The 67,438-nt window shown below is 54.8% G+C and overlaps 4 protein-coding genes across 6 annotated transcripts; 3 read left to right on the forward strand and 1 right to left on the reverse strand.

Moving 5' to 3' along the window:
* Positions 1-1,449: 1,449 nt before the first annotated feature.
* Positions 1,450-3,824, reverse strand: CLDN2 (claudin 2). 2 transcript variants are annotated; one of them, XM_054169431.1, is made up of 2 exons: positions 3,713-3,824; positions 1,450-2,667 (listed from the first exon to the last, which is right to left on the reverse strand). In XM_054169431.1, exon 2 carries the CDS (start codon positions 2,464-2,466, stop codon positions 1,771-1,773), a length of 696 nt encoding a protein of 231 aa, XP_054025406.1. In that variant the 5' UTR covers positions 2,467-2,667; positions 3,713-3,824; the 3' UTR covers positions 1,450-1,770. The 2 variants fall into 2 exon arrangements, with proteins under 2 accessions (XP_054025406.1, XP_009905613.1); XM_009907311.2 differs by having other exon boundaries at positions 1,450-2,647; positions 3,713-3,823.
* Positions 3,825-7,191: 3,367 nt separating this feature from the next.
* PRRG3 (proline rich and Gla domain 3) lies at positions 7,192-17,033 on the forward strand. 2 transcript variants are annotated; one of them, XM_054169429.1, is made up of 4 exons: positions 7,192-7,258; positions 10,304-10,345; positions 14,025-14,185; positions 14,707-17,033. In XM_054169429.1, the coding sequence occupies exons 2-4, from the start codon at positions 10,339-10,341 to the stop codon at positions 15,241-15,243; spliced, it is 705 nt and encodes a 234-aa protein (XP_054025404.1). In that variant the 5' UTR covers positions 7,192-7,258; positions 10,304-10,338; the 3' UTR covers positions 15,244-17,033. The 2 variants fall into 2 exon arrangements, with proteins under 2 accessions (XP_054025404.1, XP_054025405.1); XM_054169430.1 differs by having other exon boundaries at positions 7,219-7,258; positions 10,308-10,345.
* Positions 17,034-17,343: 310 nt separating this feature from the next.
* On the forward strand, positions 17,344-28,552 carry FATE1 (fetal and adult testis expressed 1). The gene is made up of 7 exons (XM_009907310.2): positions 17,344-17,693; positions 20,410-20,706; positions 21,880-22,046; positions 22,822-22,910; positions 23,878-24,039; positions 26,058-26,136; positions 26,690-28,552. The coding sequence occupies exons 2-7, from the start codon at positions 20,511-20,513 to the stop codon at positions 26,819-26,821; spliced, it is 825 nt and encodes a 274-aa protein (XP_009905612.2). The 5' UTR covers positions 17,344-17,693; positions 20,410-20,510; the 3' UTR covers positions 26,822-28,552.
* Positions 28,553-31,586: 3,034 nt separating this feature from the next.
* Positions 31,587-39,485, forward strand: CNGA2 (cyclic nucleotide gated channel subunit alpha 2). The gene is made up of 6 exons (XM_054169442.1): positions 31,587-31,829; positions 32,025-32,135; positions 32,637-32,807; positions 35,868-35,975; positions 36,421-36,527; positions 37,686-39,485. Exons 1-6 carry the CDS (start codon positions 31,717-31,719, stop codon positions 39,104-39,106), a joined length of 2,031 nt encoding a protein of 676 aa, XP_054025417.1. The 5' UTR covers positions 31,587-31,716; the 3' UTR covers positions 39,107-39,485.
* The last annotated feature ends 27,953 nt before the right edge of the window (positions 39,486-67,438 follow it).

Below are 67,438 nucleotides of genomic sequence, written 5' to 3' on the forward strand. Positions count from 1 at the left end.
TGGCCCTGCAGCGCAGGGTAGGAGGTGAGGGGCAAGGACACAGCACCCAGGAATTCCTCCTCTCTGGGTGTGCAGCCTCTCATACCAACGATTTTCTCGCCTCCTCTCTTCATCAGCTGCCCAGAAACAAAACGTCTCTGGCTGAAGGACTTTAAGTGAACTGATGGCACCACCAAGGGGGATGCAGCTGGCAGGCTAAGCCCCTTCTGTACTTTCCATCCTCTGCATCCAGAACTCTCTTTTCCCTGGGGCAGCAGTAAGTAACTCAGCCCAGGGCTGAGGTGGTGCTTTGTCCCTTGGCCATGGAAAGAGGGTGACTGGCCTCTGCCATGGAATCCGTGCTGGTCCCCTCCAGCAAGGGTCACCCAGGGTATAGATCCCCAGGTGGCCTCTTGCTCCATGAGGAGGAGAAAAGTGACTTGCTGTTATCAGGAGAGTATTAACCCCACAGCAAACATGATTTCACTGGTGCAAGGGTAATGATGGTGACGTCTGAGCAGGAAACATGGTTCCTTCCTCTCTGACTTCTAAATTGCTTTATGAGGGGCCAACAGGTAGACCAAAGAGGTAGACCAAAGCATCCTGCTCTCTGGAGGGCAGAGAGCCAGGGCAAGGGGGTCACTGGGTGGCCCTGTGCTGTGGCACAGCAGCACAGGAGTTATCTTGCATCTGGTGGTGGGACTTCAGAGGAGGCCTGCCCATCCCTTGGGGCTTAACGTTTTCTTGCTCAGGGCATTTTTCCTCCCAGAACAGACCCATCTGCAAGACCCCTCTGCAGCTCTGTTGGGGTGCTCAGCCTCTGCTGGGGCCAGTGGCTGTGCTGGGTGCTCAGTGTTGTGCTGCCTCCTGGGTACTGGTGCTCTCAGAGTGGTGGGCTCTCCCCACTGCCTAGGGTCCTTGATATGCCACATGGATCTGGGAGCAGAAAATTCCCCTCTGAGTATCCCAGTCCCATAATAGCTGCATGCTTAGAAGAGAGCAGGGCTGGGGGAAGTGGTGGTGTTGCCTGCTATTAGCCTGTAGGGAGCCATGCTTGTCACTGCTGGCACCCTCACAATGGTGGCACATTGTAGCCTCCTAACATGGTGCTCGGGGACAAACTATGCAGGGGAATGACACCCACCCGGTGTCCTGGGTGGCAAAGCTGTGGTGGGTGCATGGGGACACAGGCTGGAACAAGGGCTTGGGGCACCCTCTGAACCATGGACCTGACAAGAGGGTGAGTGTAGCCCCCACCATCAGCCTGCCCTGCTGGCAGGGCCCCTAAGTGCCAGAGAAAAGCTCAGCCACAGCCTAGCTAGAAACACAGATTTATTACTATATCAGTTTGTAACCAGCACAACTCCCACAGCTGTGACTCTGGGCCCATGCAGATGCCCTGACCCCACTGTGATACCCCCACGGCCAGTGGGATGGTTGCTAAGGACACAAGCCCACCCACCCCCATCCAGGCAGGTTTGTTGGGGCTGCAGGCTGGGGTCCAACTGTGCCAGGGGCTGCCTGTGAGCTAGCAGCACGGAGGAGGAAACAGAAGCTGGATTTGGAGTTCTTCACCAATGTAAGCCACCAGCTGGGTTATCTGAGCAGTCACATAGCTCTCAGGGTCTCTGGGGAGAGAGTGGAATCAAGCCCCCCAGGCATGTGAGAGAGAGAGAGGGCTGAGCATGGGAGATGCTACCATGTCCACTCTTCTTACCGTGCTCCCTTGGTGCCAGCCCAGATGCTTTGGGGAGGCAGGAGAGGTGCCAGCCCCGTTCCCACCCACAGCTGCTACACGTATCCTGTCAGGTTGTAGGAGTTGGCTTCACTCTTGGTCTTCTGTATCTGGCTGACGGAGGGCGGGGGACTCTTGCCTGCCAGCAGCCGGGGCTGCTGGGCGTTCGAGTAGGTGACGGTTGTGTCCCGGGCAGGGCAGGAGGTGCAGAGGATGAAGCCACCAATGAAGGACAAGAGGGAGGAGATGATGCCCAGGTAAAGTGCCTCCCCGAGCTCGAACTTCATGCTGTCGGGCAGGACGGGGTTGTAGAAGTCCCGCAGCACGGCGTGGATGTTCCACACCAAGGGGATGAAGCAGAGCAGCCCCGCCAGGATGAAGGCTGCGCCGCCGGCCACCGCCACCCGGTCCTTGCCCGGCGAGCCCTGGTTGAAGATCGTGCACCTCATGCCCACGACGGTGAGCAGGCAGGCGAGGGAGGAGACGGTGCAGGAGCTGACCATCAGGGCTTGGGCCGCCTGGACGTCGGCGGGCAGGTTGAGCAGGGAGCTGTAGATGTCGCACTGCGTGATGCCCGTGCTGTACGTGGCGCACTCCATCCACAGCCCCTTGGTGAAGCTCACGGCCGTGACGATGCTGGAGCCGATGTGGGAGCTGACCTTCCAGCTGGGCAGCAGCGTGGCCGTCAGCGTGCCTATGTAGCCCAGAAAGGCCACGGCGTAGCCCAGCAGCTGCAGCCCCACGGAGACCATGCTGCTGGCTGGCTAGCAGCTGCTGGCTGGCTAGCAGCTCCCTGGGGCTCGCGGCTTCTCGTCTGGCTTGCTCCCACACGCTTACCTTCCCATGGCCCTGCCGGCTCCGCTCGCTGTGCCACGGCTCCACCCCGCTCCCAGGGGTGCTGGTTTTGTGCGGACACCGGCACGTGGGTGGGACCTGGGGGGAGGAGAAGCTACCTGCAAGAGTGGAAAGCGAGCCCTCCCCGATTAACGATTGACCCAAGCCCGTGGGGGAGCGCCAAGTGCACTTTCACCTCCGCTATCTCCCCGGCCAGACTTCAGAGGCAGAGCAGCGCTGCCCAGGAAGGATGCCAAAGCCCTCCCTTGCGCCGGGGCCGTGGGCAGGGATGGAGAGCTGGATGCTGGAGGGGGAAAAGTGCCCACTGCCTTCCTGGAGATCCCTTGTCTTCTGTGACATGGAAGCCAAAAAGCTACAGCTGTGCCATGTTATTTGGGACCTGCCAGAGGTGGTGAATCTGATGCTCCCCAAGCTGAGGAAGGGGGATTGTGGCCTTGTCACCATCTGCATGGGGGTCACTCAATGTATCTGCAGCTACTCAGCACCCACCCTGAGCTGCTCTGGCAGGACACTGGTATGTCTGCCTGAGCCTGACCTGTGGCTATTGGCCTCTGTGTGCTGCTGGAAACGATGGGGAGGGATGCATGCGACAGTGATGCCTACAGCCCCAGGAGAGCCTGGAGGTCCATAGAGGGCAGAATTACCCCAGAGCAAAGCACACTACCAGCACCTCAGGCATGCTTCCCGGGCTGAGTGAGGTGACCCGTCCCTCAGCGGGATGAGCACACAGGGGTGCAGCTATGCTTGCTGATGCTAGTGGGGTTTTTCTACCAGTGCTAGTCTCCTGCCCACAGCCCTAGGTGCAGGCCTTGTTCCAAAATCCCTCCCCCACAGTGCCTTGTGAAACCAGACCGAGCCCACACCACAGCAGGCTGACGCCGTGGCCAGCAGCCTCTCACCCTGGGAACGCTCCCAGCTGAGAGTGCCGCTACCACCCAGTGCCTCCCTCTCCTCCCTCCTCTCCCTCTGCCCTGCTGGCAGCTCAGATACCAAAGTTCCCCAATTTTCTATCTCCTTTCCTCTGTGCTAACCAAGACCTCCCACTCTGCCTCAGGGGCGTTGCTGCACAAGAAACACCTGGGGTGCTGGAGGTGCTGACAAAAAAGGCACGGGAGGGCCGTGCTGGAACTCGATGGTACTTACGGAGGCAGCTGGAGACACAGGGTGGGATCGAGGGTGGCTGTGGCCAGGGGTCACCCAGGACTGGAGGTGGCTGGCTGGGGCAGGGTGAGCGGCCGGGGCCCCAGCCCAGGGGATCAGGGACTGTGAATTGTTTAGCTACAGCTTTGCAAAATCCATCTGCAAATGTCAGCCTGGATCAGAGGCTTACTGCAGATCAGAATTAAACCCTTTCAGCGTCGGGAAGGATTGAGGAGCTGGGGTGCCTTGTTTTGCTCATTATCTATTAATTATCAGGGTAGGTTTGCTTAAGTGGCTCAGGTCTGGTTTGCTGTCACCTTTCTGGCGGTCAGCTGGTGGTCAGCAGGTGACTGCTTGCTACTACTGTCCGTGTGTCTGCTTTGGGCTGCATTGCCTGTGCTGAGATTGGAGGGGCAGTGAAATGCCAGCAGATTGAACTCCCCACGCCTGCAGGGTGATTTGGGGCTTTTGGTTCACTCCTCCTGGCACTGCTGGTCCTCTGTGGGGTTTGTTGTTTCAAGACTCCTGGCCCAAATGAGGAGCAAATGGAGACAGTAATGAGGGCTGTGCTGGCCCCGTGCCCCCTCCTGCTCGCCGGCTGCTGCAGATGGAGAGGGGCAGGGAGGGCCCCTGGTGACAAATTGTGCTCAGGGCTGGGCAGGGTTCAGCCGGTGTTTGGACAGGGGTGTTTGGATGCTGATAGCAGAGCTACAGCAGGGACCATTTGCTATTTTCTTTCCTTGTCCCAAATTGAAACCCTCCCAGGAGTGGGAGGTAATCTCTCTGCCAGCAGCACCTTGCCTGGAGAGCTTGGGCAGGAGCAGTGGGCAGAGACAAGATGTGTGGTGGTGCTGAGGGGGTGGAGGTGCCCCAGCTTTGCACTCTTGTATCATGAAGCTTTTCTGTACCTCCTGCTGTGGTCCACATCTCAAAAAGCCAAAGGAGAGGGCAGGCAGCATGGGCAAGTGTGTGCAGTGTGGGAATGGGGTCTGTCAGCTCCCCAGGGTGATTTGAGCAGGGTGCCCAAGCAGGACCATTGGCCTGGCTTATGCCTGAGGTCTACCCCTGTTGTTAATCTTCCCTCCCTGTCCCCTCTTGAGCATCCCATCACCAGTTTTCTGGTTGCTCTGTGCTTGTGCTCACTGCAGCCCATCACATGTGCATCAGCCTGTCACCAGAGCATACATATCACATAGTCCTTATCATGGCCATTGTGCTGTCCTCATCACAAGTTCGCCACACTCTCCCTCTTTCATACCCCTTCTGCTGCCCTAGCATTTCCCATCCCTTCCCCACATTCCCTCTCCCTTATGCAAATGGCTACAAAGAGCACTTAATCATCCTTGTTAATTGTCTCTGCCCTCCCCTGTTTCCCCCTGGGGATTTTCTCACAAATGGTGTCTAACTTTTCTCCTCTGTGTTTTGCTTTTCCACCAGGGATTGCAGCTACTCTGTCCCCAGCCTTCCCCTGACCCTCTGTTTACACAACTGGGACAAATTTCACACACTGGGAAACACTGTCCCCACACCCCCAGTCCCTTGCTCCTTTGCCCTTGCCCCTGCCCTGAAGAATTTGTGAGTCACTGGCTGGGGCAGGGCTATAAAGGTGTCCTTGCAGTGGTCTGCGGTGTCAGAGGGGACATCATCGCCTGCCACCATGGAAGCTGCTGCCTGTTGCCTGCCTCCCCACAGACTCCAGGCGCCTGTGGCCAGTGCTCATCCAGCCTCAGAGCTGGAGCAAGGGGGAAGGTACCTGGATGCTCTGCAGACTGGGGAGGGTGGGGAGAACAGAGGGTGTATGGGAAGGGGGATGGGACAGGCTCTGGCTGGGTTGGGGTGAAGGCTGTGTGGCTGCCCGCTGTGATGGGGACCTGCAGCAGCAATGGGTGGGAGAGAGTGCCCAGGGGCTCCCAAGGGTCCTGTAGGCTGAGCCTGGGTGTGGAGCACTGTAGCTGTGGTGGAACAACTGCACCTGCATGTCCCTGAACCCCTACCCATGCAGCTGGGGGGGTGTGCTGTAGTGGGGGGAGGAAAGAACGGGGCAGAGGGCCAGGGTGGGTGACTGTTGTGCTGAACTTGCTCTCTGCACCTAGATCTCTGCCTCTCTGGAGACCATGGCTGCCCCGAGCAGAGGAGGGAGCTGAGCGGCGGATGGCGCAGACAGACACCGTGAGTTTTACACTCCCTGCTCTGTGTGTGTCCCTCTAGTTTCCCAGTGGCAGGGCTGGAGTGCCTGTTTGGCAGAAAACAACCCTCTCACCCTAGACTCCTTCACCCCCAGCACTGTGCCCACCTCCCCTGGTACATCACCCCAGTGCCCCACAAGCCATGCAGCCTTGCTGGGGCAGGGCCAGGCAGAACCCCTGAGCAACCACAGCCAGCACAGCCCTGCTGCAGGACCTGAAAGGGGCACCTGGTCCCAGGCCTGGTAGGCATTCCTCAGGGGGTTAGCAGGATGCCTGGGCATGAGCTTTTGGGCAGGCGAGGAGATTACGCTGGCAGAAAGCCCATGGGGGAGGGTAGATGTCTGTTTCCTTGGTGGTGGCATGAGGACCTAAACCCAGGGACAGAGGAGGGAAGTGTTAACAGTTTCAGTCCAGGCTGACTCTGCAGGGGTCTGCCAGGTCTGGGGGGCATCATTCCCCTCTGATGGGAGGGAAAAGTCTGCCCTCATTGGCAGCTCATGTCCCCTTGTGCCCTGCTGCTGCTGTGCCAGAGCAGGGGGAAGGAGGAGCCCTGGGACAGGTCTCACACTGACTTGTGTCTCCTCAGGCTTGGACTCGGGAGGCGGCAGAGGATGGCTGCTCCGATAAAGCGCTGCTGTTTTTCCACCACCCAGTCAGGTACGTCTCCTGCTGCTGGCTCCCTGGCTGGGACCAAGGGCAGTGGGCAAGAGGGGGATCTCACCCCAGCTCTCCCCACACAGGCTGCTCTGGCCCAAGTCCAAGTCCTTCGACTATCTGTATAGCGTGGGGGAGAAGCTGTTGGAGAACTTCCCTGTGCAGGCCACCCTCTGCCTCTACGAGGACTCGGGCAGTGAGGAAGAGGAAGAGGAAGAGGAGGAGGAAGAAGAGGAGGCAGGGTACACGGCTGAACGGCCCCCGCTGCAGGCAGGCAGCCCAGGCAAGCTGGTGTGAGGGCGTGGTGAAGTAGACGAGGGCAGGCCTGACGGCACCGAGGAGACACAGGCAGACGCCTCCCCGCGGGCAGCCTGTAGACAGGCGGCGGGTACGAACCTCTCCGCTCAGCGTCAGCAACCCACCGGGGCTCCGGCGGCGCCGCCCCGGGCAGGGGGACTACAACTCCCATCAGCCGTAACCCTCATTGGCTGCCAGGGTCTCCCGGGTTGGGGGAGGAGCGTGCGGCCCCGCCCACCCCTCCCCTGCTCCGCGTTCCAATCGCAGGAGGAGGAAGGGGGCGCGCGTTGGCTGCGGGGGGCTGATTGGACGAGGGGCGGTGCCGGGGCGGGAGGAAAAGGGCGGGGGCGGGGCCTTCCCCTCCCCGTTCACGGGAGGGAGCGGCTGCGGCGGGGTGCGAGGCCGCCATGAGGTAGGGGTGGGGCGGCGCTGGCGGGGCACGGGGCGCGGGGTAGGCAGGCAGGGGCAGGGGGACAGGAAGTACGGAGCTGGTTACGGGATGCTGGGGCAGGAAGGAAGGGGCCGGGGCCCGGTGGGTGGGAGTCGTGGAGCTGGCAAAGGGATTATAGGCATTTGGCTGAGATGTGGCGGTGGGGCAGGGTGTGGTGATGGGGTTCATCTGGGACTAGCAAGTCCCGCTCAGTTGGATAAACTCACATTGGGCTGATGGGACAGATGAGTTTGGAGGGGGACCCTGCTGCGGGGTGACACTAGAAACTGAGGGCGATGGAAGTAATTTGGAATCGGGTTTGGGCAGTGCTGGGGTGGAGGGGCCGGGGCAGGGGCTGGCCAGGGGCAAGCACGAGGGCTGGCTCTGTGGGGTCGGTTGGGTTCCAAAGGCTGTTTTGGGAGGGCAAGGCTTCCTGGCAGCCTGTAGGGACCCCGCGATCCCTGGCAAGTGGAGTCGGTGCAGCCTCTTCTCCTTGCTGTGGATCTTGGCACGGAAAACCCCAAATATTGCTGGGATCCTGCTGAGCGGCTGGCAGCCGCGGCTACGTGATGCCAGGAGAGCCGGCAGCCTCCCTGCGTGCTGTGGCACGTCACTGGTGTCTGTGGATCCCCCTGACCTGTACCTGTACCCCCCAGCCTGGAGAAGAGGTGTGGTCCCCATACCCCCCACCCGGTTGAGGTCTGCGGGGGTCCGGCGCCGCACGCACGAGCTTTTGCCAGCACGATTTCCTCCTTTGGCATCGGTGACGGGAGCGGGGGCGGAGATGTGGGGGAGCCCGGGGGGGGACACAAATGTGTGACTGCAGCATCCTCACTCCCGGCTGCATCCCCCGCGCCTCCTCATGGTTGCCTTGGCAACCTCCTATCGATGGGGTATTTATAGATGAGGCCAACGCGTGTTAGGAAGCTGGAGGGGAGGGGGGACCGGGACCCGGTGGGCGACTGCTAGGTCAGCCTCCAGCTTCAGTCTGCTCTCGGCGTGCGTGGCTGTGCGGAGGCAGGAGGGATGCTGCTCGCCTCGGCGTCACTGCGTGCGGTGTAGCTCAGCTTCTCCTGCTCATTGGAGCCAGGGGAGGTGGTGAGGACTGTGCATGTGTAAATAAAAATCAGTGTCTGGGATGTCTGCCCTTCTAAGGGCTGCTTGTGCTTGTAGGGTTGTGTAGACCTGGCTTACTGTTACTCTGGAATAAACCATCTCTGAGCTCTGACACTGGGTGCATTGGCACAGATGCTTGGGAAATAATTAAAGTCTTCCTGACTTAATAAATGTGTTTCTTGGTGTATGATGTGACTTAGGGAGGTGGAGGTCCTGATAAATCTAGTCCTGATTATCCTTAGTTCTGTATTTCTCTTCTCTTTGTCAAAGGGGGACAGTGAGTGTGGAAAATGTGGCAACTTTCCCATGTGTGTGCTCTTCTGTCCTCTGGGTTTGGGTCTCCTCACAAAAACTGAAGCCAGCAAAAGCAGATCAGGTGGTCCCCACTGAGAGCTGTAGCAGCCTGTGGAGACCATGGATCCAGAGGCTGCTCTCAGCCCCCAGAACAGCTCAGAGAAGCGGGGCTGAGTGTACATCTTGCAGCGAAAAAGCCTTGTGGTACAGGTTGTGGGGTGCAGGAGGTAGCAGACCCATCTTGTGTAATTTTGGTGCTCTGCTGCTTGTCTGTCTTCCTGCTTAAACTCCAGACTGAAGTTTACAATCTGAGTTTTGCAAACTACTGGAAAGAAGCTTCTTTCTCCCTCTGGAGACATCTCCAGGCTTGCTTTGCCTCTTGGCACTTGTGGTGGAGGAACCTCGGAAACCACAGGAAAGGTGTGGGGAGGCACTGGTTTTACTGAGCAGGTGGCTGTTGGAGAGGTGGTGTAGTGCCTGCTGTGGTGGGGTGCTCCAGCTCTCCTGTGCATCTGGATGCCTGCCTTTCATGTGAAATGAGAAACATTTCTAGCCCTGCTGACCCCATGAATGGCTCTGTGCTGTCCCTGACCTTGCTCCAGCTGAGTGGGCTCGAGTGCTTTAGGGATAACTGACCATCTGAAGTCCTGGACCTGAAATCAGCATGTGGTTTAGTTCCTGCTGTTTCTAGCCACGTTTGCTCTTCATCCTCTATAAATCCCCGTAGGAGCTAGTTAGTTTTATCCTCTCTGTCTCCTGACAGAGTTGTGGCTTTGCCACAGCTTGGTGCCATGCAAGGAGATGAGTTTGCTCAGGACGGTGATCGGTGGGGCACTGAGCACAAGGAGAAGACAAAGCATGGAAAACATGAGAGTGAAACTGCTCCTGCAAGCAGAAAGGGACATACTCAGCTTCTGAAGGTCTCTGTTTTACTCCTGTGGGGTTTAGTTTAGTGAAATTCTGCTTTTGAAGCTATTGTTCTGGGTGTGCAGGGAGCTCTGTCACTCCTGCTGCTGCCCTTAGCTTGGCCCAACAACCTTTAGGGGATGCCTGTCCTTTTCTTTCCCATTGTGCAGTCAGCTTTTTGACAGAGCAGAAAACAGCATGGTCTTGTTTATTGCAGAATGTGGGTAGGAGGTGCAGAAGTGGGAACTGGCATGGCTGTGAAGTTGCTTTAAAACAGGATGACTGCTCTACCTGCATCTCATCTCTTGTGTGAGGGAAGAACACCATGCTGCTCCCAGCAGCTTCTGACATTCAGATCTTCTTGTCTGATGATGTTATGGGGACCCTCCTTCATCAGTTTCTTCTCTTCCTACTTCACTTGCCCACAGCCCTCTGGGTTTCCAGTGCAGGGCAGTAGCCTTCCATGGGCTCGTGCAGCATGAGTACCTCAGAGACCTGCCCCAGGCTCTTGGAGAGCTGTGGGGTGTCCTGAGCTGCTCCAGTCCCTCAAGCCATGTGATGGGTGAGGAGGCAGTGGCACTGCTTGGGCTGGGAGCTATTGTGGGCCCACTGGATGCTTTCTGCATGAATTTGACCCTGGGTGGTGGAGGTCTTGGGATTCAAGGGGTGAAATTTAAGCTGTCAGTGATTCTCCTGTTTTCTTCTCTGCAGGTAGGCAGGAGCCCCCTGTAGCCGAGTGAGGCAGCATGGCAAGTAAGTGTTCCCCAGTCAAGATGGAGAGGTGGTGGTGGTGCTGGAGGAGAGAAGGGGAATATTTGGCAGTCATCTCTCCAAGGAAGGAGTGTCTGTGCTTCTTGGGAGGTGTTATTCTCCGTGGAGAGCAGAGCTCAGCAGAGCTCTTATCCCTGGATGTGGTTTGAAGTCCAACCTGACTTGTGCTTCTTTCTTCCCTGTGCAAGGTGGGAGTCGAGATGAGGTGCTGCAGGGCTGCCCTCTCCAGGACTCCCTGTATGTTGCAGCGTTTCTTTGTCTGTGCGATGCTTGCTGTGCTAGGCAGGCCTCCCTGAGGCTCTCTGGACTCACTGGCCTCTCTCCAGGGGCTGCCGATCCGTGCTGGCACGTCCTAGCGGTGATGCTCCTCGTGGCTCATAACTGGCACCCCCACAAGCTGCCCCTCCTGGGGGCCACGCTGCTCTGCAGCCTGCGTGGCTGGTGGCACTGGGGGGCTGTGTTGGCAGCGGACGGGCGGCTGCCTGACCCGGCCCCGCCAGCAGCTTCCCGCGGCACGCCGCGGCCTCGGAAGGTGTGCCTGGCAGGTGGGGCTAGCGCCGTGCCGAGACGGCGGAGGGAGCAGGGTGGCGGCCGGTGAGAGGTCTGTGCAGGGCCGCACTCAACCCTCCCTCCTCGCTCTTCCGGGCAGCCGGGCGCAGGCTGCGCGCAGGGCTGCGGTGGGAGCCGGAGGAGGACGCCGGCTGCGCGCGGGAGACGCAGAGATTCGCTCGGGGAGGCCCCACAGCCACCCGTGACACAGGAGGAGGACCCGAGGGATGACAGGTATGCCTTTCATTGCCTGTGCTCTGCTGGCTGGGGAGGGAGCAGAGGGCTTCAGGCAGCGATTTTATAAGGCAGGTTTAATCTGCTAATGAGGAGGGTACCCGGCTGGGGCCCTGCCTACCTCCACTGCTGTCTTTTCTCTCTCTCCCAGAGCTGAGGTGCTGGCTCACCAGCGCTTACTGGCTGTGGGAGGTGTCCCCTGTGGTGGCAGTGTTCCCCACAAAGCTGTCCCCTTCATGGGGACCCTGATGTGCAGGAAGGGAGCGTGGTGGTCGGTATGTTCACCATCATGTGCTCCCCGGCAGCGTGCAGCCCTGGCTGTCCCTTCTGCAGACACAGCCACACGTCGTTCTGCAGAGAAGGGGAATGTCCCCACCAGCTGGGCAGCAGAGTTGTGGGGTAGTGGTGTGGCCAAGCCTGCCTTCCACCAGGGGCCAGCAGCACCTTAGGAAACTCAGCAGGGATACAATGAACCCAGCCTGCTCCCCCTGCCTAAAGCTCTGATCTTTCCTGAGCACCGGTTCTCCAGCTGGTGTGGGGAGACTTGGAGAGGCACAAGGGGTCAGTACTGAGGCTGCTGGGCCTTGGGAGGACCCCTCTGATCTGCTCAGTTGTCTGCTCTTTGGGTCACTTGGGCATCCAGGCTGGAGAAGAGAGTTGGCAAGGCTCTTGTTTCCTGAGGGCCATTAGTTTCCCTGCTCTGCTTCCAGGCACCTGGGAGCTCTTTGTGAAAGAGGGGAGGGAACAGTGACTTAGGTTCTGCTTTTCTACCATTTCTAGGTCCCTGAAGGAAATTGGATGTGGGAAGAGGCACACACCTCCATCTTGGCATGCTTTCAGTCAGAACATTGCTCCTGATACCTGCCTGTGTGTCTGTTTTTATATCCTGCCCAGCTGAGCATGGCAAAGTAGGGAAGTGTCGTGGCTGGTATCTGCAGGGATGGAAAACTCTGACAGTGGGATCTGCAGCCAAGCTTGTTGCTCCCAGGTGTGCTGAGGACGTTGGAAAAAGGCTCAGACTCAGGTGCTGAGGTGCTTGATCAAGCTGAGAGGCAAAGGAGGTGAGGCCAGACTTCTCCAGCAAAGAATGAGCCATTTGTGGAAGGGGTAGTGTCTTTGTAAAACATCATCTTATGCTGGGAAGGCTCAAGAGAAGGTTGGCCTGGCAGCCTGCTCCCTCTCCAACCAGAATAGCCCTCCTCCTCTGCAGAAGTCAAAGCAAGCTGATCCCTTCCCTCCTGCAAGATGCCTTCTGTGCCTCTTGAAAATGCCTTTTTCCAGCTGTCCTTGTGAAAAAAAATATTAAACCCCCAAAAGTTTGCATAATAAAGTTGATTCTGAGGGAAGGTCTCTGACTCACATCATTCATACTGCTCTTCATTCACAGCTCAGTGGTTCAGCTCTCTGCAAACTCTCTCACTGAAGCAACCCATTAATAAGTCATGGGGGGGAAGTGCACCTACACAGCACAAGGAGAGCACAGTGCCTCTGAGCACAGGATGGTGTAGCACAGTAGTAGTTCCTTGTGCCGTGATCTTGTCCTTGCTTTGTTACTTACAAACACTATTACAAGTACCTTGCTGTTTCTAGGAGCAGGGTATGTGGAAGGCAAAGCAGGAGGAAAGCTGCCAGTCCCTCTGGTAAAAGGCTCCTAATGAAGGAAGCTGATAGCTTCTCACTGAGTGTTCTGTCTTTTGATCTTCACCAAGCTCCTTATCGAGGGAGTGTTTTTGTGTTGCAGCCAAGCTACTCTGCTGGGAGACTCTGGCTGTCCCCTTGCCTCCTTGTCCTGCATCTGTAATGTTGCTGCAGTGTGAGTTGGTTCATCTGGTTGATTTCAGTGGAAGGCTGAGCCTGAGGGTGAAGGAGGTAAAAAGGTTCCTGCGGATCAGCCAGCTGAACCGATGCATCTTCCTCAGGGGAAGCAGCATGACTTTGTGGCTGGCTTAGGAAGTGATGGTGCCAGCCTGCAGCTGAGTGTGTTCAGCTGCACTACAGAAACTCCTCCACAAAATGTGTGCATGGGATGTCTGGGTCCTTGTGGTTTGTGTGGAGTATCTGCTTTCTGGGCAGCAACTTGTTTGCCCCTGGTGTGCCGTTCCAGGTCCTGGTAGGTGCTTGCTTCCCGCACCTCGTGGAGATCTTCCCTCCTGCAGTGTTGGGGGAGAGGCTTTGAAAGGGCAGGCAGGCAGGTGCTGTTCCTGCACAGTCTGGCTTCATGTCTGCATGCTTTGTGGGAAGATCTGATGTGGGCAACCCAGAGCCTCCTGGGCTTTGGGAGCAGAGGAAGGCTTGTGAGGCCTCTGCACCAAAATGCAGTGGGGATAAGAATGTGATGTCATCTGAGGAGACATTGCTGAAGCTCCTTTCAGTATCTGACTCATGACCCCCTGTGCTGTCTCCATGTGTTGGGGAGGTTTGCCTTTGTTGGGCTTGGGCTTGGAAGAAAACAGTCTCTGCCCACCAGCCCCGTGGGGCCCTGCTCACCCAGTGGGATCTCCTTTGCCCTGCAGCAAATGGGCAGCAAGGTGAAATCCCTTCAAGGGCAGGATTTTGAAATCAAGTCTTTTCAGAGCCTTCTGTCTCCAGCTGTCCTGTGTGGTCTGCAGCTGCCACTTCCAATGTCTCTAGCGTCTCAGCCCTGCTGGAAGCATGTTCCTGGTGCCATATATCTCTGGGTGGATCCCAAGAACTCAGTTCCCCTCTGGGTGTGCTCTCTCACTGTGGGCACTCTGCTGTGCTACCTGAATTGTGGCCCTGGGCTTTTGGTGTTTGGGATGCCTGCATCACCGAAATTCAGTGGAAAAGCCTGGCTGGGCAGAGGACAACTATGGGGTTGTCCTCCCTGCTCAGCAGGTCTCTGCCTTTTGTCTTGCAGTGTTCTTGGGGGCCAGGAACGCCCATTCGGTCCTGAAGCGCTTTCCCCGAGCCAACGGCTTCCTGGAGGAGATCCGGCAGGGCACCATCGAGCGGGAGTGCATCGAGGAGGTCTGCAGCTATGAGGAGGTCAAGGAAGTGTTCGAGAACAAGGAGAAGACGGTGAGTTTGTCCTGCCCTGCTCCCCAGTGGCTGCGGGAGGGCTTACGCCTTAGTAAGCTGGAGGCAGAGAAGGAAAGCACAGCGGGAACAGCCTCTCCTGATCGCTTTGCCCTCCTCTTTCTGCAAGCACCGTGCTGTGACTTCACTTTCCAGCATGACTTTCCCTTCCCGGGCAATGCCCTGACCTTGCTATTGCCAGGACAGCCAGGCCACAGCTGCAGGTCGAGCTGGCATTCCCACGGCAAGTGTGGGAAATGTGTCCTGTTGTCCCTGACTCCAGGCTGGAGCTGGTGTTAACCAAATTTCTCCTGCTCGGCGTGGAGGCTGTTGGCTGCCTTTGAGGGATGTCCCCATGATCTTTTGTGGTGGTTCCCAGGGTGCCTCATATGCTGGCAGCCCTGGTGAGAGTGCTGAGGGACAGCCAGAAAGATGCCTGTTTTGTGGACCTAGGGAGGGCAGTGGTGGTGAGGAGGTGCCTGTCCCACCTGCAGCACATGTGCTGTTCTTTGTTCCTGCCGCAGATGGAGTTCTGGAAGGGCTACACCAACTCTGTCTACTCTGTCAAGGACCCCGGGCACAGCACGGAGCGCTCAGACGCTATGTACGTGGTGGTACCCCTCTTGGGAGTGGCTCTTCTGATAGTCATCGCCCTCTTCATCATCTGGAGGTGCCAGCTTCAAAAGGCCACCCGCCACCGCCCTTCCTACGCTCAGAACCGATACCTGGCCAGCCGCACGGGACGCAGCCTCCCCAGGGTCATGGTGTACCGGGAGCGGTCGCAGAGCCAAGGGGAGACCCAGTACCAGCGAGAAACCAGCAGCCGGGTGGCTGGAGATGGCAGAGCTGGGGGCACCCCCCAGCAGGATGGCACCCTCTACCCGCCAGAGCATTCGACCTCTGTCCTCTCCAGACTGTCCAGTGCCACCCCTCCGCCTTCCTATGAGGAGGTGACGGGCCACCCCGAGAGCAGCAGTGGCGAAGAGACCAGCGTCTCCTACAACGAGCCCCCACCCAAGTATGAAGAGATCATGGCCGCTGCCCCTGCGCTGGGCAAATAGCAGCTCTGCCTCCCTCCTGCCCCTCCACACACTCATGCTTACCCACCCTCCCTTCGCCGTGCTTGGGACCCCCTTCAGGTGCCAGCGGGCACCCCGCCTCACTTGTACGAGCTGGTGCCATCACACAATAGCCTTACCCTCCTAACCAAAAATAGCTGTCCCCAAGCGGGGTGAGGCTGGGCTGAGGGGATGGCTCTGGAGCCAGCCGGCCATCTGCCCCTCATTCCCTGCTCACCTAAGTGCTGTAGCAGCCAGAGCAGCTTGTTCCTGGCTCGATGTGGGGCTCTCCCCATGGTGCATTTGATTTCCTCACTTTCCCCTCCAACAGACACAGCATTTCCCATGGTTTCAACGGCCTCGCCGCCTCCCTGGGGCACTGCTCAGCCTTACCCTGCATCCTCATTGGGCCCTGTATTGCTGCTCAGGGCTCTGATTAGGAATTGGGGATGCAGGAGAGGTGCAGTCAATTTCTGCCCATCCCCACAGTTGGTGTCCACGCTCTGTGTTTGGGGAAGGTTCCTCCCTCGTGTGGATCTGCTGCCAGGTGGGAGTGGGGAGCCCGGCCTATCCTGCCGGTGCCTGTAGTGATGTTTGCTGTCCACAGATCGTGGAGGAGCAGTCAGGGAGGTGCTCTCTGATCTCCTAGATCCCTTTGCAAAGAGGGGAAAGACTCGTGATGGTCTTGCATGTCAGGTAAGTGACTTTGGAGTAGTGGGTCTTTTTCCTGATGATCTCTGCTTTCCCCCTGTGGGGTGCCAGCCAGCTGGAGGTCTGGCTGCAGCAGAGTTGGCAGGTGGGATCGCCTCTGACCTCAAGCTAAAGGTAGTCCCATGCTTTAAGAGATGGGATGCTCCTTTTTCCTGGAGCATGGCCTGTCTTGTGTCTGCCCTAGAGATAGGATGCTGGATGTGGATGGGCCCCAAACCTCCTCTTCTCCTTGGGGCTCTTTGTCCTCCAGAGCAGGTAAATGGGAATGCAAGACCCTACTCTCCTGCAGGCCCTTGTGGTGGCCATAGTGCTTGGTGGTCATAGCCCTGGTGTGGAGGGCGTTTGACAGAGGCAGCTGCAGAGGTGAGAGCTGACTGATCATGCCATGAGCCAGTGATGCCAGTAGGTTGGGAGTAGGGCCAAACCCTGTCTAGGTGGTTGTGGTGCCAGGACAGGACAGAAGCAGGTGCCTGGCTGTGGGACCAGAGCATCCCTTTTTCCTGGGCAGCTGTGTTTGGAGTTCAAGCAACGGCTCTGTCCTTTCCCTATCATGTCTGATGGGCTAAAAAGGTGGTTGTGCTCACCAACCCACCAGGATTAGTCCAGAAGCTCCCAGCACTGCCACTTCTTGGTGTTCACCCCAGCACCAGTCTCTCCACCAGCACTGAAAGGCTATTGTACATCCATCAGCTGCCTGCGCCCCGCTGGGTCCCAGCGATGCTTTCACAGCAGGTACCCTCAGCCCAGAGCTGAGGCTTGCCCAGCATGGCCGTCTCTGGGGCAGGACCTGTGGGGTTTGCAGCTGCTGGCACTTTTGTCTGTCCCTTCCCAAGCCTTTACTCTGCCTTTTGGCCTTAGTAAAGTGGGGTTATGGGAAGATGTGACTGAGTGTCAGGGTCACAGCCTGGAAAAGACCAGAGGGAGACAGAAGGGCTGTGTGTCCTCTGTCTTTGCTGCTCGGTCAGTATCCCTGCTGTTTGTATTCTGTACAACCTGGTATATTTCTGTGCAGAAAAAAGGTATTTATTAAAAAACCCTCACAGTCTGAGTGGCACAGGGTGGCTTTTTCCTGCAAGGGGGATGTCTTACTGGGCACAGTTGCATTTCCATCTCGTGGGGGTGCTGGGGCTCACCTCTGCAGGGGGCAGTCAGGGGATACTCTTCCCCAAGACACAGCTGCAGCAGAGTCATCAGTGAGGAAAGGACCAGCACTGGAGGTGAGGTATGTACTGGTACAGGGCTGAGAATGAGTCCCACACATCCAACAGGTGCCTTTGACTTCCCTGGCTGTGTGGTGCAACTCTTGGTGAGAGACAGAGTGTCCTGCAAGCCCTGGCTGTGAAGTGTGAAGGGATGTCCTAAGGTCTTTGAGGGGATTTAGGTGCACAAGTTGCCTTGCTGTACCTCTGTGTGCTCCTAAACCTCTTAGTTAATCCCCTTTAAATAGCAAGACTAGGGCGGCGTGGGATTTATTTTTAAACCCTTTCAAAACCAGATTTTACGGTCAGGTCTTGGACTCTGTCCCCATTCAGAAGTGTTTCAAACCGTCATTCATCCCAAACGGATCATTTTATCACTGCGCACTCCACTGAGTCAGGAGATGAGCTCTGGCACCGCCCGGCGCTTGGACAGCTGCCGTCCTTGCTCCTCGCCGGGCTCCCACGGCGGCGTGGGGACGAGCTGTGGCTGGGACTTCCACGGGCAGCAGAGGAGACAGGCTGAGCCCTCACCTTGATGCGTGGGTTGGTTTGGCCGCAAAACTCTGTGGGCTGCGTGTGCGTGGGGATTGCCGGGGCGGGGCGGCGATGCTCCCGGGTTTGCTCCTGTTCCTCGTTTTGCCCCCGGCAAAAGCGATCCTGTCGCTCCGGTAAGCTTCCCCCTCCGCGACAGGCGCTGGAAGAGGCTCTCCTGCCGGGGTCGGGCCGGGCAGGGGGTGTCCCCTGCTCGCTGGGCGGCCACGCTGCCCTCGGCTGTGGCTTTAAGCGCGGCGGGGGGGCCGGCGAGAGGGTCACCGCCCCCGGGACACTGCTGGGCCCGCCCCGGCTGGCAGCGGGCGCGGCTGTTTACGGGCCCCGCACTTGTCTTCAGCTGCGAAAACCCCCGATCAGTAAGTGCCCCCTCAGTGCCCCCTTCGCTAGCCGCTGGGTGCCGGAGCCGGGCACAGGACGGGGCGGTGCGGGCGGTCCTGGCCCCGGCCGGGAAGCGCGGCCGGCACTGGGGGGTGCTGGGTTGTCCCGGCCGGGGCAGAATCCTGGGGAGGCGAGGGGCGGGCTCCTCCTTTGCTCGGGCATGGGAGCCCTCCGTGCCTTGGAGCCGTCCACAGCCCCGCTCCCCTCCTGCCTCCCACCCCGCGAGTGGCCGGTTCCGCTCACGCGTGTGCCGTAGGTTGAGTTTCTCAGCCCTCCCCACCCCTCCCCTCCCCTTCCCCCGCGGTGATCAGAGCCGGGCGCTGTGCCTGGGATCCTTGGAGCTGTTTGCTCCCCAGCGCACCCCTCAGCCTGGGGGCGAGGTGGGGCAGAGGGGTCACCCCGGCTCTGCGGCTTCGCTGTGTCAGGCGGCAGGATCGGATTCCTCCCATTCCCCTCCTCGTTATCCCCTCTGCCATTTCAAGGGGCAGCCTGGAGCCGAGGGGCAGCGCTGGGAGCGGGGGCAGCTCCTGTAGCAGTGGGCTGCTCCCTCCGGCACCCCATCCTGAGAGGTGAAGGAGGGTGCTGGGCCAGGCTGATCCTGCCCCTGCTTTGTACAGAGCTTCCTGAGCTGGAGGGACCGAGAGAGGGATGTTGGAGTTTCCCTCCCCAGGGAGGGCTTTCCCGGCTTGCAGGATTTCAACCTACTCACAGGCTTAGTGAGACAGAAATTGCCTCTTGCTGCAAAAGCAAGGAGTGTCAGAGCTGAGGCTGGGGTGCAGGCTTCTGCCGGCAAGGGGGGTTTCTTGGCATGAGCTGGAGAAAGCCCTAAAGAAAGTTGAAGGAGGAAATCCAGCCACTTAACTCTTCTGTGCTTATGTGTTCTGACAGCTAATGCTTACATTGGTTTTTTTTCTCTCTTCTTAATGGCTTCGTTTGTCCGAGCCTGCTCTTCATTCCCACCCCTCTGCTCTTTGGGAGCTGCAGCAGCTTCATAGGTGGTTAGAAAATGAACCATCTGCCCTCTCCAGATGTGTTGCCATTGATGTGTGCTGGGGTGCTGAGGAGCAGGCTGAGAAAGCCACACAGGGTGTTCACTCCTCTCCAGCACCAGAAGTGTGGTTGTGGACTGTGGGGCTGGGTGTGGGGTGCAGGTGTTTCCTGTGAGGAGGCTGACATCACTTTGGGACTGTCTCAGGACCTATGGGACCGTCCCAGGACTGACTACCCTGCTCCTAAGTGGGGTGTTCCTTCAAAATTCCACTTTCTTCTTTGGGGAAAAGTAGAATGTGTGTTGTAACACCCGTGGGGGTGGTGCCACCTATGCCAGTGTTGAGTCTGGGCAGGTTGGTGGAGAAGGTGTGGGGTAGGTTGAGGCTGCTGTGCCCCCACACCCCCTGTCTCCAGCAGTGCCTCTGGGACAGAACCAGTTGCAGGGACAAAGATTTTGTCTCTGTGCAGCTGGAAGAAGGAAATCACTGCAGCTGATACTGGGCAACTTTCAGTCTCCTTATTTAAAGGTTTTTAATGGCAGAGGAGGAAGAGAGCAGCGTGAGGCAGGTGGCCACTGGAAGTGCTGGTGGTTGCAGACACAGAGCCTGTTCTGCCACCCTCCTGTACCTGGAGTCACAGGGCCTGGATGATGCCAGGGATGTGATTAGTGGCTCGAGGGCCACACACCCCTTCTGGCTCTTCCTCAGGGTTTTCCCTCTGCTCCTTTCCCCTGCAGGATAGCCAGGGGATGACAGGGCAGGTGAGAGCAGCCGAAACACTGTGTCAGAGACCTGTCTGCTAAATAGAGTCGCTGGATGTGATCAAAGAAGGCAGGGCTCCGGCATGCTCCAGCTTGCTCTCCTCATCCCATTTCCTCCCCTTGAGCCTTGAAGAGGAAAGCCTCTTCTGCCTCCAGCTGTTTGGGCTGTGCTGGGGCACATGGCCCCTGTTATGTTGGAGGTTTTGACCTGGAAGCAGAAGGGGACCTTCTTGGCCACGTTGAGCTCAAAGGGTGGCAGCAATGAGAGTTCAGGGGGCTGTACATGCACATGGCACATCTCTCACAACTAGGTTCTCACTTGCAGTGGCCCTGCACCCTTGCCCCTGCCCTGTCTTTGTGGGGGACACCCCCCTCCCCACCATTACAGTATCACAGTATAACTGAGGTTGGAAGAGACCCCAAGGATCATCAAGTCCAACCTGTCTCGGTAGACCTCACAACCAGACCATGGCACCAAGTGCCATGTCCCATTCTCCAGGGCATCTCTGACAATGTCTGTTGTGTGTGTTTCTGCCTGCATTTTAGCTGTCTTACAGCACCTGTGTTGTCCCTGTGCAGGTGCCAGCCTGGAGGAGCTGCTTGCTGCCGCTTTTGCTCAGCTTTCTCTTCTTCTGTGTGAAGCTCCTGGCTGCTCAAGCAGCCTGAGGAAATCAACAGGGATGTGGCCGTTTTGGGGGCTGGACTGGAGCCGAGCCCGCTGTGACTTGCTCTTCACAGAAGCCATCAATCAAAGAATGCAGGTTCCCAACAGGCTGAAGGTAGCGGACAGCTCCAGCCCTGTGGACCGGGAGCCAGTGGCAGAGGACATCCCTGCTTCCTTTCGCATGCACATCCCTGATAGGATTTCCCTCGCAGGTAATGTCTTGGGTTGTCTTTTGGGGTGGCTGAAGGTCGGTGGGGCTCTGAAACATCCCAGGGAGTACAAGCCCTTTGTAAAACATCCAGAGGCTTGTTTTGCAAGAGCAGAGGACAGGGCCAGATGCTGTAGTCAGCTTTCTTCTGGAAGGCAGGGTGGGATATTTGGGGAGGGGTGGGCAAAGGTAACTAACATAAAGCAGAATGGGCCTTGGTTCCAGAAGGTGAGGAGCAAAATCTGAGGGCGTCTCCCTCAACATCTCTTGCAGTTCTCTCTGGGCCTTTGATAGGCTGCTGTCATGCTTTGAACTTGACTGGCAGCCAAACACCACACAGACACTTACTGACCCTCCCCTTGCCCCAGGGAGTGGGAGAGAGAATGGGAGGGGTAGAGGTAAGAAGATTTTTGTAGATAGAGATAAAATCAATCTAATAATTGAAATAAAATGAAAATAACAATGATAACAATAATAGAACATACCAAGGAGTAATGTGCAATGCAATTGCTCACCACCCCCTGACTGGGGCTCAACCCATTCCTGGCTAGTGACCCTGGAGGATAGAATCCTGAAACTGCAATCCTGGAAGAGAGAGACCCTGGAAGAGAGAGCCAGCTCAGTTCCCAGCTAACCCTCATCTCTGTACTGAGCATGAGGTTGTGTGTTATGGAGTATTTCTTTGGCTGTTTTGGGTCTGTTGCTCTCCATGCCCCCTCCCAGCTTCTGGTGCATGTGCACAATAGCAGGACATGGGAGGTGGAAAAGTCCTTGATTCCTTAGCAGCAACCGAAACCATCAATATATTACTGGCAGTCTTATCCCAAATCCCACCCTGAATCCAAAGCACAGACTGTTCTAGCTTCTAAGAAGGGGAAAAAGAGCCCCAAACCATCTATCTCAGCTGAAAGCTGGACAACTCCCTGCTGTGGGATGCAGAGACATATGGCTCTGTCTCTTTGAGAACCATTCCAGAACCTCACTTTCCTCAGGAGTATGTCCAGTTGCTTTCCACCCCATGTCTCTCTGGGTTCTCCTGCTACTCACACCTTTAAGATGTGGGCTTTGATGTCCATCTGGTACCAACACAGGGCAGGCTCTCCTACATAGGTGGATCTCTCTTCTCTCCTCTCTTTAAGGTTGTTTGGTTTAATTCTTTCCTTTCTCCTCCCTGTAGAAATATCAGATGCCAGTTTGAGGCCCATCCTGCTGAACCAGCAAAGGAAGGTCCCTTCTGTGGTGGTGCACAGGTCCCCAGACTCCTCTGCTGAGCCCACCCCCCGTGGGGAGCTCCCTTTTCTGCACGTAGCCAGCAGATCGAGCTCCCAGAAGCGCAAACGATGGGTAAGGTATTGAGAGGGGCTGGGGTTGCCTGTGCTGGGAGAGGGGAGCAGTCCCACTGCTGGGTTTCTCCAGAGACAGCAGCCCAAGCCAGAGTGCTAACTCTCCTCATAGGAGGTCCTAGGAGTGAGGGTGTTGGAGTGGTAGGATCTCTTTCTGTCCCATAATCAGTACAGACTGGTGTGCTGGGACATCAGTGTAGCCAGATTCCCTGCTGCCTTTTGTGAGAAGCAGATAGGCTTGGGTAAGTTCCAGTCCCCCCCCAGCTTCCTTCTCCTACTTTTGAAGTCCCTTTTCAAGTGCTGTTTTTCCTAGATGAAGTACAAGACAGAGCTGTTTCATCATTGCAGCAGAAAGGGTTCAGGTGTCAATGCTGAGAGCATGTTTTAAACTTGTCTGACACTGATTCAAAGAGAGGCCCCTGACATGGGCAGGCAAAGGCTTGGTTTGGCTGCTGGAGCTGCTTATCTGCCTCCTCAAGTGCTTTCATCTTCCTGAGATTCAAGACCCATTCCTGGATGTTAGCTTCAGGATTTTAAGTCTTGAATAGAGATCAGATCAGCAGGCTCCTTGCTGGTGGCCCTTGCTCTGCTCCAAGTGTGTCTCCCCACCTGCTCCAGCATCAGCTCACAGGGTTTGGAGCTCACATAATGCTGTCACCACTGAGTGCTTTCCCTGTGCTGATGAGCTCCTGGCACTGCAGACCATACAGGGCACTGGGCTGGGCTTGCCCTGTGCAGGGCCCCTGTGCTGATGTGGTTGTGTTTGATGCCAACAGGGCCATCACAGCAGCAGGTCACGGCGGGAGAGGACTCCGAGCGACTGTGCCCAGCTGGCCTTGCCCAGCCCAGGACAGCAGCAGGAGTGGTGAGCATGAACCCAGAGCCATCTGGGGTGGGTGGGGATCAGCATCTCCTGTCATCTGCTGCTTTAATGCTCTTTTAGTGTCAGTGTCCTGAGGTGGGGGTGGTATCCGGACTGGGGCAAGGCAATACCTGGGGAGCCCTACTCTTGCATGAGACGAATGTGTCTTCCGACGTCACAGAGCTTTGTGCCAGGCAGCATGGAAGGCAGCTGCACTGGCCCCCAGGGTGATGGCTCTCTGCTGAGATGCAGGTTGGAGAGCATACCCCTTTTCACAGCAGGCTGGGAGCTCTGGTGGTCCTTGTTTGGCCATCAGGCCAGGAGGATCTTTCTGCCCTCTCTGGCTTGTGCCAGTCACTCTGGCTCTGCCGTCTTCCTCTCAGTGCTTTGCAGTGTACTCTCCTGCTCCAGCACCACCATGGCAGAGTGCTGGGGTCTGCAGGCAGGTGACCACTGGCAAATGAGGCTCCAGGGCTTAACCAGGTTTCTACAAGGGTTGTTGAAACTTGTGGTGCCTTGCAGACAGGGTGGGCTAAGAGCATACTTGCTTTTCAGCTCTGTGAACATAGCTTGTGAGCAGTAGCGTGGTGATAGTGATCCTTGGCTCATGGCCTTGGGCCAGAGACTTTCCAGTGGAGAAATCCCAGAACAGAGCCACTTTCCCCCTAGAAGTCCAGGGTTGTCCTGGGTGGCAGGAGAGCTGTTTTCTGTGACCTCTGTGAGAGCAGCTGGTGAAGGTTTGATTATCACACAGCCATGGCTGACTCTGAAGGAGTCAGGTGGCTGCCTTGGAGCCTTTAGGCTGCTAGAGGAGGTTCTCCCACTTGGTGCAGTAGGGCCATGGGTGCTGAAGGCATTGCCCAGAGATGCTTGGAGCTGCTGAAGAGATGAAAGGCACTGCCAAAGGCCAAGCTGTGCCCATGCTGTGCCAGGCCAGGGAATAACAGGAGTGGTTCTGTGTGCACCCCAGGCCGGACGTGTGCTCCCAGCCTGCACGCAGTGCCCCACTGCCCCTCCTGACGGAGACAGGCAGGATCTACTCCATGCAGAACATCTTCCAGACCATGTACCTTCTGGGCCAGGTGCTCTTCCAGCGTTTCCAGGGCTCTCTGCAAGACCCAGTGCTGTCCAGGTGATTTTAGCTCGTCTGGAGCCACCTCCCTGTCATTCTGCAGGGACTTGCCTTTGCCTCTCTAAGGCGTGAGCCAGGCATGAGCTCTGTAAGCCTCAGGCTGCTTCGTGCAGGAGCAGGATGTTCCTGCATGGCTGCTCCAGATTCTCCTTCTCACCTGTCCTGTCTGCCTGGCCCAGGAGTGCCTGGTGCAGCCAGCCTGGGTGCACGCTGCTAACCCAGCCCAGCTTGTGTCTCCTGCTTAGCCTAACGCTGGTCCCCTGGGCAAGCCAAGTGAAGGGACACCGCCTGTGACACTGCTGGGCTTTCAGCTGCTCTTCACTACTAAGCAAGGGCTATTTTTGTTGCATGTCTTGGTAGCTTACAGAGAGCAAACAGCCAGAACAGACGGCCTGAGCCAGGTCCTGCCCCCAAGACAGCCTCTCCTGCAGACTCCCACCACCCTTGACTGTATCTTGGTCACTCTTAATTAACCTTTTCCAGGAACTGGCTGCACTGAGCTACTCATTCCATGGCTGATGCCCCTAGCCAGGGTGCAGTATGCCTGTGCTGGAGCCAGCGTGTAATGATCTCAGTCTCTTTGGATGTGCTGGAGCAGCTGTCTCCACCATACCCCGTGCAGGTGCAGTAAATGTAAGGTGTTCAAAGACATCATGAAGGTGTCCCCACTCCTCTAAGGCTCCTGAGCAGCCAAAGGAAAGTCTAAATACTTCCAATTCTCCTTGAGCAAAGGAAGAAAGGGAGGAGAGTGAGCATCCATCATTGGTGGCACAACCTGCCTTCCCTACCCAGCTGGTGTAGAGGTGCAGGCAGTGGAGCTGCCTTCTACCTGCAGAGGGTGCAAAGTGATGTCCCTGTTTTTAACCACAGACAGTAGCCTGACTGTCTTCAAATGCTGCTTCCCTTTTTTTTCCTCCTCTTTCTTTTCAATCTTCAGCAAAGTCTGGCCATTATCACCAGGGCTGGCTGGGGAAGTGTTACCTCACAGACACATTTTCAGACAGAGGGTGACTGAATCTCCTCGTGCTTGCCTTCAGTGAGATCAACATCATGCTGCAAACACAGATAAATACTCTCTCCTCCCCAAGGTCTCTGAAAGAGATGATCATTAGCCTGTATGGTACCAGCTGAGTGCCTGTGTGAGTTGCTGGTGTGCACAGGGGAGTTTAGAGGGTGGAAGAGCTGATGTAGGGCCAGCCTGTGGTGACAGGGACAACAAACTGAGTGTGGCTATTTTGCTTTCCCTCACTGTGGATCTGCCTTATTTTGTGGCCACAAAATAAGGGGGAGATCCGTGGTCTGTGTTGCCTCAGTGGTGGTCTCTTTGTTTCCAGAGGTGGAAGAAAGTGGTGCTTGTGTGGGTTGCTGGTTTCTGTTTCAAGTTGCAGGTAAAATTTGCTGGAAGAGCAAAAAAAAAAATGACAAAAAAAGCCAAGACATTTTTGTTGGAGTGGAGGAGAAAGTGAGCTGTGGCATGTGGGGGTGCTGGAGAGGAGCAAATCTTTGTCTCAGCAAACCCAGGCCCTTTTCCTGGCTGCTTCCTACCAGCAGGATCCTTACCTGCTGATGTAAACAAGATCTTCCCTCTGTTTTGGCACTGGCCCTGTGTTACAGATCTACCTGAGTGCCTCTGAAGTTGGTTTATCCAACTCTCATTCTCCACTGAGAATGGATGCTCAGGAAATGCGTTTTCTCTCTGTCAGACCTCCACAGAAACACCAGCACATATCTTACCTGTTGTCTGGCATGGCATGCACTGTGGTGTTGGTGGGGTTTTTTTGGTGATCATTATGGGGTGCATGGTAGAGGGGTATAAATATGCATGCTGTGGGGTTTGGAATAATGACTAGATGCCGTGCAGGTGCTGTTTCCTCTCTCCTGATGCTGCATCCAGACAGCACACCCTGAGCTACCTGCATGGCTCAGCTCCCTGTGGCAGTGCCACATGTGTGGTAAGGCAGTTAGTTGCACCTCTTGAGTAGTGCTTGTCTGCCTGCATCTCTGCTTTTCTTTAGCAGCTCCCAGGAGGCCAGCTCAGCTCCGGAGAGCATCTCAGAGGAGGTCGGGGTGGGTGAGATGGCAGCAATGAGAAAACAGGTGAGATGGGGGTGAAGGTCTGCCATAGGAGGGTGGGTGAGGAAGCTCCAGGTGTCTTTTGCTCAGTCCTGATGGGGTGGGCATTGCCAAAGCAGTCCCAGGTGATGCTGGTACTGGAGAAGCAGTGGAGGATTTAGCTGTGTGTTACCTGACACCTTCCTGTGTCACCTACTCTAGGTGATCCTGCTCTGGCAGGGGGGTTGGACTAGATGACCATTCGAGGTCCCTTCCAACCCCTAACTTTCTGTGATTCTGTGACCCATGAAGCTCCTACCTTCAGGGGCTGTAGGGCTCCAAGAGACAGCCAGACTCCTCCATCTGCTGGCAGTGAAGGGCTCAGATGCTCCTCACATGAGAAGGACCTTTCCCCGAAGTATCTGCTGAGATACTGCTCCAAACTATCCTGCAGCAAGCCACTGCTCTGGAAAAGGAGGACCTAAAAGGGATGGCAGCTCCCATCCCTCCATCCCTTGCTGTTCCATGCCTCTGGGCTGTAGCCAGTGTCCTGCACTTTGTTGTAGGGCTGACAGCAGCTCCACTGCTTCCCTTGCAGCTGACGAGGATCTCAAGGAGGCTCCGCGTGCTGGAGGAGCAGTGCAGCGCCTGGCGCCAGAAGGAAGCCCTCCTCTACTCCGTGATGATCTCTGCCTGCCTCATCAACACCTGGCTCTGGCTGAGGAGATGATTGCCCCTGCCTCAACCTCCTCTGCCCAGCCCTGGCAGGGTGGGTGAAGGCAGGCAGAAGGTCCTTGCTTGCATACTTGCAAACAGTAAAGCAGTGTTTGTTCTTCCCTTGGCGTGCCCTTTGTGCCCTAGGCCCTCGAGGATCTGTGCCCTTTAGACTCAGTTTACAATGAAGGTGCCATCCCTTTGCCATGCTCTAGCATCAGAGGTGGGTGAGGGGAAGCGATGAAGCTGGACCTTGTGCCACAGCAGCTGGAGATGAGTGTGGGAGAGGCTGATTCCAAGGAGTATGGCCCAACAGGAATAGTCCCAGCACTGGGCTGTGGCTGCAAATGCTCTGCAGTGGGAGACCCTCTGGCCCTTGGGCTGTCTGCCAGAGGAGATAAAGAACCAAGGTGATTTGTGTTTGTGGACATGATGCCCTGTTACAGTCTTAAGCTGTGGTGGGCCCAGTCCCCTGAGCATATCCCAGCTTGGATAGCTCAAGTCTGATCCCATAAATGTCCTCAGCCAGCTGCTGTGGACAGTTCCTCATCTTCCATCTCAAAAGCTTCTGTAGAGTGGTTGAACATTTTTAAGCTGCTAGTAGGCTTTCTTTTATTTCTTGTGCACTGCCCTTTCATGGAGGTACTACTGCCAGTTCTTCTATGCCATAGCTCCTGCTCTAGGAGGGGTGCAGCTGGAGGAAAGAGGGGCTCCCATCCCTGCAGCTGCTGCTGCTGTGCCACCATCTCGGCTCCTGTCCCGCTGGGGGCAGTTCTGCAAATGTTCAGATCCAAAGTGGCTGTAAGAGTGTTGCTGAGGTCTCTGGGCTCATCCAGGAGCTTGGCTCTTTCCCAGGGAGATTTTTATGGAAAACATTCCCATGATGACTTTTTGGATGGTGAGGCCTTGTCCCAACAGTGATAGCAGCAGGCAGGCTGCAGAGAATTGCCCCTTTGGGCAGCAGTGGGTAACTATCAGATGGGCAAACACCAGAGGGCAGGTTGCTCCCAGCTCTGCTGCCAAGCTGTTACTTCAGCCACGAGAGGAATTCTTGACCCTTCTGCTCTTTAGCTCAGAAGAAGCCCAATTCAGCACCTGTGCTGTTTCTTTCCTTCTGTGGACATCAGTAACACTTGGATCTGGTGTGACTGTGAGAGGCTTTTGATGGTTCATCCAGCACATCTGTTGGAGCTGTGCTTGCAAGGCTCTGGGGGCAGGTTTGACATGGTTTAATAGGACCTCTCCTCTTCTACCTGTAAGTAATTGTAGCTGGATCTGCAGGCCATCCAGATGTCCCCATAGCTTGTTTACAGATGTGGATGCTTGGGTGTTTTCTTCCTGCAACTGCCATCAAGCATCTGTGACTGCCAAGCTGGCAGCTGGACACTGACTGATAAATAACTGTCCCACAGGTAACTGCTGGTCTGAGCCTGTGCCTGAGAGCTGAGCTGAGGAAAACACTCAGATTTGTTGCAGGGGAGAGCCAAGCTCGTGTGGTGGGCTTGGTGTGCTGTGGCAGGGAGTATGTCAAGGAGGGGAGCACTGGTGCAGGGATGGTTCCTGTGGCATGTGGCTGAGGGATGTTGGTCAGGGTCACCAGGGGACCTTCCAGAAGGGGGTCTGTATAAGGGAGCTTCCACTGTGTGATTCATGCCAGGAAGGCAGGGGAATTGCTTGGCTGGTTTCTCTTCTCTGAGGGCTGTGAATGTGTTTTGGAGGGAGCTTGGGGCTTGTTGTTTGTTTGTTTGAACTGTATTGTAGGGTGAGAAGGGCTGACTCTGGTGGGGGCACATCACCTTCCAAGTGTGAAGATGTCTGAAGGAGAGGTGATCAAACCCTGGGCTAACTGTTGGCAGGTTGTAGGGTTTGCCATGTGACTTTCACATAAATTACTTGTTGGGAAAGCCTGTAAACCTGCAAACACTGACTCCTGAAAGACATGCTTTAATAAAATCTCTGTGTCCTGGGTGTGTTTCTTCTACCAACCTTGGATGTCAATGGATGAGAAGAGGTAAGGTTTATTCCCTTGGCAACAGGACTCTGACCTAGTCCTGCCAGCTGCTCTGGCTGGGGGGGTCTGGAGGAAGAGAGTTTCTGATAATGCTGTCCCTGGTGGGGTTATTTCCTTTCTCTTTCCTTCATTCTCCTCCTGGCTCCCCTTTGTGCCAGGAAAGCACATGTGGCAGGGCTGGGTGTCTCCTAAGTTCACTTGTGGGACATGGTGCTGGGAGAGTGGCAAGGGAGCAGCTCCTGGAGTTCTCCTGTTGCTTTTGAAGGCAGCTGCAGGCAGGGAGCAAAAGGAGAGGTGGAAGAGGGACATGTGCCACTGCCAGTGCTCCTGGTCTGTGAGCTGTCCCCAGTGCCAGGGTCTGTGATGTTAGACAAGAGCAGGGTGATGCATCCAGCGCTGCTGGGTGCTCTTCCCAATGCCACCAAGCAGCCCTGGCCAAGGCTGAGAAAATTCTGTTTCATCCTTTGGGCTCCCTGCTCTCCAAGGTTTCAGTGAGCTCAGAGCAAGTGGGATGTAAGGCCTGGAGGAGGCAAAATGTAAACCTTTGACAGGGAGGGGACTCCCAGTGCTGGTGCTTTCAGATCAGCCCTGCACATGGTGCAACAGGGGCTGATCCAGACTCGGCCACTGCAAGTGGCTGGCTGCTGGAGGAAGGGCGCAAAAGTGAACCTCTTCCTCACTGCTTTGGGGATGCATTATTTTGTTATTGCCAACTGGTTATTAGAATGGCTCTGTGAACAAAATAGGGGGACAGGAAGGGGTGCATTTCACAATCATCTTTAGACTCTGAAGCTCTCTTCACTGGAATGCCAGAGCAGCACATTTGGGCTCATAGAATCACAAAGGGGTTGGAAGGGACCTCCAGGGATCATCGAGTGCAAGCCCTCTGTGGCAGAGGAGGTTCACCTAGCAGCTCTCCTGCTCCCTGAGCATGAGAAGAGGTAACTGGAAGGGAGGGCTTTACAGTGTGGCTGCTTCTGCAAATTTTCCATCACAGTAGTAGCTGTGGCACAGCCTGTGAAGCAAGGAAGTGTCCCCAGCTTTGCTTCTCCGTAGGGCAGAGGGCTGGAATGGCAGCAGGAGCGGGCACCCCAGTAGACAATCCTGGTGCATCCCTTCATGCAGCAGACCCTTGTCAGCCATGCATGTCCCTGGGTGGGTAGTGACCCTTCCCCAGTGTTTGCTGGGGACTGAGGAGCTTCTGGACCCAGAGCTGCAATCTCCAGCCAGGCTCTGCCCTGAGAGAAGTCTGGGATCTCTCCAGCCATGGAGGAGGTGGCAGGGGAAGAAGGGGAGGTGTGGGTAGGGAAGTGGAGCATCTCTGAGCAGCATGTTTCCCTCCTCCCCTTTCATCTCCCAGACACAAAGCTGGCAGCTATTAACTCCTCTGAAGTGCACCTTGTTGCTGAGGGTATTGACAATGCCCAGGGGATGGGCGTGCTGTGACGAGACCTACACAGTGCACCCGCATCCTCTGCCCCTCTGCCACTCTGCTGGCTGCCCACCTCTCCTGCTTCTCTGCCTGGGTGAAGGAGAAGGGCAGGAGTGTCGGCAGCTCCACTCCTGCTGGCTTGGCTTTGCAGCACACGTGTAAAAAGCCTGAGAGCTCTGGAGAAAGCCCGGGAGGCTCCCGAGGGAGAGACTCCCCAGCCACCCTGCTGGCCCGCGTTAGGCAGCAGCCAAGTGTGGAAGGCTTCGGGGGACACCAGGCTCGTAAGTGGACAGTGGTGGCGTCTGGCTGTGCTGCCTGGGGGGGCGGCTCACCTGGGTGTGCATGAGTGTCCCTGGGCGTGCAGCGTGGGGTAGTCATTGGGAGTGCTGGGAGAGGCGCAGAGGGCATTGCCCTGCTCCCGGCACAGCACCGGCTCTGGGCTGCGCTGTGTGACAGCGCTGAGTGTGCTGCCTCCGGCAGCCTGCCCCATCCGTGCAGCGCCAATAGGGGCCGGGAGGGAAGGAGCTCGATGCCCGCACCGGGGCACTCCAGCAGGGCAAAAAGGGCGGCGTCCATGCTCCAAGCCCCGAGGGCAGCAGGCAGGGTGGGCAGGACGTAGGCAGGGCTGGGCAATGCCTGCGTGCCTCTGCCTCCATGCGTGTGCCGCTCTGTGGGGCGCTTCTGTGTGGTATGGTCTGTACCAGGGTGCAGCACAACAGTGAGGGCTGCGTGTGAGGATGAGGCTGGCCAAGCCCTGTGGGCATCTCTTGCCTTTTAGGTAAACAAACCCCAGTTAAATCCCACACTCAACTTCACAGCAGCCTCTGGGTGTTAATGTAGGGTCATCTCTGCTGCTCTCTGAAGCCAGCTGGTAGCTCCTGCCAGCAAGAAACTCAGCAAGGCTCTTTTGAAGCAGCAGAGCCCAATTTCCAGCATGGGGCAGCTTTCTGGGCAGACCACAAGCAGGGTGCAGTGCTCTGGGGAAGGAGGGTGGTTGCTTGAGTGAAAACACCCTTGTCTATGCAAAGTGTACCCTGTGCTGCTGCGTGACAGCATCTCCTGACCAGGGCTGGCCTTGTGCTTATGCTCCTTTTGAGCCTATTTGCTTGCCCTTGGGCAGGCAGAGGTGCCAAGAGCTGTGGGCTCATTGCTATGGCACAGCTCACTGGGGATGCTGTTGCCCCGGCAATGGCTGAGGAGCCTGAACAACAAGGAGAGCATCTTTCATGGACCACAGGCAGATGTGGTGTGGTGGAGGGAAGGTGAAATGCTCTGCTGGGCTCTTGCTGCAGCATCAGCAATGGCTGCTGGTGAGGTGGGCACATCCCATGAGATCTGACCCTCTATTGCTGTGCTGTGTCTCTGTGTTAGCACACAATGTATCCTGCATGGCTCTTCTTGTGGCTGTTTTCTGCTCTTTGCAGGTCTCTGGTGCAGGGGGTGTGCCTGTGGTCTCCTCACATGGAGGATGACAGCCAAGAGTAATGGTCTGCAGAGCTCACCAGCCAACCACCACCCCTGCCCACCCACCCGAGCTCGAGTGGACAGTGACTTGGAGGGGACAGGGCTCAGCACCAGGAGGTCAGACCGGTCCCTGGTTTGGTTGAGGGAGGCGGTGGTAGGGCAGGGGAGGGTCAGCTCAGTGTGTCTGCCAAGACCTGGCATGGGTAAGGCTGTGATGCCAAACCTCAGCTGCCTGCTTCCTCCAGTTCATCTGGCTGTGGGCAGTGCCACAATGGTGCAGTGTATCTGTGACCCCCCCTTTTCCCACTGCAGGACCTGCTCAACCCAGGATGACACCTCCTCAGAGCTGCAGAGAGGAGCTCCCCTGGATGGTGGGGAGCAGCTGGCTGCTCCTGCTTTCCAAGGCAGGCAAGCCTTGGCCAGGTACTTATGTGTGCTGCTGGCCTGGGGTAAGCCTGAGCCTTCTGTGTCTGGCTTGGACACTGAGGACTTGCTTAGGGTCAGGATCCCTTCCTGCTGGAGGACAGTCAGGGACTGCAGGGTTCAGCATCTGTGAATGATGCTCTATGTGCTCGGGGGCCCATGGGTGCTGTGTGGGAGGGGACAGCTCCATCACCTCTGGGACCACAGCAAGGCTCAGGAACAGCTTTCCCTTGCAGGCAGCTTCACTCTGCTCTAGTCACCCACACATTCCTCCTGTGCCTGTGGGGATGGCAGCAGGACTGGGGAAGGAGCCGAGGGACTCGGTGAGGGTGGGCTCTCTTGATGGCTTCATCACTACAAGGCAGGGGGAAAAGGAAGTGTTTGGGCTTGAGAGGGAGTTGTGACAGTTTTATCCTCAGAGGTAGCCTCCCTGCTTGCTCTCAACCCTTTGCTTTCTTGCTCTGCAGACACCTCCTGACTCTGCCTCTCTCCCCTGTCCAGGATAGTCCGGCTGGTGCTGGTGCTGAGGGACTGGGCCAGCAAGAGCTTGCACGAGGAGCAGCAAAGGCCAGACCCCTTCCTCGAGCGCTTCCAGGGCCCCGAGCTCCAGGCAGTGTCTGTAGATGCTGACAATGATCTAGAGGACGAGGAGAACAAGGAGAAACCCAAAAAGTAGGCTCCCTTTCTGGTGGTGCCAGCCATCCTTGGCTGGAGATCAGCTGTGCATGGTGCTTGGGGACTCCCAGCAGTGAGAGCTAATGGAAGTGGGCAGGGGTGGAAGGGGGAAAGACGGATGCAGTGGTGGGAAGGGTCCTCCCTGGCTTCTCCAGCCTCTGTCCTCGTAGAATCAATAAGGCTGGAAGAGACCTCAAAGATCATCAAGTCCAACCTGTCACCCAACACCTCATGACTACTAAACCGTGGCACCAAGTGCCACGTCCAATCCCCTCTTGAACACCTCCAGGGATGGTGACTCCACCACCTCCCTGGGCAGCACATCCCAATGGCTAACAACTCTCTCTGGGAAGAACTCTCTCCTCATCTTGAGCCCAAACCTCCCCTGGTGCAGCTTGAGACTGTGTCCTCTTCTTGTGGTGCTGGTTGCCAGGGAGAAGAGACCAACCTCCTCCTGGCTACAACCACCTCACAGCCAGCCTGGTTTTTCTGAGCTGTTGTACAGACACACAGGACCTGGCAGGCTGTCCCTGTGGCAAAGACCTGGCTTGTCTCTCCCCCGTGGGCCTGGTGGGAAGCACACATTGCATGGATGGTGACTGCTGGCAGACCTCCCCACTTTCTGTAAACAGACACACCTTCAGCTTGTGCATGGGAGCACCTGGGGACAAGCCAAGGGATATGTGGTCTCCACCCTGGAGACTACAGCAAGCACAAATGCAAAGGATTTGCCAGTCTCATTCATCATTTGCAGGATGAAAGGAGATGAAGGGAGTGTGTTTGCTGCCCATATTCCCCACCCCTCCAAGAGCAGACACAGTGTCAGCAGCTCTCTGAAAAGGCTCTTTCAAATCCAGCCCTTTCATCTCCTCAGCTCACACTCCTGGTGGAAAGCAATAACCTGGCTTTTCTTCTGCTGGCTAATTAAAGGGCAAAGCTCATGGACTACTCTAGACCCTAACATTATAGATGGTAATTAAACCACCGAGAAAGAACTGTTTTCTGTAGGAGAAAAATATCTGAGCCTTGTATCTGGGTCTTTACCAGTTGTGGAAGAATAATGTTCTGCCCTGTAGAGTTAAGGGGAGCTTGTTAATTAGCAGAGGGAGCTGAAGTCTGCTGTGTGTGAGAGGGCTGCAGGGTGCCAGTGGGTTCCTGGGGGGGATGGTGGCAACTTCTGCTGTTTTCCTCAGCTCCACAGGTAAGAATAGCCCCAGCTCTGCTAAGTCCAAACATGAGCCTCACAGAGCCTCCATAGTTGCAGACTTGGGTGCAAAGCCTTTGGCAAGAGGCAGATGATTATTGTCTCTTCCTGGGTTAGCCCAGAGCCCTGGTTTTCCAGCTCTAGCCCCACTGTCACTGTCAGTGACTCTGTCCAGCTGCAGTGGACAGCACTGGTGATTTGCAGCTGAACTTACCTGTGTGCTGAACAGGGTTATTGTGGTTGCTAGTGCTTGTGGCTGTTGGAACAGAGCTGGCTGGCTGCGGGTAAGTCAGTGTGTCCACGTGTTGGGGCTGTGTGTTCCAGGGGACAAAGAGTCCCTTTCCCCAAAAACATGCCAGCTGCACTTCCTGAGCAGAAACTGAGCACTTCCATGGGCAGTGGGACCACTGCTTGGCTGGGGCTGTGCCCAGAGTGAATGTGAAGGACTGCTGCTGGCTTTGTGCCGAGTGCCAGTGCCCATGCTCCGGGCACTGCGGGTGCTGCTGCCTGTGCCACTGGGGAAGGAGCTTCAAGGCAGAGGTTTTGCTTTTGAAGTTGTCACAAGCAGTGGGGTGGGCATGGGGAATCTGTTGGCAGGTGTTGTTTTTTCCCCCCCCATCACTGGAGAGTTTTGCATGTTCAAAAGCTGGGAGGGAAGGAGGAAGGGGGAGAGGGAGCTTTGCTTTACCAGGCTGCAGCAGCTAAAGCCTATCAGCCCAGCTGCAGAGTTTCTCTTCCTTGGCTTCTCCAGTGAGATCTGGTGACTAGAGCACACATACCTTATCTCAGAGTCCCAAGATGAGCAGGACTGAACACTTGGGAGCAGTTCAAAGGCTGGACCCAGGGGCTGAACAGAGGCTGCAGGCAGACAGCTGCAAGCAGCATGGTGTTGGCAGCCTTGCAGTGCCAGCTACCTTCTGGGCTGCTGCTCTGGGGCTTGGATGTCCCCTCCTGGTACTCCTACTTATCTGCAGCACAATTCCCTTCTTGCTCTAATTAATCTTTTCTTCAGATCTGTCTGGCACCAATCCATGCTTCATCTAGAAGAGGCAATGTCATGTAATGAGAAGTTTCCTGATCTTCCATACATGTTTCTGGCTCTGCCACTGGGGTGCTGTGTGCATGTAGGGCACCTGCTTTGCCTCATGGTCCTGTAGTTTCCTCTTCTGGTACATCACCAAGCCCAGTTTTGGGGATAAAGGAGCTTAAGCAGTGGTGGATGCTTTGCTCAGCACTGCTGGGATTGGTTCTAGTTTGCAGACTGGCACTCAAGCTGCAACTATGTTTGAGCCAGTCTAGTGCAAGGAAGTCTAGGGCAGCAAGGCTGGGGAGAGGCCTCGAGCACAAGCCCTACACGGAGAGGCTAAGGGAGCTGGGATTGCTTAGCCTGGAGAAGAGGAGGCTCAGGGGAGACCTTATTGCTCTCTACAACTACCTGAAGGGAGGTTGTAGCCAGGTGGGGGTTGGTCTCTTCTCCCAGGCAACCAATACCAGAACAAGAGGACACAGTCTCAAGCTGTGCCAGGGGAAGTTTAGGCTTGAGTTGAGGAGAAAGTTCTTCCCAGAGAGAGTTGTTAGCCATTGGAATGTGCTGCCCAGGGAGGTGGTGGAGTCACCATCCCTGGAGGTGTTCAAGAGGGGATTGGACGTGGCACTTGGTGCCATGGTTTAGTAGTCATGAGGTATTGGGTGACAGCTTGGACTTGATGATCTTTGAGGTCTCTTCCAACCTTATTGATTCTATGATTCTGTGAATGAAGGATGTGGCTCAAATGGTTGCTTCCAGCCCTGTTTTCTACCTTTAGCCCTTTATTTATACATTGCCAGCTCCGGCTTCTTTTCTGCTTTTCCAGGAGGAAATGGCAGACCTTTGTGGTGGACCCTGCAGGGGATTGGTATTACCGCTGGCTGGCTGTCGTTACAGTTCCTGTCCTCTATAACTGGTGCCTGCTAGTAGCCAGGTGAGCTGGGAGCTTGTAGGATCCCTGGCTCCTCTAACTCTCCTGTTCACCTGGTTGTTGTGGCTCAGCCAGGGCCAGACACCTGACACTGCTGGTGCTGGGGCTAGTGGGAACCCCAAGGAAAGGGAGCCCCCTGCTATCGCTTCTGCTGTGCAGGGGCAGAACAGAAGGCATGCATCTTCTGGCCTGGGTTGGAAAGGATCATGATTTTGGGATAGCGTTGCAAGGTGCATTTGGGAAGTGGTTTCAAGACATTGTTTTACCTAGGTTAAGGGAGGGCAGGTTTTTTTTCAGAGCAGGGGGTTTTAATTTCTAGGAGGAGCGAGTGGCCAAGCTCTGTTGCAGAGTTAGGAGCCTCAGAACCAGCCTCTATTCAGCTGTAAGAGCTGGGAGATGTTACAGAGATTTGCTGCTCTCACCACACTGTTTCATGACCTCCCTCCAGGGCTTGCTTCAGTGACCTGCAGAAGGTCTACATTGTCCTTTGGCTGGTGCTAGACTACATCTCAGACACAGTCTACATTGGGGACATAGTGATCCGCCTGCACACAGGTAAGCAGGAGCAGCATCCTGGCTTGGGAGTGCTTTGCCATGGGCTAGTAGTCATGAGGTCTTGGGTGACAGGTTGGACTTGATGGTCTTTGAGGCCTTTTCCAACCTTGTTGATTCTATGATTCTGTTCTATGATAAATCCACCAAAAGTGGAGATGAACTGCAAGGGAGGGGCCCGAATCTACAGCTCCCTTAGAAGGAGGATTTTGTCTACCTTGACACTTGCTAGGAAGAAGCAGTCTCCAGAGACAGAATCTAATTAAAAGATGATGGAGTAAGTTTCTGAATGAAAGATTAATCATCCCAGCTTTTGACTTCACCTTTGAGTAACTGTACAAAATTACCTGTGTTACTATTAGTATTCAGGCATGCTTGAAGGTCTGCATCTCTGACTGTGCATCAGTTCAGCTAATGAATTATCTGCATGGGGAGATGGTAGAATCTAATGTTCTGGGAATGTGGCAGGTGGCTGCACATTTTCTGCTGGAACTGCAATGATTCATGATCTGGAGGATGGCAACCTTTGTATCCCCATTTCTTCAGGGCAACAGACTAAATCCCTTGGTGCTACTCTTAGGTGGCTTTTGGCAGATGGAATGGAATGGAGTGGAGTGGAATGGAATGGAATGGAATAGATTGGAATAGAATGGAATAGATTGGAATGGAATGGAATGGAATGGAATGGAATAGAATGGAATAGAATAGAATAGAATAGAATAGAATAGAATAGAATAGAATAGAATAGAATAGAATTAACCAGGTTGGAAAAGACCTTTGAGATCATCAAGTCCAACCTATCACCCAACACCATCTAATCAACTAAACCATGACACTAAGTGCTTCATCCAGTCTCTTTCTAAACACCTCCACTGATGGTGACTCCACCACCTCCCTGGGCAGCACATTCCAGTGGCCAATCTCTCTTTCTGTGAAGAACTTCTTCCTAACATCCAGCCTAAACCTCCCCTGGCACAGCTTGAGACTGTGTGATGGCAGCAGCTTGTAAACTGGGTAGATCAGGTAGAACTGGCACTGTTTGGATGACCCTGTGCACACATGTGCCTGGCATGCCATAAAATGTTCCTCAGAAGTGCTTACAAAGCCTGTAGGAGAGTTGAGCATAACCCCAGACAATTCTGTTGTTCACTTCTCTGTTAGGTTTCTTGGAGCAGGGTCTCCTGGTCAAGGACCTGAAGAAGTTACGGGACAACTACATCTACACCTTACAGTTCAAGCTGGATGTTCTTTCCATCCTGCCCACGGACCTGGCCTACTTGGCCGTGGGCCTGCAGCGCCCCGAGCTGCGTTTCAACAGGCTGCTGCGCTTCTCCCGCATGTTCGAGTTCTTCGACAGGACTGAGACCCGAACCAGCCACCCCAACATCTTCCGCATCAGCAACCTGGTGCTTTACATCCTCATCATCATCCACTGGAATGCGTGCATCTATTATGCCATTTCCAAAGCCATAGGCTTCGGAACGGACACCTGGGTCTATCCCAACGTCACAGACCCCCAGTACGGCTATCTGTCCAGGGAATATGTCTACTGCCTCTACTGGTCCACGCTGACTTTGACTACCATCGGAGAGACTCCTCCCCCGGTGCGTGACGAGGAGTACCTCTTCGTGATCTTTGACTTCCTCATCGGTGTCCTCATCTTTGCCACCATCGTGGGGAACGTGGGCTCCATGATCTCCAACATGAATGCCACCAGGGCGGAGTTCCAGGCCAAGATCGATGCCATCAAACACTACATGCAGTTCCGCAAGGTGAGCAAGGAGATGGAAACCAAAGTCATCAAGTGGTTTGACTACCTGTGGACCAACAAGAAGGCAGTGGACGAAAGGGAAGTCCTCAAGAATCTTCCCGATAAGCTCAGGGCAGAGATTGCCATCAACGTCCACCTGGAGACGCTGAAGAAGGTTAGGATTTTCCAGGACTGTGAGGCAGGTCTGCTGGTGGAGCTGGTGCTGAAGCTTCGCCCTCAGGTGTTCAGCCCAGGGGATTACGTGTGCCGGAAAGGAGACATCGGGAAAGAGATGTACATCATCAAGGAAGGGAAGCTGGCCGTGGTGGCTGATGATGGCACCACACAGTATGCTTTGCTCACGGCAGGAGGCTGCTTTGGTGAGATCAGCATCCTCAACATTAGAGGGAGCAAAATGGGCAACAGGCGCACTGCCAACATTCGCAGCTTGGGCTACTCTGATCTCTTCTGCCTGTCGAAGGAAGACCTCATGGAAGCGGTCACAGAGTATCCTGATGCCAAAAAGGTCTTGGAGGAGCGTGGCCGGGAGATCCTTATCAAGGAAGGGTTGCTGGATGAGTCGGCTGCAGAGGCAAGCATGGAAGGGAAGAGCGTGGAGGAGAGGCTGGACAGGCTGGCCCTGAACCTGGACACGCTGCACACCCGCCTGGGCCGGCTCCTGACGGAGTACAATGATGCCCAGATGAAGCTCAAGCAGCGCATCACTGTTCTGGAGTCCAAAATGAGGCAGCAGGATCTGGAGGACTTCTTCTCTGATAGCTCAGACAGTCTGCTTGAGGATGAGGAGAAAGCTTTACCTAGTGGGACGTAATGAGGGGGTGCAGAGGTCAGCTAGATGATGTTTGGCCTTGTGCCCAGATGGTGCTTGCTATTTCACAAGGCAGATCCTGTGGCTGCCTTGCCAGGGACTTCTCTCAGATCCTTAGCATTGCTGCTGCCAGTGCCTTCATAGCAGCTCCTGAGGTGGCTCCACATCAGGTGATTGTCCTAGCTCCTTATTCTGGCCTGTCCCTTTTCTTATTGCCTTGGTCTGAGTCCTTGGACTTGGATCACTAAAAAGAGGAGAATGGATAGTGCCACTGCTAACATTTCCTTCCAGCTTTCCTAAAAGGCCTGTGCCCATCACACCTCCTTGCACCTGTTTGCCTTAATTAGATGCTGAGCATAAAACTTGCATGCAGGGGCACCTGGACGTGCTGACCTCCCATGGATGTTGAGAAGAGATGCAGAGTCACTGCTATGTGCCACCTACCCAACCATGCAGAGGCATGGAGGGAGACAGGCTTTGGAAGATGTCACTTTCCATGCAGGTGATAATACCACCCCAACAAGAAAGACCAAAGCACAAACCACACACTTACAAATGACCTTTGGGTTCAGCCTTTATAACTCACTTTAGGTAGCCTCCACTGAGTGTCTGTGGAGACCCAGTCTTACCTGTGAGATACCAAAGATGGACTAAGACAGCCCAGTCTGTGTCTCTTATGGAGAGGCTTGTCAGGGTCACTATCACTACCTAGGTCATCTCCATCACCTACACTGAGGCTGAACCTCTGTCTGGAAAGGCTGCTGCCCTCCTGATTGCTTCTCTTTTCCCTTCTGCTATATTCAGTGCTGTCATTTGGCACAGGCAGCTCGGTGTACCAAGGACCCTACCCTCCTGGGAGACAGTGTTCCTAAGCCCTCCTGCTGTGTAGGCAGCATGATTTCCATTTGGGCTGTGGATGCCTCTGATGACAAGTCCAAACCACAGGTAAAGCCTGTGGCTTACTGGCCTGACAGCACCTATTGTCCTGCATGCAGAAGGAAGACAGTAGCTGTCTCTCTCCTCTGTCTAATGACAGCCAGATGTGTCAGGAAGGGTTTGACTGAAATGACATATTTTGAAGGGACAAAGCAGTGATGGGACCCAGCTGTGCCTGTATTTGCTTTGCTGTGGGTAGCTCAGACAGAGTGCAAAAACACATTTATTTTCTTAAGCAGGAGGTTTTCTTGCACACAGTGGGGGACTTGGGGGCTTTGCAGGCCAGTTGCCTTCTGGAGGAGAATGAAATGGCAGAACCATGGGGACACATGTGCAAGGCTGGAAACGTGGCACCATCACGTGCACCAGCAAAGCTCTGCCAGGCTGAGCGGCAGCCCTGCAGGCTCCACGGTGCAGCAGGCTGTCGGTGAGGGATGCAGTGCAGGGAAGGCCATCAAAGCAAGCTGCAAGCAACCACAACCTCACCACCAGCAGCAACACCACCAGTGCTTAATGGTACTCTGCAGGTGGTGGGCCTGGGGGATGCAACCTCATTTCTTGCTTCTGATGTGTAGCTTTCCCTGACCCCTATCCAGGCTTCTGGGACCTCTTGCTCCTGTCCACTGGATCCCTGGGGTGGGCTGGTTTCCAAGAAGGAGAACGTTTGGTGGAGAAGGCAATTTTGGAGAGATTAATTTTCTGGCTCCAATTCAGCCAATAGTTTGGCTAAAATAATGAGGTGACACATGGAGAGATATCAGCCCTGAATGGTTCAGGGTGTGTTTGGTGGGGGGGGAACTTGAGGTGAGAAACTTTGTCCTTGCTTTTCCCTCCAGTGCAATGCCTCTCTTCATTTTGTCCCAGCTGTTTCAAGGCAGTGGCCTTGCTTTTGGGGATTGGCAGGGGAGGGAAGGTTAAGTGACCAGAATTAGAGGTAAGGTAACAACTTCTCTTGTGTCGTCTCTGCATTAAATGGTAGATTTTCCGTTTTGTTGTAGTTTGGGGTTTTTTTACCCCCTTGCCGCCTCTCTCCGCCGGCGGCTGGCAGGGCGGTTCGGGCAGCCTAGATCGGCCGGGCACCAGAGACCGGCGGGCAGGCACCGGCCGGGCACCCACGGCTGCTGCCGTGCCCTTGGGCTGCGGCGAGGGAGCCAGGAGAGGGAGCTGCGAACCGCGGGACGGCAGCGCCGGCAGCCGCCGCTTTGCCTCCATCCTTCCCGGCCGCAGCCCGCCCGCACCGCGGAGCTGCCGCGGGCTGGAGCGGCTCCGGGCGTGGGTTCGCAGCCACTCGCCTTCCCGCAGCTATGGGAAGCCGAGTACTGGGCACTGCACCCCTGAGTGCTCCCGATGGAGCTCTCTGGGGGAGGAGTTGGAGCCTCTTCTATCACTTGGCTCTTCTCAGTGCCCTTTCTCCTGCCCCAGGCAGTTAATCCATGCCCCTGTTCGTGGGCGGTGGGCTGAGAGCCTGTGGTGCTCCCCGGCTGCGGGGCAGGGCTGGCCGTGGGCTGCAGCTGGGCTCCTGCCTGGCTCTGGGGACACAGACTCATAGAATTATTAGGGTTGGAAGGGACCTGAAGGATCATCTAGTCCCAACCCCCCTGCCAAAGGCAGGGACGTGGCAACTCCTGCCTCCTGGCTGGGCAGCAGTTGAGGAGATATTCGGGTTTATTCTGGGGGGAGGTGGGGAAAGCCCAACCAACCAACCAGAAATAAAAAGGCACAAACCCACTCTCAGTCCCAGTTTTAATCCAAGTTAATAACCCACTTAGAGAAATTTTAAGCCTTCAGAGAAGTTGCCCCAGAGGATGGCCTTGTGAATTTGGAGTGGATCCTGCTTGTTTCCCCATGGCAGCAGGCCAGGAAATCACAGATTGATGAACTGCTTGGTGGCCCTGCTAATGAAATTAGCAGCAGCTCCATGATTTATTTTTTCCAGTGAGGAGGATGGGCAGATGTTGGAGTGAAGCATACAGTGGCACAGCTGCATTTGAGGACTGCCTAAACTCCTGGCAGGGTGGACGTGGGGCACAGCAGACACAGCTTTGGCTGTTGCCCATTTTACAGGTGGTTTGGGTATGTATTTCCCCCTCTCCCCCCCTAAGGATCTCCTAGAGATGGGGAGCAGAGGGCTGCAAAAGGCTGCTCCTCAGGTTGGCACTCAGGAGGAAAAGTTGATGGTGCTCACTGTCAGGATCCCTCAGCTTAGAGCCCTGCAGAGGCTTGCCCATGCACCATCATACAGTCAACTGCTTTGCCTGTATTGTTTCCTTCTTTTAAATCTCTCCCACTGCAACAAAGAATCCCCTGTGCAACAGAAGCTTTCTCAGCTGTGTGTGATGGGTGGGAGACATCAAATAGGAAGCAAATATATTAAGCTCCAGAGAGGTCAGGCTGGGGGAATTGTGTGTGCCTCAGGAGGCAGCCATCCCAGCCAGTGCCATCAAACCAGGGAGGCCCTTTGACTTCTGTGGCAGATGCTTTCTGCAACTCCGCCCCTGCTGAAAGCTGCATCTTCAGACCATGCCTGCCTCTACCAGAGATGCAGACAAGGGCTGAGATTCTCAGGGTCAATCAACCATAAATGTATTTTGTGGTACTGGGTTGCCTTCCTTCTCTCTGACTGCTGCTTCTGGCAAGGAAACCCCGATCCTAACCCTAATCCAAACCTTAAACCCTAATCCTAACCCCTAACTCCTAACCCTAGCCCTAACCCCGACTGTAGACTGCAGGTCTCCTTCCCTCTCCTTCCTCTGAGGTTTCAGTCTCCCTTGGCCTCTCCCTGCCTGTTTTTCCTAGACCTGTTCCTAAGCATTGCCTTTTGGACTTGGCCACATGTCACATTGCACCTGCTGGGTGAAATGGTGGAGAGAAGGGAGGGGAAATACAGTAGAAGATTTAGGCTTATCCTTCTTGGAGCCAGGTCAAGCCTGTGACAACAAGCAAATCCCTCTGCCTGCTGCTGAATTACCTGCAGCTGTAGCAGGGCCTTTGATCTCCTGCAGTGCCATGACCCCTCTGTGTGGTGTGGGATGGTGGGGAGGGGGCTGGGGAAAGGCTGGGGTTGGGGGAGTACACCAAGGGAATGGCCCCTGGCCCTCCCAGTGTCTAGCTATGCTCTAGGCAGAGCTGCCTGGGTGTGTTGCTCTGTGGGATGGTCTGCAGTAGCTTGGGTAGAGCAGGTTGCTGTCTGGGGAAAAGAAGATAGGCTGAAGGGTGTGCAGAAGGAGGCAAAGCAATTGCCTACAACTCTGGAGCTCAGAAGGAGCCCTGAGGCAGAGGGTGATGGCCCTCCCAGGGCCCGTGTCCATGATGTGGATGCAAACATTGCTAAGCAGCATTCCAGGGTAGTTTTGAAGGCACTCTGCCACTTCTCTCAGAAGCTTTTGGGAGCACATCCAGGGAAAAAAAATCCTTGCCTGCAGGATCATCCTTGCTTCCAAGTGCTCAGGTGGTGGTGCTGCACTTGGGTGCTCTGCTACCTTTGGTGGCATCTGCTTGGTGTGTGTGACAGGGAGCAAAATGTTAGTCCCAGTTTCTGGCTCTTTTCTGACCCCATGAGGGCAGCTGTCACACAAGGCAGAGGGAGAGGGAGGTGGTGACATGGGTAATGCAGAGCAAGACAGCAGCACCTTCACACCTCACGGGTGGCTGTGGTGCTTCTGAGTCTGTTAGTAGCTCTCTCGCTGGCAAAGTGCTGTCTAGATGCTCCTCACTTGGCTTGTCTCTTGAGGCAAAACTTCTGCTCTTGTTGAGAAGCAAGGAGTCAGCAGCCACCTTCTTTTCCAAACAGACCCACACTGGCCAGACACAGGCAGCCTCAGGTCCCACGCTGTCATAAGCACCTTCCACATGTCATGAACCTGGGTGTTTCCAGCCAGGGCAGAGACCTGAGTCCTTGATGAGGCCTCCATCTCCCCCATTCCCATGCAAGCTATAGACACTGCCTTTGGTGCTAAACGCCCAGGTTTAGAGGCAGGGAGGAGTCAGTGGTGTGCAGAGAGGATGAGCTATGGGCCACCTAGCCTGGAAGCTGTCTGGATTTGCTGGCCCCAGGCACTCCTCTAGTCCTGTGTGTACCTGAGTCACAACCACTACACATTCTGTTTGCAGAGGGCTTTGCAGATGTGAAGGTCAGAGGGGACTGCAAGCAGTAACCTTTGAGTTGTGCTGTTGCTGTAGAAACACATCCCAGCCCTGCTTCTCCCCTCTCGCAGGGCTTTTGTCTGCCTGCCATCAGCTAGTCTCAGAAACACACGAAGCATGCCAGTCTTCAGCAAGGCCTCACATGGAGCTGATGTAAATGGGGATCCTGGAGACTTCTCTGGTAAAGAAAAGACCCAAGTGTCTTGGGGTCAGTGCATTGCAGGAGCAGGATTGTTAGAGCAGAGGAGCCTTCCCCATGGTAAGAAGTGGCAGGGAGCAAGGATGCGCCCGTCTGGAGCGTCGCAGCCCTGCGCTCCTCTCTTCCTGCAGGCTCCTCGTCCCTCTTTCCCCCCTGGCATGCACAAGAATGTCACTTGAATCGATAATTTTAATTAGCTGCCATTCCTTGTTTCTGCTCTGTTGCTTGGGTAAGCAAATTAAAAGTGAGCATGTTGTGGTGAACTCTTACCCTGGGTGGGCTGTGAGCACAGGCTGCTTCTTGCCCCCAGGAGGACTGGGAGACTGCCAGGCACTGGGACAGGGCCTGAGAGAAGGAGTGGGGAGAGGCATACAAATGTCTGGGGTGTTTAGGGTGCTGGAGGAAGCTGGGCAAAGTGCCTCTGCTGAGATGAGGGACCTGGGGCCAGCCAGCTCTCTGGCAGGTGGCCAAGCTCATCTGTATCCCTCTACCTGGTTTTTGTGGTGAGGAAAGCCTCTGGACTGAGAAGGTGCAGCTGGTATGGGCACAGAGAGGGTTTTAGTCATGGTTCAGCAGCCCCAGCTAATGCCAAGTGGGGTAGAATATGGGGTGTGTGTGTGGGGGGGACTGTTGGGATGCCAGCCTTCAGGATGGTAGCTGTCACATCTGCCTCAAGGAAGGGGAGGCTGCAGGAGACAGAGCAACTGTGGATGGATCCTGCTTGAAATTGTCTTGGGGCTGAGCTCTTGCTTGCTGGCAGGTACTGTGATACTGTGATACTGTACCCTGAACCCCTTTCTCAGCTCCACAGCATCCTTCAGCCTTGCTCACAGCCAGGTCAATGCTGTGGTCAGATCCATGGTGTCTGCAGATGGGAAGCCCCAGCAGCCACAGAGGGGGGATGTCCTCTGCACTGAAAAGGGATCCTGCATGGAAGCCAAAGGATCTTTCCTATTACAGGGGCTCCATAATGCAATTCTCCCAGCAGCTTACACAAACCTGTAGCAAGCTGCCATCTGCACTGGTATAGAAACAGTTTCCCATGGGCAGAAAGAGGTTTTAAAGCTTCCCTTTACTGCCTCTGACCTGGGCTGCTCCTGAGGACATGACTCAGGTAGCTGATGTGATCCCATCACTGTTACCCCTGGAACTGCCTCTGCAGTGGTATCAGTAGCAGACTGATGAAGGCTCTGTGCTTTCCCACTGTGCCTTCTCCTGCCAAAGATTTAATGCAAGGCAGGGGCTGGTGGCTGAAGGGGCTTTCAGCAGTCAGAAGGGCTGCAGCAGGCAGCCATGCAAGGTGAGTTTGAGGTGAGGTGAGGTGGTGAGTTTGTGCCCTGACACACAAACGTGGCTTTGCAGGACAGGGAGCTGCAAAGGATGAGGTCTGGCTTGCCCTGGAAAGGGTGTCTGTGGAGAGAGGGGCTGCTGAGCCACCAGGAGGATGGCAGCTCCCTGCACCCCATCCACCCTGGGAGGCAGGGCAGGACAGAGATGTGTTAGCCGAGCTGGGGGATGTCACCCCCCAGCTTCTCGTGGCAAATCAAGAGTTTATTGAGAGCCTAATTGCAACTTTTAACGATAGAACTCTCAATGCAACCAGCAGCAGTTGTTGCTAGTCCAGCAAACCTGCTGCTGCCACTGACAGCCTATTGATTCTGCAGTCAATACTTAACAAACGTCTTCAGCAGTGCTGCAGTTCCAAGCTGTTGTGCAAGTCGAAGCTGGTATTTCCCTGTGCCCCTGGCGCTGGGCTCCCCCCGGGGGGGGGGGCCTTGGAGTGCAGGTGGTGGGGGGAAATGAGCCATTGTGCTCCTCAGCTCTCTGCCAGGAGCACCGTGCCCTTCACCGAGGTGCTGCCTGCCTCTCCTGTTCAGCTGGGGCTGCTCTGATGTGTTTTCCAACAGGCTTTACCCTTCACTGCTCTGTGAGTTCACATTGCACCTGACTTAATCTGCTGCCTGGCACTTGTGTAGGACATCTGCTTTCTGATGTTTCTCTTACACCTGGGAGGGATTTTGCTCAGGTCTCCCAAGTTTGCATTACCATCTGTGAGGTGTGGGTAGCTCTGGAGTATTTTGTATCCTCTGCCCATGTCTTTGAGGGTCAGGTTTGTAATGCTGCCACTGTAACCTATTCTGGGGCCTTTGGTAGTCCACCTCACCTCATCTAAGGACTTTTTAATCATTTATCTGTATCACAGTTGTGAACAACATGTTCTGTACTCCACAACGAGCCTCCTCTGCTCCCCTCCTGCTCTGGTGGTCCCTTCTCCCTCCTACCCCATCTCCAGACCCTGTTTGATGGCTGTTAAGAGCAGGTGTCCCTGGGTCACAACTCTCATCCTCAGTGAACTCCTGAATCTGGGCTGGCATGAGCTGCATGTCTGAGGCATGGCTTGTGCCCATCTCCCAGGCCCTCAGTGAAAGAGAAATGTAAATGATTGTTCTTCCTAAGGTGTGCTGATAGAAGCTCTTCTCAAAGCTAGGACCCCATGGTGAAGGCACCAACACACTTTGGTCTGGGGCAAGTCAGCTGTGGTCCCTGCTCCTGTGCCATGCTCCAGAAGGACTGGCAGGAGCAGAACAAGTTCTTTGTGCCATTTCTCCACCATACTCTGGGCTGGAGGAGGACCTCCCAGTGACCAGGCTCTCCTGCCTGCTCTGCAGTTTGCAGGTGCCACAGAGACATCCCCTCCTTGAGCTGGGGTTGCTCAGCCTGGAGAAGAGGAGGCTCAGGGCAGACCTTATTGCTCTCTACAACTCCCTGAAGGGAGGTAGGTGGGGGTTGGTCTCTTCTCCCAGGCAACCAGCACCAGAACAAGAGGACATAGTCTCAAGCTGCACCAGGGGAGGTTTAGGCTGGATGTTAGGAAGAAATTCTTGATAGAGAGAGTGATTTGCCACTGGAATGTGCTGCCCAGGGAGGTGGTGAAGTCACCATCACTGGAGGTGTTTAGGAAGAGCCTGGATGGGGTGCTTGGTGCCATGGTTTAGTTGCTTAGATGGTGTTGGGTGATAGGTTGGACACGATGATCTTGAAGGTCTCTTCCAACCTGGTCTGGTCTATCCTATCCTATCCTATCCTATCCTATCCTATCCTATCCTATCCTATCCTATCCTATCCTATCCTATCCTACCCTATCCTATCTTCAGCAGCCCTGCCATTTCCACTGAGTCTTATTCCTGTTCAACCCCCTGTGATCTCTGCAAATCTCACCATTATCTGGATACTCTTAAATTTGGGACTGTTTGGTACCCTGCTACCTGGATAATGTCTGCTCTGAGGTTTCCTGCTGTGGCCACCTACTGCAGCAAATCCCCAGCAGTAAATTGAGTTGTGAGACTTCAGAGCAAAGCTCTTGCCTCGTGCTGATGCTCTCTGGTTTCTGCTGGCCTTGAAGGGAAAACTCCATTTGGAAAACAGCAAAAAACCCCAACAAAACCCAAAACATTGAATGCAAAACCTTGACTGTAGCCAGGAGGCAAAATGTGGTCTGAGAGTTCTTTGGGCTTGTCAGAGCCTCTGAGTGATGGGTGCCAGTGGGCTGCTGCCTTTAAAAATGACCTTTTGTGAGAGACAAATTGAGGGAAAATGTCTCATGAAAAAAAAACCAAACCAAGAAACAGCACAACCCCAGCAGTTCATGGAAATCCTTCTACTGCACAGCAATGGCAAAGGCTCCCTGTAAGCTGGCCTTGGAGTGATTGCTTTCTGTCAGACATAAAGAGCAGAGCTTGTGCTTCCTGTGAGAACTCAGACTTGGGGACCTGCTTGCAGGGAGTGGTTGGCTGTTGGGTGTTTTTTTTTTCCTCCAGCCTTGGTCTCAGACCAGAGGGTGAGTGCTGAGCATCTGCTGCTGCTGGAGCTCAGGTTGAGATGTTACTGAGCTGCTCCTCGGCAGCACAGCTAATTTTGTCTCCAGAACCAAGCATCAGCTCCTGAAACATCTCAGCTGCCACCCCTAAGGTCAGTTGTGGCCAGGGCTGGTGGGCATTCTGCAGACTTACCCCAGCTGAGTGTTGCTCTGCTGTGCACTGACCTACAGAGCTCAATGTCCTGCCACCCCTAAGGTCAGTTGTGGCCAGGGCTGGTGAGCATTCTGGAGACTTACCCCAGCTGAGTGTTGCTCTGCTGTGCACTGACCTACAGAGCTCCATGTCCTGCCACCCCTAAGGTCAGTTGTGGCCAGGGCTGGTGGGCATTCTGCAGACTTACCCCAGCTGAGTGTTGCTCTGCTGTGCACTGACCTACAGAGCTCAATGTCCTGCCACCCCTAAGGTCAGTTGTGGCCAGGGCTGGTGAGCATTCTGCAGACTTGCCCCAGCTGAGTGTTGCTCTGCTGTGCACTGACCTGCAGAGCTCCATGTCCTGCCACCCCTAAGGTCAGTTGTGGCCAGGGCTGGTGAGCATTCTGCAGACTTACCCCAGCTGAGTGTTGCTCTGCTGTGCACTGACCTGCAGAGCTCAATGTCTTGCTCCAGCACAGGATGTTCTGTGGTGGCTTCTGCCACAGCAGCTCCTGGCTTTGCCATGCAGTGTTCATTATGCTGGGTGCCACCATGCTCCCCAGCTGCTGGCTGGTCCTGCACCCTCCTGGATCCCCATCCCCACATACCAGCTGCAGCTGGGGTGCAGGGGAGGGGAATCATATCCGCTGGAGGACTTCCAAAGGCACTGCTGGAGTAAATAAATCCCTTTGCCTGGGGCCTCCCATCTCTACTTCATTGCCTGCTTAAACCCATGCCCTTCCTTCCCAGCCTGTTCTCTCTTTTTGGGGTGGGCTGGGTATAGGCTGTGGGACCTTCAAAGAGTCAATGAATCGTATTGATGTTGTTAATGTGCTCTGTAAATTCAGAGAAATTAGCAGATGAATATTTGATGAGGCTAATTAAGGCTGTGTTACTGCCTCACTCCCACTTAACTTCCCTTCTGTTGTCTCTGCACTGTGGTGGCTGAGTGCTTGGTTCCCTAACACATCCTGTCCCCAAAGGCCTGGTCTCCTGGTGGTCAAGAACCAGCTGTGCTCTGTGTTGGAGCACAGCAGCTTTTCAACCAAACAAGTCAGCTCGAGAAGTCCCTGAAACCACAGCTTGCTGGGGGCTGGCACCATAGGGTAAGTGTCCATAGCTCCTTCCTCTGTTGCTGTGCTCATCTCATTTTTCTCCTGGTTTTCTCCTGGGGCCTGTTCTAAACCCACAGATTTTTGTGGTCCTGGTTCTGCTCTGGTGAGGTTTAAGCTTGCTTCAGCTTTTGGCTGCTGCAGCAGCTGGTTCTGAGAAGAGCATCTGGGGGGTGGGAATCCTAGGAGGATTTCCCCACCACATGGGAGCTGCACTTACACAGTAAGGCTGGAGGTTACTTATGACAACCACAGCATTTAACACAGTGTGAACTTGGGAGGCAGGAGAGGGAAGAGCTGCTGGGACCATTTCACCGAAGGCGAGGCTTGTCTGAGGGAGTGAGACTCGTGCCCCCAGGCTCCAGAGCTTTTCCACTCCAGCACACAGCAACACTGGAGGTGCCAATGGCCTTACAGTGGAAAGAGTGCAATAATGAGCTGTTCAATGCCAGACTGAGGAGAGCCAGGGATGAGGAGAGCCCGCACTTGTGTGTGGCAGGATCTGGCTCCTCTCGCTCCCCTCTGCTGCTGGAGGTGGGCACAGGAGATATGCTGAGTGCCTGGCTCCTGCTGGAGGTATTGACAGTATCTAGTGCTGTGTAGCCTGTATGGAGCATCTCTCTGGGATGGCAGTGGAGTTCAGTCAGTCTTAGCCATCCAGGCCTCAGTTTCCCTGCCCAGGGGCATGTGAGAGAGCACCAAGCAGGGCTGTGGTGAAACTCTTGCGTGGGCAGTCCCAGCATACACCACTGAAGCCTGCAAAGAGCACGGGAGTAATCCGAGCCTTCAATTCTGAAGCCCTGGACTGCAGTCTTACATTAGAGTACCCACAGCCAGAACAGAAACCTTCTTTGCATCCTGTCCCTTTTCCCTGACCTTCCCAAACACCTAACAGGACTTCTTAGGCGAGGAGGTGCCCTTGCAGCCTCTCCCTGTTCCCTGCCTTGCCCTGGTGCAGCCAGCACAGAGAGCTGACACTGCTGTCAGAGATGTCCTTATCTCCAAGGGCACGGCTGCTGGTGGTTTGGATTCAGAGACAGCATTAGGATCAAGGTTCTGACTAATCCCCTCCAGTAAGTTGTGTCGCAGCAGGAGTCTCAGGGCAGAGGGTCCAACACTGTGGGGGTGCTCTCTCTGATTTATCCCTTTCCCAGGCTCAGTTGCTCCAGCCCTTCCACAGGAGTGGGTTTTGCTGGCAGAAATCTCTGTCTGCTGGGCTGCTCATCCCCAAGCCCTGCTCAGGAGCTGGGAGGGCACTGCAGGCTGCCACGCGGTTGCCTGCTTCTTGTCCCTCTTCAGTGGGGGAGAGGAAACGTGGGAAAAGGAGGCTGACATGAGGCACAGATTGCAAAGCAGGGCAGGTGTGCTGTGGCAAATCGAGTGACAGGCAGAAATAAGCAGGGAAGAATTAGATGGATAGATAGGAATGAGCGATCGATAAACCGAGACTAAAGATAGCACCAGATGCACTGAGGGCTACCGACAGAGAAATAGATGTTGCAGCCAGAAAGATCCTCCAGTAAGAGAAACATCAAATGAGGGAGATTAAGCTTAGAGAAGGGTCATTTTGAGTGCACTTCACTGCTGGGCCAGGAGCAGCCCAGACAAGACGTGTTTAGCGCTGCCTTTTTTTCCCTCTCTCCTTGCTTTAAACTCCTTAGGTGGTGGGATAGGAACAGCTCCACTAGTCCCAGTCTGGCTACTGGATTCAGTATTCAGTATTCAGTATCACTAAGGTTGGAAGAGTCCTCAAAGATCATCGAGTCCAACCTGTCACCACAGACCTCATGACTACAGTAGGGAAGACACTACTGCCCACTAGCAGGCTTGAACTCATGACCTTCCCATTAAGGGTCTTATGCACTACCAACTGAGGCCCCTGTGTGAGAGTCAGCTCATTGCATGGTCTGAAATAATGTTGTAAGGCTGCTTGGGGCAATCTCATGGAGGAAGGATGAGGATAGGATAGGATAGGATAGGATTAGGATAGGATAGGATAGGATAGGATAGGATAGGATAGGATAGGATAGGATAGAACAGGTTGGAAGAGACCTTTGAGATCATCGCATCCAACCTATCACCCAACACCATCTAATCAACTAAACCATGGCACCAAGCACCCCATCCAGTCTCCTCCTAAACACCTCCAGTGATGGTGACTCCACCACCTCCCTGGGCAGCACATTCCAATGGCCAATCTCTATTTCTATCAAGAATTTCTTCCTAAAATCCAGCCTAAACCTCCCCTGGCACAGCTTGAGACTGTGTCCTCTTGTTCTGGTGCTGGTTGCCTGGGAGAAGAGACCAACCCCCTCCTGGCTACAACCTCCCTTCAGGTAGTTGTAGACAGCAATGAGGTCTCCCCTGAGCCTCCTCTTCTCCAGGCTAAGCAACCCCAGCTCCCTCAGCCTCTCCTCCCAGGGCTGTGCTCCAGACCCCTCCCCAGCTTTGTTGCCCTTCTCTGGACACCTTCCAGCATCTCAACATCTTTCCTAACCTGAGGGGCCCAGAACTGGGCACAGGACTCAAGGTGTGGCCTAAGCAGTGTGGTACCTGCTGCTCTCACAGTCTCTTGATCAAATCCATGTGCTGCTCAGCCATGTTCCAGATTTCAATCCCTCCTAGCCATAACTGATAGTTGCCTGTCTCTTGAGCCTGCCACTGCCAAGCAGAGGGGGTGGCAGTTTTGGAGGAGGGGAATAGTGCAGAACAAGCAGCACTGGGGTGCACAGGTACAGGAGGCTCTGGAAAACACAGCCTGAGAGATTAATAGTGGGGGAATTGGAGTAAAGGCTTCCCAGGTGTTGATCCCTAGCAGATGGATTTGTTGCCCTAAGCCTGGATTTGGCTGGGTTGGTTTGTCTCTCAACAATCTAATGGCCAGTGAGCTCGTTAGGGAGTGCTGGAGGCAGCCTGTAAGACCTTTCCTTACGGGATCCTGTTCCTCCAGTATTCTCAGCACGGCTCCCTGCCTAAAAGTCAACTGAGTTTGAAGAAGCTTCATGCTCTGGAATTGCCTTACTTCTTAAGGGGTGGGCTGAGAAAGTAGCACAAGACTTCAGCAGCTTCAGAGCAGTGTTAATTTTCTCTTATTAACTAGGTGAGTAGCTCTCCATCTCCCTTCTTCTTTCTGGATATTTGCTTAAACCCTGCGAAACCACTGAAGGCAACTGAAGTCCACTGCTTGTCTGTATGCAGCCTGGGAGGCTCAGCCAGAGCAGGAATCCCCCTCTGGGACTGGGATGGACATCTCTGGCTCTGCAGGCTCCTTTCTTAATCATCTCCTTCAGAGCAGAAGACTTAGAGGCTCCAGCTTTTCTGACCTGCAGCCTGCTTACTAGACAGGAGAGAGTGGCTGTGGATGGGGACAAGTGACAGCATACCATGCTCTGCAGAGGTGAACTTTACTTCACCACCCTGCAGCTGGCTGGGAGGGCAAGCAGCAGTGGAGTGACCAGCACTGGTGCTGCCTTGGGAGCACCTGGGTCCCCTGTGACAAGGAGCAGTGAAATGGGGCACCAAAATCCTCTCTCTCATGCCAAAGAGAGGTGTTTCAGAGGTGCTTAGGAAGGAGAATAAAGGGAGGTGGCTGCAAGACCTACTTTGCCAAGGCTTAGGAAGTTGAGGCAAGCCTCTAGCTCTTCCTGTCTGTTGGAGACTCAGGCACCCTCCCAGAGCATGCTGATGTCTTGTGGTCACTGTCCCTGAGCCCTGCACCCCAGCTGGTGTCTCTGCAAACATAGCAGGGCTGAGAAGCAAGGAGCACTTGGAGGGGGTCACCTGCTCCAAACCTGACCTTAGGAGAGACAGGGCAGAAACCAAACAATAGCTCTGAGGGGACTGATTTATCCGAGGATGAAGTCATCCTCTCTGTTCAGTGGCAAGAGCAGGGGCTGGTGTGGTAGTTTCAGGCTGATGCCTAGGATGTTTCCCACAGATCTTGAGTAGAAAGTGGTAGAATGTAAATAAATTGCAAGGGGGAAACAATGGTAAGGTCTGAATAGTCCCATTGGGCTGACAACTAACTCACTACAGATGGGATGAGCTACAAGAAGAGATCAAAACTGTCCTGCCTGGGAGATGCCTCTCCTCCTCCTGCCTCTGGTGTGCCCCAGCAGAGCCCTTCCCGAGGGAGGTATCTGTGCTGGGAGCACTTTGCTCAACAGGCCTGCAGTGATCAGCGTGCCAGAGCCGTTTATCAGTCCCCATGCATGTTTCATGCTGAAGTGGGGAGCAGAAGTGGAGCAGTGTTTGCTGACAGGCAAGCTGGGGAGCTTGGCTCTGGCCCTTAATGGTCCTGCATTAATGATGACAGACTAAATAATTCACAGGGTTAATAACAAAAGCTTGTTTTGAAGGGCTATGGAAGTCCCAGCCTGCTCCTGGAAGGGGAGGAGAGGTGAGAAAGCAAAGTCTGGCTCTGATTCTGAACCAAGTGGACAGCAGAGCACCTGGCATCTGCTTGGGATGCTGCGCTGGCTGGGGATGTTTTGTACCCCTTGCTGAGCCATGCACAACCTAGGGGCATCGTGGTTCTCCCCAGCACCTGGCAGGCTGTACAGAAAGCTCAGTGGGATGACAGCAGAAGGCATCAGCTGCTCCTGTGGGTCCAGGCACTCCTTTTCCTGGCTCTTTGTGTCATGGGGCAGGGCAGCAGCCAACTTGTTCTTCAGTGCTCCGTGCTGCCTCCATAACCCACCTCCTGCCCTGCCCCTGCTTCCTTCTTGCACCTGGTGCCAAAGATTGCCTGGGTTTGCCTCTTCATTTGACCTTGTCATGCAGGAAGTGTGTGGACCCTGAGCTCTGCAAGGGTGTTGATCCTATGGGAATCTTCACCAGGGAGAGACAGCTCCTGCTCAGCTCTGTGATTTACACCATCTGCATCTTTACTATGAAGTTCTTTACTGCCAGGGTGGTGGAACACTGGAACAGGTTGCCCAGGGAGAGGGTGGAGGCCCCATTCCTGGATGCATTTATGGTCAGTCTTGATGGGGCTTTGAACAACCTGATCTAGTTAGGGATGTCCTTGCTAGATGACCTTTGAAGGTGCCTTCCAAACCAATGTATTCTATGATCTCCCCTCTCTCCTTCAGGTCATTCATTTCTCCCTTCCTTCTCCCCATAACCTGCTCTTCAACTTCTTCAGACACTCACAGAGATGTTTTCTTGTGCCACTCTCGTCCTTGAGGTTAAATAGCTTTCTCCCTTCCCTGGTGTTTAGCCTCCAAATGTATTTATAGAGAAGGAAAAAAAGATCTCATCCCTGCCAGTTTGCTTTACCAAGGCAGAGCAAGCTATGGTCTCCTATTCCACTTTTACACCAGCTGCCCTTTGTCCTCTGGTTCATTCAGGAGTCCTTCTCTGCTCCATTTTTTTTTGCCTTCTTTAATGTGGACAGCAAATAATTTCTCTTTTCCTGCCTCAGGTTCCCCACCTACAGAGAGAAAACTGTGACCCCATCCTGTGGCATGGAGTAGCTGCTGCTATAGGGGGTACAGGAGCTTTCTGCCTCCCAGCCCTAGTCATTTATGGGGCCTCATTTCACTCCTGTATGAGTTTACATCTCAACAGAAACAAACTGAAGTGATGTGAGACAGAGCATCGCAGGCAAACTCAGAGTACCTGAGCAGTCCAAGCAATCCTCTTAGTGGGATTGTGACACCTGCCCTAGGCTTACATTTTTCTCTTCTGGAGTCCTCCTTCACTCATGGTTTATCAAGGCTTTCCTGGACTCCTAGACTCACACAACTTTCTTCCTTCCCAGCTGATGAGCCCTTGATGGGCAGTGAAACCAGCTGTTCCTAGCTGTATGCTCATGAGCCTGTGCCCCGTGTGCTGTACTCCTCATTCCCCCTCCTGGTGGACTCCAAGCTGTGTTCTGCTAAGTGATGGGCTGTGCACCTCCCCCCATCTGCTCCTGCTGCCTCCTGGTTCTGTACCAGCATCAAATGTCATCAGCATGGTGTCCTGAATGAAAACCTTGGTATGGGTCACAAACCTGCTCTGCAGGGAGCTCTGCTCTCTAGCCTCATTCTTCCCATTCCAGGACTCACTTTTGGGTTCTTCCACTGCTTTGGTCCCCATCTCCCACAGAGCACCAGCACTAAGAGCAGAATGGTGAGACGGCTCTGCTCCCTTTGCCTTTCTCTTTCAAGGCAGTTACCACATTAGCCTGGGAGGATAAACCCACTCTGTGCTTTAACCTCTTTCTCTTTTGTGTCTGTGCTGCTCACCATCGCTTGCTTCCTACTCTGCCTTGCAGCCTCATCTGCCACGATGGCACAAGGAGCAAAGCACACCTTGGCATGGATCAATGGCCCCCCTTGGACTGTTCCCATCCAAGACAAGAAACGTTTCAGAGGAGACCAGGGCAGACCAAAGCACTGACTCTGTTGACACAGCAGAATGCAGCAGATCTCACCTAGCAAGTGGCTGTTTGAACAGAGGAGCGCAGCGCAGCTCAGAAGTGCTTATGTCTGGAGAGTGGATGTTTACACAGGGGAAGAGGGAACTCACCTTGGTGTTAGAGCACAAAACAAATGTTTGCCCAGGTAAGTGCAGGTCCCAAGCTCAGGTTGGCATCGGGGGTGTGGCTCAGGGGCCCACATGCAAGGAGGCACTGCCTGAGCGAGCGCTGCAGGGCAGGTGTCCTGCTCTGGATGCCTGAAGGCAAAGCAGCAACCTGAAGAGCTGCTCCCTGCCTTTCCCTAGGCACCAGCTGTGCAGGTGGAGCTGGGTGAAGGGTAGGGCCTGGCTGGCTGCATGCACAACCAGGGCAAGGCTGGAGTGAGCAGGAACCAATCTCATCTCTCAAGAATTAAAAGCTGTGAAGTATTTGCTGGTGAAAAATTGCTTTTAATGTTATTTTTATTGCTCAAATTCTCTCTCCTTCTCTTTTTGTTGCTCCCAAAGGACTTGGTGAGGAAAGCCCTGGACAGATTCCTCTCTCCTTTCCACTGTAATCAAGCAAATGCATTTTCCCATCACCAAAGTTGATCACACTGAGGCTGGCACCTGGGTTGGATCACAGTGCTCCTTGTGCACCTGTGGCAGGTGGCAGCTCATCCCTCTGTGCACTCAGCAATGGTGAGACGTGGCTGTGCATGCTGTATGGTTAAAGAAGACAAATCTCTGTCTTCCCCACACTGCTCACAGGTTGTGATGTGGGTAATGCACCCAGCACAGTGGAGAGCAGCTCTGGTGGTTGCACACTTCTCCCATGCCACAGGGAGACTGGAAGATGGGATGGCCTGGGGCTCAGGGTGGGCTGGCAGATGTGTGGTGTGGGGTAAGGACAGGACCTTGCAGTGGGGATGCTTTGCAGGGAGATGCTCTGCTGCTGCTATCACAGGCTCATGTCAGCAGTGCTGCAAGTGGCATGGCTGGCAGGTGGATCCACCACAGCGCTGCAGCCGTTGTTCTAATCTCAGAGCAAGCATTTGGCTTTAGGCTGTTGAGAGGAAAGGAGTCAAGTCCTTTCTGTCCCAGGGGATAACAGGAACAAAAAGTACCAAACAGCTCTATCAGGGCCTGGTGCTGTTGCAAGGCAGCCTGCCATCTCCTTGGCCCTAAACGTGGTAATGACTGTGGGTGGAACAGCACCTTGCAGGAGGAGCTGGAAGCTCCCTTCCACTCAGCTAGAAGCCTCTCTCATTTCTGGCAGTGCCTGGGAGGTGTGTGGGATTCACATGCAGGGTTGGGGGTGCCTGCTCCAGCCAGCCAGGTGGGTTTTGAGGGCCTTAGTTACAGCAAGTAGCAGTTACTGTGGGGCACAGAGGGAGCCGATTGCAACCGGCTGTGACGAGGGCTGCTGTTGTGGTTTCCGTGCTGGAGCCTGTGGGCTGGAGAGTAGGAGGCAAACCAAAATATTTATACCATAAAATGTGCACTTTTTTTCCGAGCTGAAGCTTGGGCAGCATCCCAGCCCCTCCATACGGGCTTGCAGACATGGCTTGCTTGATTCCTGTCTCTCTAAAGGAGAGCACGGTGCAGCTGCTGGCTTGTACAGGGGAGGTAGGCAGCTCCCACGGCTGGGCTCTGGGGATGGGGGGGCTGCAGTGGCTGGGGCTGCTCTTCCCTTCTCCTGTCATTCCCTGGTGTCCCTGGCTGGAGCCTGCAGCTCTTTCTAGGATAGAATAGAATAGGATAGACTAGAATAGAATTAACCAGGTTGGAAAAGACCTCTGAGATCATTGAGTCCAACCTATCACCCAACACCATCTAATCAACTAAACCATGGCACCAAGCACCCCATCCAGGCTCTTCCTAAACACCTTCAGTGATGGTGACTCCACCATCTCCCTGGGCAGCACATGCCAATGGGCAATCTCTCTTTCTGGGAAGAACTTCTTCCTAACATCCAGCCTAATCCTCCCCTGGCACAGCTTGAGACTGTGTCCTCTGGTTCTGGTGCTGGTTGCCTGGGAGAAGAGACCAACCCCCTCCTGGCTACAACCTCCATTCAGGTAGTTGTAGAGAGCAAGAAGGTCTCCCCTGAGCCTCCTCTTCTCCAGGCTAAGCAACCCCAGCTCCCTCAGCCTCTCCTCACAGGGCTGTGCTCCAAACCCCTCCCCAGCTTTGTTGCCCTTCTCTGGACACCTTCCAGCAACTCAACATCTTTCCTAAACTGAGGGGCCCAGAACTGGACACAGGACTCAAGGTGTGGCCTAACCTGTGCTGAGTACAGGGCAGAATGACCTCCCTGCTCCTGCTGGCCACACTGTTCCTGATGCAGGCCAGGATGCCATTGGCCTTCTTGCCCCCCTGGGCACACTGCTGGCTCATGTTCAGCCTACTATCAACCAGTACCCCCAGGTCCCTTTCTGCCTGGCTGCTCTCCAGCCACTCTGACCCCAGCCTGTAGCACTGCATGGGGTTGTTGTGGCCAACGTGCAGAACCTGGCACTTGCTGTCAGTGCTGGCCCACAGGAGCTGGCAGTGATTCTTCTCATGCCTTGGTGGGAGGCTCCTGGATTTGCTGTGTGCTGCTGTGAAGTTCCTGCTCCCCAAGCTCTTGCCATGGAAGCTCTACCCACTGGGCATGCTTGCCCAGCCCGTGAGCTTGCCAAGCCTTGCAAGGAGCTGAGGGCTGGGCTGGAGGGGAGGACATGTGCAGGGTGCAGCAGAGTGGTGTGCATGTGTGTGCACCCCAGCAGGGGTGGGCTCTGTGGCACCCATGTGATGCAGAGATATGAGTGGCTCAGAGAGGGAGCAGGGGGTCTGTACACCTCGTGCTGTTGAGGAGATGATCCTTTCAGGATTTGCCCTTCACCAGTCCTGGGAAGCTGTTGTGTCCTGTTTCCCGTGGCTGGGACAAGGGGCATGATGCAGAGTTGCTAGTCAAGGCTGTGGGAGCTAGGATGAGTGGAGCTGCTGGTGTGTGCCACTGGCTGGGGTCAGTGTGATGTCCTCAGCAGCTGAGCCTTTGGGTGCATTCTGCATTGGGGCTGCAGCAGCCCGGTGGTGTCCTGGCCCTCTTTGGTCTTCAGGAGAGTTGCCGAGTCTCTCTGCAGTGACTCCTGCATTGTTTAACCTCCCTCTCTGACCATGGTGGCCAGCACTCCTCCCTGACCAGCTCTGAAAGAGCAGGCAGGGGCCTGAGCCCGTTGCCAGGGCTCAGCAGCCGGCGTGGGGGGGCTCGTTTTGTGATTACGCTGCGGAACAGCGGCCTTAAATCTGCCAACCTGCCCGCTGGAGACTGCCCCTCTCATTCTCCCTCGGACAAGATTTAAGATGGTCACAGATAACTGGCTTTCATTACTGCTGTGCTCATAAATCCTTCTCTTATCCTCTTTCGAGCAGGCTCCTGCCGTCACCCACACAGGGGCTGCTTTCTCTCTCCAGCAGTAACCTCTCCCTGCTCCCCCAGTCCCACTGGCCCTGCCCGTCCCTGCTGCCCCCCACTTCCCTATGCCATTTGTGGTTGTGCACTTGGTATCTCAGCCCTCCCACCCCTTTCCCCTGTGCCAGGGCCACTCTCTCTGTGGGTGCAAGGGCTCTGGCTGGCCACTTTCCTGGCGGTTGCTCACGTGGTTTCCCATCGCTTCTCCGCCCCAGCATCTAACGTCCGCCGCCAATGAGTTCCCCTCTCCCAGGCATCAATCTCCCATTCTGCTGGGGCTGTTCAGCCAAGCAGGGCACGATGCAGCTCTTCATCACATCTTGAGGTTTTGAGTGACATCTGTTACCTTCTTCCAATTCCCAGCTCATTTTGGACGTGTTTTTGGCGCCGGCTGCCCAGCGGTATTGATCAGCCTTTTCACGGCGCGCTCTTCCTGCAGTTAGTTCTCATGCAAGATGCATTTCTGTGCTACAAGAGCCACACAATTAAAAACAAACTGAAAAAGGGAGATAAAAAGCCTCCACAGAAACCCAGACCTTCTGTCCTACTCCTTTAATTGCCTGTGAGTGGAAGTGGCAAATGAAACTTCTACCGGCCTTGTTATGCCCTCGTTAAGCACGCTGATTTTTGCAGCCCTCTGGCCCTCAGCACAGGCTGATAAAAGCTTTCTCCTGGGTCTAAAGAGAAAGCCATAATGGTTTCCTCGTCCCCTGAGAGCATGGTGATCCCACTCCTTTTTCTTCTCCACAAGGGGAGCAGCATGGACTAATGCTGGGAGTTTTACTGCAGTGCTGCCTGGCTGTGTGCAAAGTCTGATGAGGTGCAGACCCTGATCTTGGTTTCTGGACGCTGGGATTTCAAGGTGGCACCAAAACCCTGCAGGCCTTCCACCAGGCACCCTTGACAAAGCAGCACTGATCATGGTGCTGATGTGTCTCAGCTGCGGGTTGACCTTGTAGCAGGATGGGAGAGTGCATGGGGGATCATAGGATCAACAAGGTTGGAAAAGACCTCAAAGATCATCGAGTCCAACCTGTCACCCAGCACCTCATGACTACAAGTGCCACATCCAATCCCCTCTTGAACACCTCCAGGGATGGGGACTCCACCACCTCCCTGGGCAGCACATTCCAATGGCTAACAACTCTCTCTGGGAAGAACTTTCTCCTCACCTCCAGCCTAAACTTCCCCTGGCACAGCTTGAGACTGTGTCCTCTTGTTCTGGTGCTGGTTGCCTGGGAGAAGAGACCAACCCCCTCCTGGCTACAACCTCCCTTCAGGTAGCTGTAGAGAGCAAGAAGGTCTCCCCTGAGCCTCCTCTTCTCCAGGCTAATCAATCCCAGCTCCCTCAGCCTCTCCTCACAGGGCTGTGCTCGAGGCCTCTCCCCAGCCTCGTTGCCCTTCTCTGGACATGTTCAAGAGTCTCAATGTCCTTCTTAAATTGAGGGGCCCAGAACTGGACACAGTTCTTGGGACACAGAAGACAGAGTGTGTGCTGGTTGGACCTCTCACCTTTGATGTACTGGTGGTGAAGCAAAACTTGTGCCCCACAGAGCAGCTGGGTCAGCAGTTTGCAGCCAGTTTCAATGGTCAGCTCAGGTGATGGGATGGGGATGCATGGGGCTGCCTGGCTGTGGGCTCACAGCCGACTCTGCAGAGTTTCCTGCATTCAAGGAGCTGCCAGATTTAAGAGACTGACTGCTAGCTATGGCCTGCAGAGAGACCCCAGAGCTCAGTGGTCACTGTGGGAGGAGGTGAGATGAAACAGCCACTAATGAGGGAGAATGGTTTCCAAGACAGTCTGGTGGGGGAAATGCAGAGAGCCACAGCCAATGCTTTGGGATACTGCCCTGGGAGTAGGGACATCCAAAGCAGACAGTGTGGGGCCATTGGTGCCCCAAATCAACCGAGGATGGCAGCTGGTGGGGGGAAGTGCTCCTGAGCACCACATTTGGGGCATCCTGGTGAGGAAATCCCAGCTGTATCGTGGGGCAGAGCCCCTCTCTGGCCTCAGTGAAGAGCACAGTCTCATCCAGTTGGCTCACAGCAGCGGCTGCCCAAATGTTTGCATTAGGGGTACGAAGACCTGCCAGCCAAATTTGGTTTGGCCTGAACAGCTCTCTGTAGCGGCCAAACAGCCACAGGGTATGGAGCCGGACTTGCTCACCATCTGTTTGAGCTAGTGGCAGGGCTGTGTTGCTGGCTTCAAAGGGAGCTGAGCCTCACACCTATGCTGAGGCAGCTGGGGCAGAGCCCCTGAGTGCAGGTTTTCCCCCTGGCCAGCTGTGCCAGCTCATGAGGCAGCAGGGAGGCCCTGTGCCACCAGCAGTGGGACAGGTAGAAATGACCATGTCTGGCACTGCTGCTCTCCCCAACCATCATCAGCTGAGCAGGGGGCTGGTTGGGATGCCAGGCTGAAAATGGAGAGGAGTCCTGCATTCCATGGGTGCCAGTTTGGATGGCAAGTACCAACCCTGGGCCAGTTTTCCAGTCCATTTGGTTTCTCTGAGGCTTGATGGGGACATTAAGTGGCAGGCATTATGTGCCAAGTTTGGGCATCACGTTTCTGTGTGGAGATGCTGCTGGTGAGCAGTTCTTGGGCATGGACGCAGTGATAATCATTAGCAGAGCTGACTGTAGTCTTAGGGAAGAGTCTATCTGCAGTAAGAAATACAGGCAGCATTCACTGGGGCACCCTGCAGTCCAGTCCTCCCCCATCCCTGACCTGGGTTGTCTGGGCTTCAGACAGAGGATTTGGTTTGAAGACTGCAGCAGCCAGGGAAGAAAGCACTTCTGCAAGTGGACTCTGTCCTGCCAAGCTCCAGGTAGCCTTTGGTTGTGTATTCCTGGCATGGGGTGAGCCACCCAGGGACAGGAGAGCAAGGACTGCAGATCTCTGGTCTCACCCAGTCCAGCTCCAGCCTCCCTCTGCTTCTGGCAAATGGACTTTAAACGAGTTTTCCCTTGCACTTTCTTGCTTATGGGCTAGATCTCCAACAAGAGCACTGCAAGTCTTAAGCAGAGTTTCCTAAGTTAATCTCCCTCAGCACAAAGCATCACAGAAATCCCTCCTCTAACAAGGCTGTGCCTTACACTCGCTAAGAGGTGAGCAGCTGCCACTCAATAATTGTTCTCATTAACTCTTCTTTCTACTCTTCTTTCCCCTGATGAAGCCCTCTTTCCAAAACACAGCCTTGAGGTCTGCTCAAAACCAAGGCAGACCAACTGAATGAGCTAAAAGAGTGGACAAAGAACCAGGACCAGGCAGGCTAGAAACTCTTCCTCCTCCTCATGCCATAGAGAAAATTTAAAGGGAGAAAGTGCTTCAATTCCTGCTCCTTTCTGGCCCTGAGAGGACAGACCAAGCCAGCTGTACAGGTTCCTGGGGCATGGCTGAAGCCACCATCCCTCCCCTTCTCCCCTCCACCCTGCTGCTGGTGACTCCAGCTGAGGCCTCATTACCACTGCCCCTGTGCTGGTCTGCTTCCACCCCCTGATGCAAAACTGCCCCCATCTCCTGGGGCTGTTTTAGGAAGGAAACTCTCTTAAATCACATGTGACTTGAGTTTGCAGGAGAGGCTGTTTCGTGACAAAGCCACTGGGAGGGCACTGCTAGACTTTGGTCCCAGCTATGGGTCAGTAGGTCAGGGTTGTAGTCCTGGCTCTGCTCCCGGTTCAGTGGCATAAATGCTGTGGTAGTCTAAGGGCCACTGACTCCTGTAAACTACAGAGACCAGCTGCTTCACCATGCTTAGAGATGCCACCAAGTGAGCAACACAAGAGAACAACCTCAGGGCAAGAGTTTAAAGCTCAGACCTCAAAGTCAGCCTCCAAATCCAGGTTTTTGTATACTCGGTGTCAGGTGTCTGGAGCTCTCACAGAACTGTTGGGACCTCTCCTCTGCCTCTGTGTCTCCACTTCCTAACAGCCTGTCTTTGTCTCCAAGACTGTAGGCTTCTCCCAGCTTGCCCTCACAATCTCTCAGAGCAGCAGGATTCCTGGGAGTCCACCAAGAGCTATATGCCTGCTCTGCTCTGCTCTTCTTGCTGCGAGTCTCTGGGGCACTGAGCTGTTCTGACTTTCATTTGACCAACAGTCTCCTGCTGACAGGGAGCATACGGCCAGGGAAGGTGCAGAGAGATTACTCTTAATTGACTGGAATTGGGGGAGCTGACCTCCAGGGAACAAAGCCATGAATCTTCAGACAATGGAGGGAGTGCCACGTGGATTTACCGTCCTCTGGCTTTTAAAGACCTCACCTCCACCATCCCTCCCTGTCCTGCTCCTGCAAGACAAGAAGGACCAGGAGGATCTGCTGGGCAGAGCCCTGGTTTACAGGTGTGTGTCCCAGCTACAGGCTCTGAGCACACACAAGCTTCCAGGCATCCTTTATCTGCAAGGTGCTCCCAGCTGCTGGACAAGACAGGGAGCAGACAGGTACAGAATGGCAGTAGATGGAGTGACACAGTCTTCCCAAAGGTTTTTTCAGCCTTCTCTGGAGAAACAAAGATCTTCTTTCTAAGAGCAAGCACCTCATTAAAGAGCTCTAGAGGAATCTGTTGGTGATGGCACCTTGATAATTCAGCTTGGGGAAAGGCAATAACACCTGCCAAAATGGAGTGAGAAGCTGAACAGGAACATCTGTTAAGCCTCGAGTTGTTGAGTGGCAGCTACCCTGCAAACCTTCTGATGCTCCATCACTGAGGCAGCAGACACAGTTGGGCTGGAGGTAAGTGCCACCTCCAAAGTGACCTGAGGGATCTCAAGTCTCTTGCTGTTTTAGAAACAGGATAGAGTGCCCCTGGCAGAGCAGAGGGAGACAGCAGAGTGTCTGCTTTTGCCTCTGCTCAATCAAACCTCATCCTCAGCGTGGCTGGGGGTGGTGGGCACAGGTGGGCTGGACCCCAGGGCTGGAGCTGTACAAAGAGGATGAGAAGTCAGAGGTGGTGGGTAGGGTCTTTGTGTCTATTCCAGCTCTGTAGTGCCAGCAGTCACCAAGCATGTGCTGTTGATAGGGGAGGACTCCTATCAGATACTTGGTCACTTTGAATCAGCAAGGCTGGCTTGATGTGTACCCACTGCAGCCTGGCCCCTCCTGCAGACACTTGCTTGTGCTCAGTATCAACTAAGGCCCCAGAGAAGAAGATACAAGCAGAAAAGAGGAGGGAAAAAAATAGTAAATAAAGCTTTGCTGCCAGGGAGCAGCTCTGTGAATATCAGCCAGTCTCTTTGTGGGCAAAGCCAGAAGCACAGCCAGGGTTTGCCTGCCTAGCTCAGAGTTTCCAAGGAAGAAGCAGGGTGTTTGTATCTCTTAGAACCTAGGAGAGGCATGCTTGGGCCCTGAGCATCTCACAGGGACTGCCAGGGCCAGGAAGGCAAGAGGCAAGAGAGGACAGCATGTTGACAAAGGATGAAGCAGTATCTTATCTGCAGCCCGAGCGTGGCAGTCTCTCTGGGAGCTGTGTGTGCGTGTGGTTTCCTCACTCCCGTGCTGCTGTGTTTTGGTATCCATCTCTGCTCTCTGCTGGTCCTTGGGGCAGGAACGGATCCGATGGGATCCGGGGCAGAAGCTGTCAGCGCGCTGCTCGCTGTCAGGCACTGACAGAGGAAGGAAGGAGAGGCTTCCAGAGGGCGGCACTGCTGGCTTTGCTAGCAGGCAAGGCGAGCTTCTGCCCGGCAGCTCCATCCTCTGCCGTCTGCAGAGTGTTAGGGAAGGAGAGGAGATGGGAAGCGACAGATAGACCCTCTGGGTTGTGAGCATCTCAGCATTGAGAAGGCTCCAAGGGAGAGCCATGGAAACTTTGGGGTGACCTGCAATGGGGTTTTGCCCGTGGCAGGAGTTCCCCTCCCAGCTTTCTCTCCCTTCAGGCTGCTCCACAAGATGCCTCAAGACACACATGGTGTGTGATTTTAATGGCCACTGAAGCTGTGCCTCACCTGATGTGTCCAGCTGTCCCATGGGCTCACTCCCACATTTCTGCAGCTCAGAGATGCCCAAAGCTAAACCATCTGCGAGCTGCACAGTCCCTTTTCACCATCTTTGCTACAGCAGGCTTGTTGCTGGGCTGCTCTCCTGCCCTTCCCGGTCCCTTCCTGAGCAGATCCTCCTTCCTCCATCAATATCCACCATGGTCCTTCTCATCCTGAGTTGTGGTAACATGATTCTGCACAGGCAGCCTTGGGCAGAGCACCTCTCCCTTACTGAGCAAAGGAGTCCATCTGAGGGATGGATCTTTGCAACACTTGGTGATTGTGTGCCGTGGGATGCCTCTGAGTGTCCAGAGAAGGGCAACAAAGCTGGGGAGGGGTCTGGAGCACAGCCCTGTGAGGAGAGGCTGAGGGAGCTGGGGTTGCTTAGCCTGGAGAAGAGGAGGCTCAGGGCAGACCTTATTGCTCTCTACAACTACCTGAAGGGAGGTTGTAGCCAGGTGGGGGTTGGTCTCTTCTCCCAGGCAAGCAGCACCAGAACAAGAGGACACAGTCTCAAGCTGTGCCAGGGGAGGTTTAGGCTGGAGGTGAGGAAGTTCTTCCTAGAGAGAGTTAGCCATTGGAATGTGCTGCCCAGGGAGGTGGTGGAGTCACCATCCCTGGAGGTGTTTAGGAAGAGACTGGATGGGGTGCTTGGTGATTGGGGTTTAGTTGATAGTGATAGGTGATAGGTTGGACTCAATGATCTCAAAGGTCTTTTCCAGCCTGGTTAATTCCATTCTGAGATTCTCTATTGATGTTTGTACCTCTTCATACAGTGATGCTGTTGGGTTTTTCCCTTCCCTGATGTTGCTAAGGAGCAGATGTGATGTCCTGTAAGTGCAATCTTCTTGCAAGCAAATAAGGGATGGCTATTCCCATTCCTGTTACCCTTGCTTTGCCTCTTACCTCGGTGCTGTACAAACTTGTGAGGCTTCCCTGAAGAGTTTCCCTGCTAAGCAAGCATGGCAAAGGAAGGCTAGGGGGAGGATGCAGCATGTCTGAGTGAGGATTCTACAGTTTGGTGGGGGTGGAAGTTCAGTGAAGGTGAGGAAGGGTTGGGAGCAGAGCTGCCTTTTCAGTGATCTGCCAACATGATTTTTTTTCAAATCAGAGGTGTGAAATAACAAATTTTGCAGCAGTCTTAGCTGAAATAATTGGCCTTGGAAGTGGTTATTAATTCTTAATCACCTGCATCATGTAATAAGCCTCACGACTGCCTGCATTCCTCGAGGTGGATGAGCGAGCAGGCAGAGAGACAGCTGAGAAGTGTAGCCCCAGCAACAGGTCCTGAGAGCTGCTGTGGCCCTGCTGGATTTGGGAGGATAAAGCTTCCCAGCACAGTTGAAAGGACAGAACAGAGCAGAATGTGTGCAGCCTGGTGTGCAGCCTCTTTTCTCATGCTGTCACATCTCTCTCAGGCCCTGCTTATGCTGGCAGGTGCAGCTCTGCCTTTGCAAGCTGATTTAAAGCTGCCCTGCCTGGGGCTCCTGCAAAGCATAGCTCTGGGGGGGAAAAAAAAGCCATCCATGAAGAGAATAGAATAGACCAGGTTAGAAGAGACCTTCAAGACCATTGTGTCCAACCTATCATCCAACACCACCTAATCAACTAAACCATGCAACCAAGCACCCTATCAAGTCTCCTCTTGAACACCTCCAGTGATGGTGACTCCACCACCTCCCCAGGCAGCCCATTCCAATCACTCTCTCTGTGTAAAACTTCCTCCTAACCTCCAGCCTAAACCTCCCCTGGTGCAGCCTGAGACTGTGTCCTCTTGTTCTGGTGCTGGTTGCCTGGGAGAAGAGACCAACCTCTGCCTGTCTACAACCCCCCTTAAGGTAGTTGTAGAGAGCAATAAGGTCACCCCTGAGTCTCCTCTTCTCCAGGCTAGGCAACCCCAGCTCCCTCAGTCTCTGGGTGGTGTTGGATTCCCTCCTCATGCCACAGGGGGGTTTCTCCAGGGTCTCTGTCCAGGTTCTGAGATGATTCTGGGGTGGGAAAGTGTGAAGTCAGATGTCTCCTTCCTCTGCCCACAGCTTTTTGTTCATCACACACAGGGGACAGCTCTCTGCTGCCATCTCTCCCAGGGGTTCACCCACACACAGCTTGGCACCTACTCTCTCA

This window comes from Dryobates pubescens, chromosome 18 (genome assembly GCF_014839835.1).
Source record: "Dryobates pubescens isolate bDryPub1 chromosome 18, bDryPub1.pri, whole genome shotgun sequence".
Taxonomy (NCBI): Eukaryota; Metazoa; Chordata; class Aves; order Piciformes; family Picidae; genus Dryobates; species Dryobates pubescens.

What these genes read in the sequence shown, in the direction of transcription:
- CLDN2 (XM_054169431.1), bottom strand. Translation starts at nt 2,466, where the DNA reads ATGGTCTCCGTGGGGCTGCAGCTGCTGGGCTACGCCGTGGCCTTTCTG.
- CNGA2 (XM_054169442.1), top strand. Translation starts at nt 31,717, where the DNA reads ATGACAGCCAAGAGTAATGGTCTGCAGAGCTCACCAGCCAACCACCAC. An exon ending in ACAGGGCTCAGCACCAGGAG is followed by an intron (nt 31,830 to 32,024) that starts GTCAGACCGGTC and finishes TTCCCACTGCAG; the next exon opens with GACCTGCTCAACCCAGGATG. An exon ending in AGTGATCCGCCTGCACACAG is followed by an intron (nt 36,528 to 37,685) that starts GTAAGCAGGAGC and finishes CTTCTCTGTTAG; the next exon opens with GTTTCTTGGAGCAGGGTCTC.
- PRRG3 (XM_054169429.1), top strand. An exon ending in TCGAGAACAAGGAGAAGACG is followed by an intron (nt 14,186 to 14,706) that starts GTGAGTTTGTCC and finishes TTCCTGCCGCAG; the next exon opens with ATGGAGTTCTGGAAGGGCTA.
- FATE1 (XM_009907310.2), top strand. Translation starts at nt 20,511, where the DNA reads ATGTGGCCGTTTTGGGGGCTGGACTGGAGCCGAGCCCGCTGTGACTTG. An exon ending in CCCAGAAGCGCAAACGATGG is followed by an intron (nt 22,047 to 22,821) that starts GTAAGGTATTGA and finishes TGATGCCAACAG; the next exon opens with GGCCATCACAGCAGCAGGTC. An exon ending in CCAGGACAGCAGCAGGAGTG is followed by an intron (nt 22,911 to 23,877) that starts GTGAGCATGAAC and finishes TGTGCACCCCAG; the next exon opens with GCCGGACGTGTGCTCCCAGC.